This window comes from Oncorhynchus clarkii, chromosome 12 (assembly GCF_045791955.1).
Source record: "Oncorhynchus clarkii lewisi isolate Uvic-CL-2024 chromosome 12, UVic_Ocla_1.0, whole genome shotgun sequence".
Classification (NCBI taxonomy): Eukaryota; Metazoa; Chordata; class Actinopteri; order Salmoniformes; family Salmonidae; genus Oncorhynchus; species Oncorhynchus clarkii.
Genome location: NC_092158.1, coordinates 95542076 through 95614164, shown reverse-complemented (window position 1 = coordinate 95614164; position 72089 = coordinate 95542076). Strand labels below are relative to the sequence as shown.

Below are 72089 nucleotides of genomic sequence, written 5' to 3'. Positions count from 1 at the left end.
ACCCTAACCCTAACCCTAACCCTAACCCTAACCCTAACCCTAACCCTAACCCTAACCCTAACCCTAACCCTAACCCTAACCCTAACCCTAACCCTAACCCTAACCCTAACCCTAACCCTAACCCTAACCCTAACCCTAACCCTAACCCTAACCCTAACCCTAACCCTAACCCTAACCCTAACCCTAACCCTAACCCTAACCCTAACCCTAACCCTAACCCTAACCCTAACCCTAACCCTAACCCTAACCCTAACCCTAACCCTAACCCTAACCCTAACCCTAACCCTAACCCTAACCCTAACCCTAACCCTAACCCTAACCCTAACCCTAACCCTAACCCTAACCCTAACCCTAACCCTAACCCTAACCCTAACCCTAACCCTAACCCTAACCCTAACCCTAACCCTAACCCTAACCCTAACCCTAACCCTAACCCTAACCCTAACCCTAACCCTAACCCTAACCCTAACCCTAACCCTAACCCTAACCCTAACCCTAACCCTAACCCTAACCCTAACCCTAACCCTAACCCTAACCCTAACCCTAACCCTAACCCTAACCCTAACCCTAACCCTAACCCTAACCCTAACCCTAACCCTAACCCTAACCCTAACCCTAACCCTAACCCTAACCCTAACCCTAACCCTAACCCTAACCCTAACCCTAACCCTAACCCTAACCCTAACCCTAACCCTAACCCTAACCCTAACCCTAACCCTAACCCTAACCCTAACCCTAACCCTAACCCTAACCCTAACCCTAACCCTAACCCTAACCCTAACCCTAACCCTAACCCTAACCCTAACCCTAACCCTAACCCTAACCCTAACCCTAACCCTAACCCTAACCCTAACCCTAACCCTAACCCTAACCCTAACCCTAACCCTAACCCTAACCCTAACCCTAACCCTAACCCTAACCCTAACCCTAACCCTAACCCTAACCCTAACCCTAACCCTAACCCTAACCCTAACCCTAACCCTAACCCTAACCCTAACCCTAACCCTAACCCTAACCCTAACCCTAACCCTAACCCTAACCCTAACCCTAACCCTAACCCTAACCCTAACCCTAACCCTAACCCTAACCCTAACCCTAACCCTAACCCTAACCCTAACCCTAACCCTAACCCTAACCCTAACCCTAACCCTAACCCTAACCCTAACCCTAACCCTAACCCTAACCCTAACCCTAACCCTAACCCTAACCCTAACCCTAACCCTAACCCTAACCCTAACCCTAACCCTAACCCTAACCCTAACCCTAACCCTAACCCTAACCCTAACCCTAACCCTAACCCTAACCCTAACCCTAACCCTAACCCTAACCCTAACCCTAACCCTAACCCTAACCCTAACCCTAACCCTAACCCTAACCCTAACCCTAACCCTAACCCTAACCCTAACCCTAACCCTAACCCTAACCCTAACCCTAACCCTAACCCTAACCCTAACCCTAACCCTAACCCTAACCCTAACCCTAACCCTAACCCTAACCCTAACCCTAACCCTAACCCTAACCCTAACCCTAACCCTAACCCTAACCCTAACCCTAACCCTAACCCTAACCCTAACCCTAACCCTAACCCTAACCCTAACCCTAACCCTAACCCTAACCCTAACCCTAACCCTAACCCTAACCCTAACCCTAACCCTAACCCTAACCCTAACCCTAACCCTAACCCTAACCCTAACCCTAACCCTAACCCTAACCCTAACCCTAACCCTAACCCTAACCCTAACCCTAACCCTAACCCTAACCCTAACCCTAACCCTAACCCTAACCCTAACCCTAACCCTAACCCTAACCCTAACCCTAACCCTAACCCTAACCCTAACCCTAACCCTAACCCTAACCCTAACCCTAACCCTAACCCTAACCCTAACCCTAACCCTAACCCTAACCCTAACCCTAACCCTAACCCTAACCCTAACCCTAACCCTAACCCTAACCCTAACCCTAACCCTAACCCTAACCCTAACCCTAACCCTAACCCTAACCCTAACCCTAACCCTAACCCTAACCCTAACCCTAACCCTAACCCTAACCCTAACCCTAACCCTAACCCTAACCCTAACCCTAACCCTAACCCTAACCCTAACCCTAACCCTAACCCTAACCCTAACCCTAACCCTAACCCTAACCCTAACCCTAACCCTAACCCTAACCCTAACCCTAACCCTAACCCTAACCCTAACCCTAACCCTAACCCTAACCCTAACCCTAACCCTAACCCTAACCCTAACCCTAACCCTAACCCTAACCCTAACCCTAACCCTAACCCTAACCCTAACCCTAACCCTAACCCTAACCCTAACCCTAACCCTAACCCTAACCCTAACCCTAACCCTAACCCTAACCCTAACCCTAACCCTAACCCTAACCCTAACCCTAACCCTAACCCTAACCCTAACCCTAACCCTAACCCTAACCCTAACCCTAACCCTAACCCTAACCCTAACCCTAACCCTAACCCTAACCCTAACCCTAACCCTAACCCTAACCCTAACCCTAACCCTAACCCTAACCCTAACCCTAACCCTAACCCTAACCCTAACCCTAACCCTAACCCTAACCCTAACCCTAACCCTAACCCTAACCCTAACCCTAACCCTAACCCTAACCCTAACCCTAACCCTAACCCTAACCCTAACCCTAACCCTAACCCTAACCCTAACCCTAACCCTAACCCTAACCCTAACCCTAACCCTAACCCTAACCCTAACCCTAACCCTAACCCTAACCCTAACCCTAACCCTAACCCTAACCCTAACCCTAACCCTAACCCTAACCCTAACCCTAACCCTAACCCTAACCCTAACCCTAACCCTAACCCTAACCCTAACCCTAACCCTAACCCTAACCCTAACCCTAACCCTAACCCTAACCCTAACCCTAACCCTAACCCTAACCCTAACCCTAACCCTAACCCTAACCCTAACCCTAACCCTAACCCTAACCCTAACCCTAACCCTAACCCTAACCCTAACCCTAACCCTAACCCTAACCCTAACCCTAACCCTAACCCTAACCCTAACCCTAACCCTAACCCTAACCCTAACCCTAACCCTAACCCTAACCCTAACCCTAACCCTAACCCTAACCCTAACCCTAACCCTAACCCTAACCCTAACCCTAACCCTAACCCTAACCCTAACCCTAACCCTATACCCTAGTATAGTATAGTATAGTATAGTATAGTATAGTATAGTATAGTATAGTAACCCTATATAGTATAGTATAGTATAGTATAGTATACCCTAGTATAGTATAGTATAGTATAGTATAGTATAGTATAGTATAGTATAGTATAGTATAGTATAGTATAGTATAGTATAGTATAGTATAGTATAGTATAGTATAGTATAGTAGTATAGTATAGTATAGTATAGTATAGTATAGTATAGTATAGTATAGTATAGTATAGTATAGTATAGTATAGTATAGTATAGTATAGTATAGTATAGTATAGTATAGTATAGTATAGTATAGTATAGTATAGTATAGTATAGTATAGTATAGTATAGTATAGTATAGTACTAGTATAGTACTAGTATAGTAGTATAGTATAGTATAGTATAGTATAGTATAGTATAGTATAGTATAGTATAGTATAGTATAGTATAGTATAGTATAGTATAGTATAGTATAGTATAGTATAGTATAGTATAGTATAGTATAGTATAGTATACCCTAGTACCCTAACCCTAGTACCCTAGTACCCTAGTACCCTATAGTATAGTACCCTAACCCTAACCCTAACCCTAACCCTAACCCTAACCCTAACCCTAACCCTAACCCTAACCCTAACCCTAACCCTAACCCTAACCCTAACCCTAACCCTAACCCTAACCCTAACCCTAACCCTAACCCTAACCCTAACCCTAACCCTAACCCTAACCCTAACCCTAACCCTAACCCTAACCCTAACCCTAACCCTAACCCTAACCCTAACCCTAACCCTAACCCTAACCCTAACCCTAACCCTAACCCTAACCCTAACCCTAACCCTAACCCTAACCCTAACCCTAACCCTAACCCTAACCCTAACCCTAACCCTAACCCTAACCCTAACCCTAACCCTAACCCTAACCCTAACCCTAACCCTAACCCTAACCCTAACCCTAACCCTAACCCTAACCCTAACCCTAACCCTAACCCTAACCCTAACCCTAACCCTAACCCTAACCCTAACCCTAACCCTAACCCTAACCCTAACCCTAACCCTAACCCTAACCCTAACCCTAACCCTAACCCTAACCCTAACCCTAACCCTAACCCTAACCCTAACCCTAACCCTAACCCTAACCCTAACCCTAACCCTAACCCTAACCCTAACCCTAACCCTAACCCTAACCCTAACCCTAACCCTAACCCTAACCCTAACCCTAACCCTAACCCTAACCCTAACCCTAACCCTAACCCTAACCCTAACCCTAACCCTAACCCTAACCCTAACCCTAACCCTAACCCTAACCCTAACCCTAACCCTAACCCTAACCCTAACCCTAACCCTAACCCTAACCCTAACCCTAACCCTAACCCTAACCCTAACCCTAACCCTAACCCTAACCCTAACCCTAACCCTAACCCTAACCCTAACCCTAACCCTAACCCTAACCCTAACCCTAACCCTAACCCTAACCCTAACCCTAACCCTAACCCTAACCCTAACCCTAACCCTAACCCTAACCCTAACCCTAACCCTAACCCTAACCCTAACCCTAACCCTAACCCTAACCCTAACCCTAACCCTAACCCTAACCCTAACCCTAACCCTAACCCTAACCCTAACCCTAACCCTAACCCTAACCCTAACCCTAACCCTAACCCTAACCCTAACCCTAACCCTAACCCTAACCCTAACCCTAACCCTAACCCTAACCCTAACCCTAACCCTAACCCTAACCCTAACCCTAACCCTAACCCTAACCCTAACCCTAACCCTAACCCTAACCCTAACCCTAACCCTAACCCTAACCCTAACCCTAACCCTAACCCTAACCCTAACCCTAACCCTAACCCTAACCCTAACCCTAACCCTAACCCTAACCCTAACCCTAACCCTAACCCTAACCCTAACCCTAACCCTAACCCTAACCCTAACCCTAACCCTAACCCTAACCCTAACCCTAACCCTAACCCTAACCCTAACCCTAACCCTAACCCTAACCCTAACCCTAACCCTAACCCTAACCCTAACCCTAACCCTAACCCTAACCCTAACCCTAACCCTAACCCTAACCCTAACCCTAACCCTAACCCTAACCCTAACCCTAACCCTAACCCTAACCCTAACCCTAACCCTAACCCTAACCCTAACCCTAACCCTAACCCTAACCCTAACCCTAACCCTAACCCTAACCCTAACCCTAACCCTAACCCTAACCCTAACCCTAACCCTAACCCTAACCCTAACCCTAACCCTAACCCTAACCCTAACCCTAACCCTAACCCTAACCCTAACCCTAACCCTAACCCTAACCCTAACCCTAACCCTAACCCTAACCCTAACCCTAACCCTAACCCTAACCCTAACCCTAACCCTAACCCTAACCCTAACCCTAACCCTAACCCTAACCCTAACCCTAACCCTAACCCTAACCCTAACCCTAACCCTAACCCTAACCCTAACCCTAACCCTAACCCTAACCCTAACCCTAACCCTAACCCTAACCCTAACCCTAACCCTAACCCTAACCCTAACCCTAACCCTAACCCTAACCCTAACCCTAACCCTAACCCTAACCCTAACCCTAACCCTAACCCTAACCCTAACCCTAACCCTAACCCTAACCCTAACCCTAACCCTAACCCTAACCCTAACCCTAACCCTAACCCTAACCCTAACCCTAACCCTAACCCTAACCCTAACCCTAACCCTAACCCTAACCCTAACCCTAACCCTAACCCTAACCCTAACCCTAACCCTAACCCTAACCCTAACCCTAACCCTAACCCTAACCCTAACCCTAACCCTAACCCTAACCCTAACCCTAACCCTAACCCTAACCCTAACCCTAACCCTAACCCTAACCCTAACCCTAACCCTAACCCTAACCCTAACCCTAACCCTAACCCTAACCCTAACCCTAACCCTAACCCTAACCCTAACCCTAACCCTAACCCTAACCCTAACCCTAACCCTAACCCTAACCCTAACCCTAACCCTAACCCTAACCCTAACCCTAACCCTAACCCTAACCCTAACCCTAACCCTAACCCTAACCCTAACCCTAACCCTAACCCTAACCCTAACCCTAACCCTAACCCTAACCCTAACCCTAACCCTAACCCTAACCCTAACCCTAACCCTAACCCTAACCCTAACCCTAACCCTAACCCTAACCCTAACCCTAACCCTAACCCTAACCCTAACCCTAACCCTAACCCTAACCCTAACCCTAACCCTAACCCTAACCCTAACCCTAACCCTAACCCTAACCCTAACCCTAACCCTAACCCTAACCCTAACCCTAACCCTAACCCTAACCCTAACCCTAACCCTAACCCTAACCCTAACCCTAACCCTAACCCTAACCCTAACCCTAACCCTAACCCTAACCCTAACCCTAACCCTAACCCTAACCCTAACCCTAACCCTAACCCTAACCCTAACCCTAACCCTAACCCTAACCCTAACCCTAACCCTAACCCTAACCCTAACCCTAACCCTAACCCTAACCCTAACCCTAACCCTAACCCTAACCCTAACCCTAACCCTAACCCTAACCCTAACCCTAACCCTAACCCTAACCCTAACCCTAACCCTAACCCTAACCCTAACCCTAACCCTAACCCTAACCCTAACCCTAACCCTAACCCTAACCCTAACCCTAACCCTAACCCTAACCCTAACCCTAACCCTAACCCTAACCCTAACCCTAACCCTAACCCTAACCCTAACCCTAACCCTAACCCTAACCCTAACCCTAACCCTAACCCTAACCCTAACCCTAACCCTAACCCTAACCCTAACCCTAACCCTAACCCTAACCCTAACCCTAACCCTAACCCTAACCCTAACCCTAACCCTAACCCTAACCCTAACCCTAACCCTAACCCTAACCCTAACCCTAACCCTAACCCTAACCCTAACCCTAACCCTAACCCTAACCCTAACCCTAACCCTAACCCTAACCCTAACCCTAACCCTAACCCTAACCCTAACCCTAACCCTAACCCTAACCCTAACCCTAACCCTAACCCTAACCCTAACCCTAACCCTAACCCTAACCCTAACCCTAACCCTAACCCTAACCCTAACCCTAACCCTAACCCTAACCCTAACCCTAACCCTAACCCTAACCCTAACCCTAACCCTAACCCTAACCCTAACCCTAACCCTAACCCTAACCCTAACCCTAACCCTAACCCTAACCCTAACCCTAACCCTAACCCTAACCCTAACCCTAACCCTAACCCTAACCCTAACCCTAACCCTAACCCTAACCCTAACCCTAACCCTAACCCTAACCCTAACCCTAACCCTAACCCTAACCCTAACCCTAACCCTAACCCTAACCCTAACCCTAACCCTAACCCTAACCCTAACCCTAACCCTAACCCTAACCCTAACCCTAACCCTAACCCTAACCCTAACCCTAACCCTAACCCTAACCCTAACCCTAACCCTAACCCTAACCCTAACCCTAACCCTAACCCTAACCCTAACCCTAACCCTAACCCTAACCCTAACCCTAACCCTAACCCTAACCCTAACCCTAACCCTAACCCTAACCCTAACCCTAACCCTAACCCTAACCCTAACCCTAACCCTAACCCTAACCCTAACCCTAACCCTAACCCTAACCCTAACCCTAACCCTAACCCTAACCCTAACCCTAACCCTAACCCTAACCCTAACCCTAACCCTAACCCTAACCCTAACCCTAACCCTAACCCTAACCCTAACCCTAACCCTAACCCTAACCCTAACCCTAACCCTAACCCTAACCCTAACCCTAACCCTAACCCTAACCCTAACCCTAACCCTAACCCTAACCCTAACCCTAACCCTAACCCTAACCCTAACCCTAACCCTAACCCTAACCCTAACCCTAACCCTAACCCTAACCCTAACCCTAACCCTAACCCTAACCCTAACCCTAACCCTAACCCTAACCCTAACCCTAACCCTAACCCTAACCCTAACCCTAACCCTAACCCTAACCCTAACCCTAACCCTAACCCTAACCCTAACCCTAACCCTAACCCTAACCCTAACCCTAACCCTAACCCTAACCCTAACCCTAACCCTAACCCTAACCCTAACCCTAACCCTAACCCTAACCCTAACCCTAACCCTAACCCTAACCCTAACCCTAACCCTAACCCTAACCCTAACCCTAACCCTAACCCTAACCCTAACCCTAACCCTAACCCTAACCCTAACCCTAACCCTAACCCTAACCCTAACCCTAACCCTAACCCTAACCCTAACCCTAACCCTAACCCTAACCCTAACCCTAACCCTAACCCTAACCCTAACCCTAACCCTAACCCTAACCCTAACCCTAACAACCCTAACCCTAACCCTAACCCTAACCCTAACCCTAACCCTAACCCTAACCCTAACCCTAACCCTAACCCTAACCCTAACCCTAACCCTAACCCTAACCCTAACCCCCTAACCCTAACCCTAACCCTAACCCTAACCCTAACCCTAACCCTAACCCTAACCCTAACCCTAACCCTAACCCTAACCCTAACCCTAACCCTAACCCTAACCCTAACCCTAACCCTAACCCTAACCCTAACCCTAACCCTAACCCTAACCCTAACCCTAACCCTAACCCTAACCCTAACCCTAACCCTAACCCTAACCCTAACCCTAACCCTAACCCTAACCCTAACCCTAACCCTAACCCTAACCCTAACCCTAACCCTAACCCTAACCCTAACCCTAACCCTAACCCTAACCCTAACCCTAACCCTAACCCTAACCCTAACCCTAACCCTAACCCTAACCCTAACCCTAACCCTAACCCTAACCCTAACCCTAACCCTAACCCTAACCCTAACCCTAACCCTAACCCTAACCCTAACCCTAACCCTAACCCTAACCCTAACCCTAACCCTAACCCTAACCCTAACCCTAACCCTAACCCTAACCCTAACCCTAACCCTAACCCTAACCCTAACCCTAACCCTAACCCTAACCCTAACCCTAACCCTAACCCTAACCCTAACCCTAACCCTAACCCTAACCCTAACCCTAACCCTAACCCTAACCCTAACCCTAACCCTAACCCTAACCCTAACCCTAACCCTAACCCTAACCCTAACCCTAACCCTAACCCTAACCCTAACCCTAACCCTAACCCTAACCCTAACCCTAACCCTAACCCTAACCCTAACCCTAACCCTAACCCTAACCCTAACCCTAACCCTAACCCTAACCCTAACCCTAACCCTAACCCTAACCCTAACCCTAACCCTAACCCTAACCCTAACCCTAACCCTAACCCTAACCCTAACCCTAACCCTAACCCTAACCCTAACCCTAACCCTAACCCTAACCCTAACCCTAACCCTAACCCTAACCCTAACCCTAACCCTAACCCTAACCCTAACCCTAACCCTAACCCTAACCCTAACCCTAACCCTAACCCTAACCCTAACCCTAACCCTAACCCTAACCCTAACCCTAACCCTAACCCTAACCCTAACCCTAACCCTAACCCTAACCCTAACCCTAACCCTAACCCTAACCCTAACCCTAACCCTAACCCTAACCCTAACCCTAACCCTAACCCTAACCCTAACCCTAACCCTAACCCTAACCCTAACCCTAACCCTAACCCTAACCCTAACCCTAACCCTAACCCTAACCCTAACCCTAACCCTAACCCTAACCCTAACCCTAACCCTAACCCTAACCCTAACCCTAACCCTAACCCTAACCCTAACCCTAACCCTAACCCTAACCCTAACCCTAACCCTAACCCTAACCCTAACCCTAACCCTAACCCTAACCCTAACCCTAACCCTAACCCTAACCCTAACCCTAACCCTAACCCTAACCCTAACCCTAACCCTAACCCTAACCCTAACCCTAACCCTAACCCTAACCCTAACCCTAACCCTAACCCTAACCCTAACCCTAACCCTAACCCTAACCCTAACCCTAACCCTAACCCTAACCCTAACCCTAACCCTAACCCTAACCCTAACCCTAACCCTAACCCTAACCCTAACCCTAACCCTAACCCTAACCCTAACCCTAACCCTAACCCTAACCCTAACCCTAACCCTAACCCTAACCCTAACCCTAACCCTAACCCTAACCCTAACCCTAACCCTAACCCTAACCCTAACCCTAACCCTAACCCTAACCCTAACCCTAACCCTAACCCTAACCCTAACCCTAACCCTAACCCTAACCCTAACCCTAACCCTAACCCTAACCCTAACCCTAACCCTAACCCTAACCCTAACCCTAACCCTAACCCTAACCCTAACCCTAACCCTAACCCTAACCCTAACCCTAACCCTAACCCTAACCCTAACCCTAACCCTAACCCTAACCCTAACCCTAACCCTAACCCTAACCCTAACCCTAACCCTAACCCTAACCCTAACCCTAACCCTAACCCTAACCCTAACCCTAACCCTAACCCTAACCCTAACCCTAACCCTAACCCTAACCCTAACCCTAACCCTAACCCTAACCCTAACCCTAACCCTAACCCTAACCCTAACCCTAACCCTAACCCTAACCCTAACCCTAACCCTAACCCTAACCCTAACCCTAACCCTAACCCTAACCCTAACCCTAACCCTAACCCTAACCCTAACCCTAACCCTAACCCTAACCCTAACCCTAACCCTAACCCTAACCCTAACCCTAACCCTAACCCTAACCCTAACCCTAACCCTAACCCTAACCCTAACCCTAACCCTAACCCTAACCCTAACCCTAACCCTAACCCTAACCCTAACCCTAACCCTAACCCTAACCCTAACCCTAACCCTAACCCTAACCCTAACCCTAACCCTAACCCTAACCCTAACCCTAACCCTAACCCTAACCCTAACCCTAACCCTAACCCTAACCCTAACCCTAACCCTAACCCTAACCCTAACCCTAACCCTAACCCTAACCCTAACCCTAACCCTAACCCTAACCCTAACCCTAACCCTAACCCTAACCCTAACCCTAACCCTAACCCTAACCCTAACCCTAACCCTAACCCTAACCCTAACCCTAACCCTAACCCTAACCCTAACCCTAACCCTAACCCTAACCCTAACCCTAACCCTAACCCTAACCCTAACCCTAACCCTAACCCTAACCCTAACCCTAACCCTAACCCTAACCCTAACCCTAACCCTAACCCTAACCCTAACCCTAACCCTAACCCTAACCCTAACCCTAACCCTAACCCTAACCCTAACCCTAACCCTAACCCTAACCCTAACCCTAACCCTAACCCTAACCCTAACCCTAACCCTAACCCTAACCCTAACCCTAACCCTAACCCTAACCCTAACCCTAACCCTAACCCTAACCCTAACCCTAACCCTAACCCTAACCCTAACCCTAACCCTAACCCTAACCCTAACCCTAACCCTAACCCTAACCCTAACCCTAACCCTAACCCTAACCCTAACCCTAACCCTAACCCTAACCCTAACCCTAACCCTAACCCTAACCCTAACCCTAACCCTAACCCTAACCCTAACCCTAACCCTAACCCTAACCCTAACCCTAACCCTAACCCTAACCCTAACCCTAACCCTAACCCTAACCCTAACCCTAACCCTAACCCTAACCCTAACCCTAACCCTAACCCTAACCCTAACCCTAACCCTAACCCTAACCCTAACCCTAACCCTAACCCTAACCCTAACCCTAACCCTAACCCTAACCCTAACCCTAACCCTAACCCTAACCCTAACCCTAACCCTAACCCTAACCCTAACCCTAACCCTAACCCTAACCCTAACCCTAACCCTAACCCTAACCCTAACCCTAACCCTAACCCTAACCCTAACCCTAACCCTAACCCTAACCCTAACCCTAACCCTAACCCTAACCCTAACCCTAACCCTAACCCTAACCCTAACCCTAACCCTAACCCTAACCCTAACCCTAACCCTAACCCTAACCCTAACCCTAACCCTAACCCTAACCCTAACCCTAACCCTAACCCTAACCCTAACCCTAACCCTAACCCTAACCCTAACCCTAACCCTAACCCTAACCCTAACCCTAACCCTAACCCTAACCCTAACCCTAACCCTAACCCTAACCCTAACCCTAACCCTAACCCTAACCCTAACCCTAACCCTAACCCTAACCCTAACCCTAACCCTAACCCTAACCCTAACCCTAACCCTAACCCTAACCCTAACCCTAACCCTAACCCTAACCCTAACCCTAACCCTAACCCTAACCCTAACCCTAACCCTAACCCTAACCCTAACCCTAACCCTAACCCTAACCCTAACCCTAACCCTAACCCTAACCCTAACCCTAACCCTAACCCTAACCCTAACCCTAACCCTAACCCTAACCCTAACCCTAACCCTAACCCTAACCCTAACCCTAACCCTAACCCTAACCCTAACCCTAACCCTAACCCTAACCCTAACCCTAACCCTAACCCTAACCCTAACCCTAACCCTAACCCTAACCCTAACCCTAACCCTAACCCTAACCCTAACCCTAACCCTAACCCTAACCCTAACCCTAACCCTAACCCTAACCCTAACCCTAACCCTAACCCTAACCCTAACCCTAACCCTAACCCTAACCCTAACCCTAACCCTAACCCTAACCCTAACCCTAACCCTAACCCTAACCCTAACCCTAACCCTAACCCTAACCCTAACCCTAACCCTAACCCTAACCCTAACCCTAACCCTAACCCTAACCCTAACCCTAACCCTAACCCTAACCCTAACCCTAACCCTAACCCTAACCCTAACCCTAACCCTAACCCTAACCCTAACCCTAACCCTAACCCTAACCCTAACCCTAACCCTAACCCTAACCCTAACCCTAACCCTAACCCTAACCCTAACCCTAACCCTAACCCTAACCCTAACCCTAACCCTAACCCTAACCCTAACCCTAACCCTAACCCTAACCCTAACCCTAACCCTAACCCTAACCCTAACCCTAACCCTAACCCTAACCCTAACCCTAACCCTAACCCTAACCCTAACCCTAACCCTAACCCTAACCCTAACCCTAACCCTAACCCTAACCCTAACCCTAACCCTAACCCTAACCCTAACCCTAACCCTAACCCTAACCCTAACCCTAACCCTAACCCTAACCCTAACCCTAACCCTAACCCTAACCCTAACCCTAACCCTAACCCTAACCCTAACCCTAACCCTAACCCTAACCCTAACCCTAACCCTAACCCTAACCCTAACCCTAACCCTAACCCTAACCCTAACCCTAACCCTAACCCTAACCCTAACCCTAACCCTAACCCTAACCCTAACCCTAACCCTAACCCTAACCCTAACCCTAACCCTAACCCTAACCCTAACCCTAACCCTAACCCTAACCCTAACCCTAACCCTAACCCTAACCCTAACCCTAACCCTAACCCTAACCCTAACCCTAACCCTAACCCTAACCCTAACCCCTAACCCTAACCCTAACCCTAACCCTAACCCTAACCCTAACCCTAACCCTAACCCTAACCCTAACCCTAACCCTAACCCTAACCCTAACCCTAACCCTAACCCTAACCCTAACCCTAACCCTAACCCTAACCCTAACCCTAACCCTAACCCTAACCCTAACCCTAACCCTAACCCTAACCCTAACCCTAACCCTAACCCTAACCCTAACCCTAACCCTAACCCTAACCCTAACCCTAACCCTAACCCTAACCCTAACCCTAACCCTAACCCTAACCCTAACCCTAACCCTAACCCTAACCCTAACCCTAACCCTAACCCTAACCCTAACCCTAACCCTAACCCTAACCCTAACCCTAACCCTAACCCTAACCCTAACCCTAACCCTAACCCTAACCCTAACCCTAACCCTAACCCTAACCCTAACCCTAACCCCCTAACCCTAACCCTAACCCTAACCCTAACCCTAACCCTAACCCTAACCCTAACCCTAACCCTAACCCTAACCCTAACCCTAACCCTAACCCTAACCCTAACCCTAACCCTAACCCTAACCCTAACCCTAACCCTAACCCTAACCCTAACCCTAACCCTAACCCTAACCCTAACCCTAACCCTAACCCTAACCCTAACCCTAACCCTAACCCTAACCCTAACCCTAACCCTAACCCTAACCCTAACCCTAACCCTAACCCTAACCCTAACCCTAACCCTAACCCTAACCCTAACCCTAACCCTAACCCTAACCCTAACCCTAACCCTAACCCTAACCCTAACCCTAACCCTAACCCTAACCCTAACCCTAACCCTAACCCTAACCCTAACCCTAACCCTAACCCTAACCCTAACCCTAACCCCCTAACCCTAACCCTAACCCTAACCCTAACCCTAACCCTAACCCTAACCCTAACCCTAACCCTAACCCTAACCCTAACCCTAACCCTAACCCTAACCCTAACCCTAACCCTAACCCTAACCCTAACCCTAACCCTAACCCTAACCCTAACCCTAACCCTAACCCTAACCCTAACCCTAACCCTAACCCTAACCCTAACCCTAACCCTAACCCTAACCCTAACCCTAACCCTAACCCTAACCCTAACCCTAACCCTAACCCTAACCCTAACCCTAACCCTAACCCTAACCCTAACCCTAACCCTAACCCTAACCCTAACCCTAACCCTAACCCTAACCCTAACCCTAACCCTAACCCTAACCCTAACCCTAACCCTAACCCTAACCCTAACCCTAACCCTAACCCTAAACCCTAACCCTAACCCTAACCCTAACCCTAACCCTAACCCTAACCCTAACCCTAACCCTAACCCCTAACCCTAACCCTAACCCTAACCCTAACCCTAACCCTAACCCTAACCCTAACCCTAACCCTAACCCTAACCCTAACCCTAACCCTAACCCTAACCCTAACCCTAACCCTAACCCTAACCCTAACCCTAACCCTAACCCTAACCCTAACCCTAACCCTAACCCTAACCCTAACCCTAACCCTAACCCTAACCCTAACCCTAACCCTAACCCTAACCCTAACCCTAACCCTAACCCTAACCCTAACCCTAACCCTAACCCTAACCCTAACCCTAACCCTAACCCTAACCCTAACCCTAACCCTAACCCTAACCCTAACCCTAACCCTAACCCTAACCCTAACCCTAACCCTAACCCTAACCCTAACCCTAACCCTAACCCTAACCCTAACCCTAACCCTAACCCTAACCCTAACCCTAACCCTAACCCTAACCCTAACCCTAACCCTAACCCTAACCCTAACCCTAACCCTAACCCTAACCCTAACCCTAACCCTAACCCTAACCCTAACCCTAACCCTAACCCTAACCCTAACCCTAACCCTAACCCTAACCCTAACCCTAACCCTAACCCTAACCCTAACCCTAACCCTAACCCTAACCCTAACCCTAACCCTAACCCTAACCCTAACCCTAACCCTAACCCTAACCCTAACCCTAACCCTAACCCTAACCCTAACCCTAACCCTAACCCTAACCCTAACCCTAACCCTAACCCTAACCCTAACCCTAACCCTAACCCTAACCCTAACCCCCTAACCCTAACCCTAACCCTAACCCTAACCCTAACCCTAACCCTAACCCTAACCCTAACCCTAACCCTAACCCTAACCCTAACCCTAACCCTAACCCTAACCCTAACCCTAACCCTAACCCTAACCCTAACCCTAACCCTAACCCTAACCCTAACCCTAACCCTAACCCTAACCCTAACCCTAACCCTAACCCTAACCCTAACCCTAACCCTAACCCTAACCCTAACCCTAACCCTAACCCTAACCCTAACCCTAACCCTAACCCTAACCCTAACCCTAACCCTAACCCTAACCCTAACCCTAACCCTAACCCTAACCCTAACCCTAACCCTAACCCTAACCCTAACCCTAACCCTAACCCTAACCCTAACCCTAACCCTAACCCTAACCCTAACCCTAACCCTAACCCTAACCCTAACCCTAACCCTAACCCTAACCCTAACCCTAACCCTAACCCTAACCCTAACCCTAACCCTAACCCTAACCCTAACCCTAACCCTAACCCTAACCCTAACCCTAACCCTAACCCTAACCCTAACCCTAACCCTAACCCTAACCCTAACCCTAACCCTAACCCTAACCCTAACCCTAACCCTAACCCTAACCCTAACCCTAACCCTAACCCTAACCCTAACCCTAACCCTAACCCTAACCCTAACCCTAACCCTAACCCTAACCCTAACCCTAACCCTAACCCTAACCCTAACCCTAACCCTAACCCTAACCCTAACCCTAACCCTAACCCTAACCCTAACCCTAACCCTAACCCTAACCCTAACCCTAACCCTAACCCTAACCCTAACCCTAACCCTAACCCTAACCCTAACCCTAACCCTAACCCTAACCCTAACCCTAACCCTAACCCTAACCCTAACCCTAACCCTAACCCTAACCCTAACCCTAACCCTAACCCTAACCCTAACCCTAACCCTAACCCTAACCCTAACCCTAACCCTAACCCTAACCCTAACCCTAACCCTAACCCTAACCCTAACCCTAACCCTAACCCTAACCCTAACCCTAACCCTAACCCTAACCCTAACCCTAACCCTAACCCTAACCCTAACCCTAACCCTAACCCTAACCCTAACCCTAACCCTAACCCTAACCCTAACCCTAACCCTAACCCTAACCCTAACCCTAACCCTAACCCTAACCCTAACCCTAACCCTAACCCTAACCCTAACCCTAACCCTAACCCTAACCCTAACCCTAACCCTAACCCTAACCCTAACCCTAACCCTAACCCTAACCCTAACCCTAACCCTAACCCTAACCCTAACCCTAACCCTAACCCTAACCCTAACCCTAACCCTAACCCTAACCCTAACCCTAACCCTAACCCTAACCCTAACCCTAACCCTAACCCTAACCCTAACCCTAACCCTAACCCTAACCCTAACCCTAACCCTAACCCTAACCCTAACCCTAACCCTAACCCTAACCCTAACCCTAACCCTAACCCTAACCCTAACCCTAACCCTAACCCTAACCCTAACCCTAACCCTAACCCTAACCCTAACCCTAACCCTAACCCTAACCCTAACCCTAACCCTAACCCTAACCCTAACCCTAACCCTAACCCTAACCCTAACCCTAACCCTAACCCTAACCCTAACCCTAACCCTAACCCTAACCCTAACCCTAACCCTAACCCTAACCCTAACCCTAACCCTAACCCTAACCCTAACCCTAACCCTAACCCTAACCCTAACCCTAACCCTAACCCTAACCCTAACCCTAACCCTAACCCTAACCCTAACCCTAACCCTAACCCTAACCCTAACCCTAACCCTAACCCTAACCCTAACCCTAACCCTAACCCTAACCCTAACCCTAACCCTAACCCTAACCCTAACCCTAACCCTAACCCTAACCCTAACCCTAACCCTAACCCTAACCCTAACCCTAACCCTAACCCTAACCCTAACCCTAACCCTAACCCTAACCCTAACCCTAACCCTAACCCTAACCCTAACCCTAACCCTAACCCTAACCCTAACCCTAACCCTAACCCTAACCCTAACCCTAACCCTAACCCTAACCCTAACCCTAACCCTAACCCTAACCCTAACCCTAACCCTAACCCTAACCCTAACCCTAACCCTAACCCTAACCCTAACCCTAACCCTAACCCTAACCCTAACCCTAACCCTAACCCTAACCCTAACCCTAACCCTAACCCTAACCCTAACCCTAACCCTAACCCTAACCCTAACCCTAACCCCTAACCCTAACCCTAACCCTAACCCTAACCCTAACCCTAACCCTAACCCTAACCCTAACCCTAACCCTAACCCTAACCCTAACCCTAACCCTAACCCTAACCCTAACCCTAACCCTAACCCTAACCCTAACCCTAACCCTAACCCTAACCCTAACCCTAACCCTAACCCTAACCCTAACCCTAACCCTAACCCTAACCCTAACCCTAACCCTAACCCTAACCCTAACCCTAACCCTAACCCTAACCCTAACCCTAACCCTAACCCTAACCCTAACCCTAACCCTAACCCTAACCCTAACCCTAACCCTAACCCTAACCCTAACCCTAACCCTAACCCTAACCCTAACCCTAACCCTAACCCTAACCCTAACCCTAACCCTAACCCTAACCCTAACCCTAACCCTAACCCTAACCCTAACCCTAACCCTAACCCTAACCCTAACCCTAACCCTAACCCTAACCCTAACCCTAACCCTAACCCTAACCCTAACCCTAACCCTAACCCTAACCCTAACCCTAACCCTAACCCTAACCCTAACCCTAACCCTAAACCCTAACCCTAACCCTAACCCTAACCCTAACCCTAACCCTAACCCTAACCCTAACCCTAACCCTAACCACTAACCCCTAACCCTAACCCTAACCCTAACCCTAACCCTAACCCCTAACCCTAACCCTAACCCTAACCCTAACCCTAACCCTAACCCCTAACCCCTAACCCTAACCCTAACCCTAACCCTAACCCTAACCCTAACCCTAACCCTAACCCTAACCCCTAACCCTAACCCCTAACCCTAACCCTAACCCTAACCCTAACCCTAACCCTAACCCTAACCCTAACCCTAACCCTAACCCCTAACCCTAACCCTAACCCTAACCCTAACCCTAACCCTAACCCTAACCCTAACCCTAACCCTGACAGACCTACCTAAACTTAACCTTTTCTATACCTTACCCTAACCCTAACCCTAACCTTAACCCTTTTTAAAAAAAAATAATAATAATAAAAAATAAAAAAAACATATCTTACCCTAACCCCAAACCCTAACCTTAACCATTCTAAAACCTTACCTAAACCTAACCCTACAGACAGACAGTCCTTTAACCCAACCAACAGGTTAATCTACAAGTGGGCTACCATGGGGCCTACGACTTTGGCCGGCCGCGCCCGTACCCTCCGACCCGCGCGTATATGATGTGGAGTGCAACCCCTCCCTTCCCCCCTCCGGTTTCCACGTGTCAGAGATGGAAGTGGATCAACCGACTCAAAACTAGAAACCAAACACTTGGCGAGTCACCGCTGCGTTGCCGGATGTAGGGTATGGACGCAGCAAGCCAAGGAAATTTTATCCCTTACACTGACTGGGATCCTCCCGAATCCGGCCTTTTACAAGGGTTTTTTTTCTTCCACCCTTGTACCCTCTGGATTGGTTTGATGGTGAACAGGTTCAAAATTATCATTAGATTATATACCAACTAAAATAACCCTACTCTACTCCTGACCCCTGGATGCACACCACCTTTTTTCTCAACAAAAGGAATTCCCCCCCCCCCCCCTTTTTTTTCAACAAAAGAAGATCCCTACTTAAAGATTCTACCTTTTTCTACTAAAGAGGATTTTTCTTAAAGACCCCCCACCCCCTCCCCCCCTTATTTTTCAACAAGAAGAATCCCCCCCCCCTTCCCCCTCCTTCAACAAAAGAAGACTCCTACTCAAAGATTTTACCTCTTCCTACTAAAGAGGATTTTTCTCAAAGACCCCCCCCCTCCCCTTCTTTTTCAACAAGAAGAATTCCCCCCCCCCCCCCCCCCTTCAACAAAAGAAGACTCCTACTCAAAGATTTTACCTTTTTCTACTAAAGAAGAAGAAGAACCCCCCCCCCCCCCCCGCCCCCTCCCTTACTCAAGATAAAGGCTTTTCCAAGACTCTACCCTTTTTCAGCCAAAGAGGATTTTTCCCAAAGATACCAACTTTTTTTACCCAAAACCAAAGGTTTTTTTCTCCAGACACTACCCCCCTCTTTTAAGCTAAAGACAAAGACCTTTTTTCTACAAAGAACTGGACTTACTACACTGACACTGGTGTAAGAGACTTTTTACCCATCCTGACGACCGTATTTCCAACTTAGGAGCAAAATGATACAAATTACAATATAGGCCCACCACACTCACACCCCTGCACCATACACCCACATACCAAAAACCCAGGATAATACCAACATCCTACACCAGACCCTCCCCCAGGTAAGTATTCCCCCCTCCCCCCAGGTAAGTCTCTCCCCTACTGGAGTGGTCCCATCATCTTCGGAGGACAAACATCACTGGAAACAGCCCAAAAAGTTTTTCTGGACCCGTACCTCCCATTCCCCAAGTGGACGTTAACTGGACAACACGGCCACATCTACTATATACCCAGGATCCCAAATGGACGAAAACGCGATGGTAGCTATACTCCGCTAAAAAGCACCAACTAAAGACGACAAGTTTAGCAACACTTCCCAGCTGGCCAAACTGAAACTACCCCCCAGAAATACTACCTAACACTACCCTTTAACAAAGAAACAAGGTTATAAGTTCCCTACACACCTGGAAATGACTAGAGTTCACGATCTTCACCTCAACTCTACATCGCTCCTTCTGCACTCTAACGCAAACTCCAAAAAGACGGAAAAAGATGTCCACCACTTTTGAAAGCCTACAGACAGACCTATGGGTTACCTAGAAACTCCACCATAGTCTCATCCGAATCCCACAGATGTCCACCCTACCCTCAACTCCTCCTGAAACTACAGAACCTCTTCTTGGGTTCCTTCTAGGCCCAAACCCTCAACAAGAGCAGACCGCTCCCGAAGCTAACACACAAGTCAATGGAGACACAGAGGTCAAACACTACTTTCTCAGAGGAGGATCTAATATACTTCTACTCATCACAGAAACTCCACGTTTTGCTCATCCTGACCCTTAAGACTTCTAGTCTTACCTAAAATCAACCTCACACCTCTGGGACCCCCACATCCTATACAGCACCCCAAAAGCAAAGTTCCATCCTTCGCATTGGTTTCTATGACAAAGGCTCCCCTACACCTTACAGACGAACAGACGCCTCACTCAAACAAAGGGAAGATCTCATTGGACCAAACTCCAACAGGCCTTCACGTGCACACCGCATGCACACCTTGTGCCATCTCATGATTGGACCCCTGGCCTAAACCACACCCCCAGTTTTTCACATAAAAAGAGGAGCACCCCTCAGTCTCAGCATCATTAGGGTCCACGGATCCCCAGAGAGCCTTCTACTGGATACAAGACTCAAGCTGGAAACCTGCAGAAGACCTCCTCTCCTCCACTGACCTACTGGATACAGACCCCAGCCCGGACTCTACCAAGACGAACCTCTCCCCCACAGATCTACTGGATAAAGACCCAAGCCTGCACTCTACCCAGACCACCTCTCCCCTCAAGGATCTACCGGACCCCAACTATATACCAACCCCTAAAGGGACACCTCACTGGGACCCAGACACCAGCTGATATTCTACACTCCCCACAAGCATCTCACCTGAACGACCGGACTCCTACGACTCGCCCTCCCCCCCAAAAAGATACCTCATCAGGACCCTAACACCAGCTGATACTCCCACAGACCTTCATAGACCTTCCAGACCACCGAGACTCTACCACTCACATACACCCACACACACCCTATTTTTTCCGGTCAATAATACGGCATTTTTACCGCATTACGACCCAGTGCTCCTTTTTGCACCTTTTTCCTCTCTGCCACCTGATGAAGCCGAGCAAGGCAGAAACGCGTCGTGGCTGGGTTTCCCCTAGATCTGTTGTGTAGCTGTAAAGAGGACAGGTCCCACACAGACTTCGGGGGTAACTCTTTTTGGCTACTCAATTTTCTTTGTACTTTTCTCTTTCCTTACTTTTAGTTTTCACATAGGTACACACCACACATGGCTGATCTACGGGACAACGCAGACTCTGGGGACTGCGAGGACTATTCAGACCCCCCACTCTACATCTAGACTAGCCCCACAATCTCGACGGGTCTTAATGATCTATACGGACTCTCGGAACAAATCCGCAAGACACGCACCAAGGGACCGGACGAAAACAGCTCCGACCGGCAGCCTGGGCTCATTATGGAAACGCCACATAATGAACATTTCTCCAAAGCTTCTACACAGCGGGGGAAACATCCCACACCAATGGACCTTCTCTCCCACCAGACAGCACCCCTCCACGGTCTCCATAGGACCAAACCACCGGAGGACTACACCCCTACACCATTACATCAGGGGCACAAAGACACATCTCCTGATGCCATCCCCACCAGACCACCCCACTCTACATCATACCTCATACCACCCCACTCCAGGACCTCCAGAAGAACCACCTCAGACCTTCCACCCAGATCCCCACCCCCCTTCTGGAACTCCCACCTCCTACGGAACACCACCACCCCACAGCACCCCAAGACGAACAAGCCGGAATACAGACACCCCGAAAAACAACCCCTCATACAGGGACAGACCACCTGAACATCAGCCCCTTGGCTATGTGAACAGACACAGCAGGAGCTACCCCTACGCCAGGCACCCCTCTACCCCACCACGTCCAACAGACTCTCCCAAGCATCACACACACAGAGATGGAGATCACACCCCTAGAGGACACATTCGAAGCACAAGCCTCAAACCCTTCTCCAGGCACTCTACGTCCCGGACCCAACCAGCAGACCAAAAGGGGCTATCTACCCCACCCCAACCCACACCTTCAACCACACGGCTCCACAGGACCGGACCTCCTACACGCAGCACTACTCCTAAGGGAACAGATAGCCCAGCAGATGAGAAGACCCCTAGGGACACCACCCCTAACCACCAGGTTAACCTGGTCTCACCAACCAGCAACAAAGCGGAGGAACACCACACCACTGGAGCCCCACCTATCCCCCCCAACCTCAACTCTACAACACGGCCACTCTCCAAGCTGATTAGAGCCAGACACCACATGGAGACGATCAGCTTTTACCTCTCGGACAACCAGCTACCTCCGGGCTACCTCCACAAGGCCAGAACGCTTACGGCTACCTTCACACCATCAGGAACATCTAACACCACCCTAGCGGCTCTCGCTACAGCATCTTCACTTTGGATCCAAACCAGCCACCAGATCCTAGAACAGCACTACAGGGAGGAAATATCCCACAAATACACCATACTCTACAACACTCCATCCTGCCCTGACTGGCAGGAAGCCTGGTATTTAGGGATCACATGGGCCCAGAAACTCCTCAGCGAACCACTCCGGGACTACTTGTTACAGGACATCAGGGACTCACTCCCCAAATTCTACGGGAATTGGCCTACGAGAGACAACAGCCCATTCCAACCACCACTCACCCACTGCCAACCTCACAGTGAGGACGAGGGGGATACCACCCTACCGAGGGCACACACCAGCAGACCCTCTCCTTCTCCACGGACCCACGGACACCCCACACCGGGACGATACCCTCTGAAGGAAGATTCCACTTCCCCTCTCCCGGAATCATCTAACACCACCACTCCGGAGACAAATATTTCCCCTATCCAAACAGAGAACTACAAGGACACTCGAAGCAGAAAGGCAACTCCAAAACACAGCCTTTTACCAACTCATAGAGAGACCCATCTACCTCCGATCTACAGCACTCATCAAAAGAGAACTCCTCCAAATGGAACGGAAGAACCTCATCACCAAAAAGCAACGAGACTACCTCACAGGGGATACACCTACCAGGAGCAGATGCTTCTACCTACTCCCCAAAATCCACAAAGACCCCTCCACTTGGCCTCTCCCATTTGAAACCCCCCCCCCCGGGGAGACCCATCATCTCAGACTGCGGCAGTGATACATACGGCATCTCTCAATGGCTAGACATACACCTACGTCCCCTTGCCTCCAAACACAACAGCCACCTCAAAGATACCCCTGACTTCCTCCAGAAAATCGCAAACACTCCAGTCACCCCTGATGACCTCCTATTCACCATGGACATCGAGAGACTCTACACCAACATCGAATTAGGAGCGGGACTTACAGCCGTCAGAGCCACCCTTACCAAATACCCCTCACCGGACAGACCTGATGACCACCTCCTACGCCTCCTTGAACTGGCCCTTACCCGTAACGATTTCGAATTCAACGGCAACACCTACCTCCAAACCAAAGGGGTAGCCATGGGAAAAAGATTTGCACCGGCCTATGCGGACATCTACCTGGCCGAATGGGAAAACACTGTCTACCCACTATGCCCATTCAAACCATTCCGCCTATACCGTTATCTCGACGACATATGGGGAATATGGCAACATGGCACAGCAGAATTCCTTCAATTCACCACTATCCTCAACAGCCACCACCCCTCCATCAACTTGACACACCAACTCCACAGTTCTCAAGTACATTTCTTGGACACCATCACCTACAAAGGACCCAACCTCATCAGGACTGGAAGACTCAATACCAAAATGTACTTCAAGAACACAGACACGCACGCACTCCTGCATGCCACCAGCTTCCATCCTCCGCACACCTGGAGAGGAATACTAAAATCACAATTCCTGAGGTTCCGCCGGATATGCACCCAAACCAAAGACCTCCAAATTGCTACACGCACCCTCTCCAAAGCACTCATCAAAAACAGAGGATACACCCGCTCGGAGCTCAAAAAAAACCCAAACACTACACCAGGAGACACCCACGCCCGGGACCAAACAAAGGAAACCACCGGATCCTACCCATCATTACAACCTACAACTCACCTAGCCTCCGAGTGACTACTATCATCCAGTAAAGACTCCAGCGCAAACAACTACTCCCTCTCCACACACCCATCCTGGCCCTCAAACGGAACAAAAATCTCAAGGACTCCCTGGTCAGCAGCCACCTCACATTATAAACCAGAGGGACGAATTACTACCCCCGGGAACCTCCAGGCCCTATACCACCACCACGACTGGACCATTACTGAGGCCTTCAGTACAACGGAGGAACGACTGGACAGACACTGCACCTGCACCTTACACACCCCACATCCCATACAACAGATAGGGGGTCATTAAGACCACAAAAAACAGATCTTCAAATAGCACCATAGAGTTACCATGCCCATGGACTCTCAAGAAATACTTTCCTTTTTATTAAAAAAAAAAATAAAATAAAAAAATAAAAATAAAAAAAAAAGAAATATATAACTATATATTTATATATAAGTATATCATTTTTTTCCCCCGCTTTCTTGAACTCAGGGTTACCATGACCATGGACCCTTTGATGCAAAGAAACTATAAAATAGAAATCTAAATATCTTTATGTTTATTACCAAGAACCCTCACCATCTCACCATCCTTCCAACTCTACCTCACTGAAGATACCCACCAGCACCCCCAACGGACGAGAACCTTTTTTCTCCAACTACTCTGGGGGCACGGCTTTGTCGACTCCCCCGCAGCGAGCAGACCCTAAGCAAACTAGGCCCGACCATACACCAAGCAAGAAGACCGGAGGAAATGGTAGCGACCGGACTCCTTCGGGACCCCTCTGGGGCCTGTTGGCAGACCTATCGGCTCAACCCTCCCAAGCCCCCTTACACACGGGAGACTCACGTAACGCGCTGGACCACTATCTACCCCAGATTAGATCTGGATTGGCAGTAGGTTCAGTAGCGCGTGTTTGGTCCTAGCGGGTTGGGATACCCAAAAGAGGGGCTTTTGGGTTATGCGCTGCGGCTGGAGGATCGCGTCTGCCGAATAACCCCTGGGGTGCCCAGATAATGTCTGGCGAGGTATCGGACCCCACAGAGGAAATTCCTACTGGGGACCCCCTACCCCGCCGCACTTAGCCTGGACAACCGAACCATTTTTTTACCTGGACTACGTACCAGTTCACTGTCTAGGGATGATATACCTCTGGAAACGTTACGATCCTGGAAGGGAGTAATTCCACTGGTCACTATTACCCAAAAAACACTGAATTACCTACAACTGAGATGGTGTGGATGGAGGCACCCAATTAACTTCTACTACTGCCGGACGTTTCATACGTAAGCCAGAGAAGGTTTGCCGGCTTCTAAACCCTCCATACACCGACCGTAACACAGGACGTTACTCCAGGGGCGGATGCATGACAACCGTATAGAGGGCTCGCCTTCTGGGTGTCTGTCTGCTCAAACCCCTGGCGGTTATAGACTGACCACTTGACAGGGACACATGGCAACCGACTGAGGTCCGGACCTGCACAAGGTACGCAACTCGATGGTTTTGCCTGATCCTACGCCGAGTATACCCATACAGACCAGCTGGATTCGACTAGACATGGGTTGATTTGGAATTAGGATCCTGGAAGGGAATAACTCCCAATCATACACATGATTGAAAACATCCAGGACCAAAGACTGACGAACACTGAAGTGAATACATAGACAACATGGAGCTAAAAAAGAAGGATCCGAAAGAGAGTAAAACTCCTAGGTTGCACTATGCTTTCCACTTCCGTCGACACAGCGGACCCGGACATCATGACCATACCACTCGACATGGACACATGGCAACCAACCGAGAACCGGACCTGCATAAGGTACGCAACTCAAGGGCTTTGCCTGATCCTAAGTCGAGTTGACAGACCTACCTAAACTTAACCTTTTCTATACCTTACCCTAACCCTAACCATTCTAAAACCTTACCTAAACCTAACCCTACAGACAGACAGTCCTTTAACCCAACCAACGGGTTAATCTACAAGTGGGCTACCATGGGGCCTACGACTTTGGCCGGCCGCGCCCGTACCCTCCGACCCGCGCGTATATGATGTGGAGTGCAACCCCTCCCTTCCCCCCTCCGGTTTCCACGTGTCAGAGATGGAAGTGGATCAACCGACTCAAAACTAGAAACCTAACCCTAAACTAGAAACCTAACCCTAACCCTAACCCTAACCCCTAACCCCAACCCCAACCCTAACCCTAACCCTAAACCCTTACCTAACCCTAACCCTAACCCTAAACCCTAACCCTAACCCTAACCTTAACCCTAACCCTAACCCTAACCTTTACCTAAACCTAACCTTAACCACTCTTAAAACTATACCTAAACCTAAAACCTACTGACAGACAGTCTTTTAACCCAACCAACGGGTTAATCTACAAGTGGGCAACCATGGGGCCTACTACTTTGGCCGGCCGCGCCCGGACCCACCCGGACCGCGCGCACATGTGTGGAGTGCACACCCCTCCTTTCCCCCCTTTCGGCTTCCACGTGTCAGAGATGGAAGTGGATCAACCGACTCAAAACTAGACAAACTAACCCTAACCCTAACCCTAACCCCTAACCCTAACCCCTAACCCTAACCCCCTAACCCTAACCCTAACCCTAACCCCCCTAACCCTAACCCTAACCCAACTCTAACCCTAACCCTAACCCTTAACCCTTAACCCCTAACCCTAACCCTCTAGACCCCCCATACCTAATTTTAGTCTAACCTCGACCTGTATTTTTATACTGATTAGAACCCACAACCGAACCTGAATTCTAACCTTAACCCCCTAGTTACCCCAATCCCTCACCCTAACCCTGGGACCCCCATGCCTGAACTTAACCCTGAGACCCTCATGCCTAACCTTAAACTTTTAGACCCTCATATCTGATCTTAATTTAACTTTGACCCGTATTTTAACTCGGAACCTTATGGTTGGTCTTCCTTTTATAGCTTTTCTTAGTCATTTGAAGTATATTATACCTACGTCTAACCATTTATCCTAAAGGGGTTGCCTGTGCCAGTGCACACCAGATTCGTCTGCTCCTTATTGACCCTAACCTAGCCCGCGCCTGGCATATTATACATTATTTGGGTTTTAAAAGACTTCTTTGACTAGACTTTTTTAGTATGTTAATTGTTTTAATTTGTTTGTCAAGTAGGCCACCCATTGAACACCTACCCAAATTGGGACGGTTGATGGGAGGAGAATGGGGGGGATGGACGGAGGATTAAGCCATTCATATGCCTCAGGAAGAAGGGATCCGCCCCCTCAATTCCCCATATCAGCACAGGTGTTGGTGACTACTCATTACCTCTGAAGAAAGCTATGATGCTGAAACGTCAGGTCTCCTCTGTCTTTTGTTTGTTTTAATCTCTGAAAGTTCCCTTAACAGATGTTTTCCTTTAACAAGCTATACTAAGAAAGTACTATGGAATCAATCATATGAAGGCCTCTTGGACTGCAAATTCACTCGAAAGGAAGCTCCAGTGAGAACAAATGCCTGGAAAAGGACTAAGGTGAAAAATATATTTTTTCTAACCTTTTGAACATTGCTAAATCCATGGACAATTTCCTCTGGTTAAGTGGATCATTACCAGAGTGTGTTTGTGTGGGATAAACTCAAGGGAACTTAAGAATCTTAATTGTTTTTATGTTTTGTTGTTTCTTGGTTTTACATTTTGTCCTTTTATGAAAATGTGTTTCTTCTTAACTTTTTTTTCCTTCCCCTATGTCCTGGTTTTTAAAAATGTTTTATTTAATTAATTTTTTTAAACAGCCCAGGGTGTAGTAGAGACTCAGCTGGGACAACATTTCTGACTGCGGTCATTGTTTGGGGTAGCAGAAGATGACGCTTCCCAGAAGCAATAGGTTTGGGCCTCTGGCTCATTCTATAACTTTGGGGGAGAATACACCCACCTTAGGCTCAGACACTCTTAAGACCTCTTTTGACCCTAAATTGACCAAGCAGTATTTTAAATTATTACAAGCTATCCATCATGTGGAAATTTTAGCAGAGTTACAAAGGACTGGGTCTTTCCCACCTGGCATGATGAAGCAGGTTGTTAGACTTACAGCTTTTATCAAACCTTCCTCACCCAACTCAAGCACTCTGGCACTGGTGAAGGAAAATACGGACCACTGGATGGACACCAATATGTGTATTTTGGTGGATCATTATGATTCAGTCCTAGCAGCGGGGTTACAGGAGATGGGGAGATTTGATACCAATTCCTTTGAGCGAGCTGTTGTTTGGGCAAGGACCAGATATAGACGCAAGTTCACTCAGTCCTCAGTGGCAACACTAAAGGCTATGCTTCCCAAGGCCAGTGTTGGTGAGGTGGCAGGCCCGGGCCAATTGACTATGGAGGACTTTCCGCCATTGTCGGGTGTCCTGTCTCCAACTCCCAATAAGGTGGAAGGGGTGGGAGATATCAGTCCGGCAGGTGGGTTAGCCCATAGTGGGCCTAAACATGGACCTAGGGGGAGCTCCCTCAGGAGGTCTCCCGGCCTATCAGCTCTAGAGCTGGATCCAGTGAAACGGATGGGGAAAACTATTTCAGTTATGGCTGAAATATATTCCCCTAGACCCCAAGTACCTGCTGGAGATCCATTGACCACAGAGGTAGCGCCAGGGGGGGCTGATATTGGGAAGGAAACACAGGTGAGGTCTGCTCTTGTTCATAGTCCTAAGAGGTCTTTATACAGTAATGTTGTCCTACAATGTAGTAATACAATTACCTCTTTATCTGACTCTGGCCAGGAGGACCCCGGAGTTGGAGGGGAGCGGGTGCTGTGGGGGGCTGCCCTTGGGACCCGAGGGGGGGATGAACATATGATGATAAGTGGTGACAAAACGGAATGTTCCTTGATTACGCCCTTGTCTGAGCCCCCTGGGGGGTCCCGCATTGCTGCCGCCCCGGTCCTCCCGCTGCTACTCTCTTCGGGGACTTCGCCTCTTGGTCAAGGTAAGGGTAGAACAGTGGGATTAGCCCCAACTGATTTGCACCCGGGGGTCCCTTCTTCCATCCCAGTGATTAATCTACCTGTCAGGAAGCCTATATCCACCTGCGTTGAACCAGTTAGGCACCCAAATTCTATCAGGAAAATTTTGGGATTGGGAACTTACAATTAGAAAACCAATTGTTATAATTGGAGATTCTAATATCTCACGGATACCTAGGTTTGCTGACCCCAGGGTGCAAGCAGACAGCTTCCCTGGGGCAACATTTCACCATCTAAAAGGCGTCCACCCAACAGTGGAGAAGGTGGTTTTATCGGGGGGTTTAAACAACTGCCTTTTGAAACAGCTGGCGTTGACCTCCTGGAAACAACTACAACAACTGTTGAAAATGGCGGAAAGTAAATTTCCCAATGCAATTATCAACTACTCAGATAGGTTGGAAAAACAGCAACAGATACTCTTGGATCAACTTAATCAAAAGATCCTAGAACAATGTAACTACTTACCGGAGATCAGCAAACTTAGGTTCCATACACTGCCACGTGACCCAGTAAACTGGACATCTGAAACAGGAAACATAATTTTTAACTATTGGCTGGATAATTTAAACATGTAAGGGGAGAACAGTGCCCTGAGACAGCTCCACACTCAAATATCACTAATCTTTCACATTCATATAGGCTTTCTGAGATGGAAAGAAAGGTATTGGAACGGGGATTGTCCTTTATCCCCACCCCCCGAATAATGGATAGGATGGAGCTTCGTAGGGACCTTCACCTATATCATAGGAGACTAAAATTGTTGGATCATTTTAATTATGTAACTGAGTTTCCCTTTGTGCCATTTACAGATCCCTCTTTTTGGGAACCTAGAGTGCAATCTATATCTCCATCCATTCAAACATTGATCAGGAAGGATCTGGATGCATTTAGGAGGTTCCGAACTGGTCCAGTTACCAGGGGGAATATTACGCAATTGGAGCTAGATACTATTAAATCGTTGGGGTCCAATCAGAGTATAGTTATTAAACCTGCGGATAAAGGATCACAGATTGTAATCATGGACAGAGTACAGTATTTGTTGGAGGCTAACAGGCAATTAAATAATGTGAAAAATTATGTCCTATTAGACCACTCTATTCAATCTGAAACTCAAGAAATGATTAAGAGGATATTGGTGGAATTGCTTGAAAAGAAGTATATTTCTTCCAAGCAATATACTTATCTGTTGGGCCCCGAGGTGCCAAGACCGCGACAATTCTATCTTCTTCCAAAAATTCATAAACCTTTGGAAGAGTGGTCTGTGCCCTTTCAGATCCCTAGTGCCCGCCCAATTGTTAGTGACTGTGGTTCGGAATCGTATCGAATTGCTGAATATATTGATTATTTCATTAATCCGCTATCCCAGAAGCACGCTTCCTATGTTAAGGATACATATGATTTCGTCGATAAACTTAAAGGCCTCGAACTACCACTAGGGGCGTTCTTATTTTCAATAGATATTAACTCATTATATACAAATATTGAAACCGCTTTGGGACTGCGGGCGATAAAACAGGCATTTGACAGGTTTCCTGATCCTCAGCGCCCGGACAAGGAAATCTTAGATCTGTTGGAGCTGAGCCTCTTGAGGAACGATTTCAGTTTTAATGATGAGTTTTATCTTCAGATCCATGGGACTGCTATGGGTAAGAAATTTGCTCCGGCCTTTGCTAATTTATACATGTGCTTCTGGGAAGAGACGGCCTTTCTTAAATGCCAGACCCTTCCTTTTCTATATCTCAGGTATTTGGATGATATCTTTGGAATTTAGGTGAGTTCTATGCAGGACTTTGAGGGTTTCTTAAAAACCCTCAATACACATCATCCTGCTATTAAAACGTCCCACAATATACAAAGTGAAAAACTAGAGTTTTTGGACACTCAGGTCTTATTTGTACCTTCTGATGGGGTAACTAAATCATTGGCGACTAAAGTCTTCTTTAAGGAGACTGATAGGCATGCCTTACTACATAAGACAAGTTACCATCCAAAACATACTTTCAGAGGGATTATTAAATCTCAGTTGATTCGGTTCAACAGAATCTGTACATTGGGGGAGCATGTGGAGGAGGCCATAGCCATTATTTTTAGAGCCTTGGGGCCACGGGGATATTCCAAACGTTTCCTTAGGGGGATAAAGGCAGAAGTGGGTGAATTATTTGGCAGGGAAGGGGGATACAATAAAACAGTGGAAACACATAATCTGATACCATTTGTTACAACATACTCTGGGAGTTTGGGTGGATTGAGTAGGAACTTGAAGTCCAATTTCAGGGAAGCTCAACAAGTGGTGGAAGGATTGGTAGATTGTAGAGTAATCTCAGCGTATAGAAGAAACAAAAACCTCGGGATAGTTTAGTCCACTCTGCCTGTGGAGAGCCACTCATTATAAATGTTTGTTTATTGTACTATTTATTTATTTATGTGGATTGGTCCATGGTGTATTTGCCATTGTCTGAGAGCACTTATGATTGCTTTTTTAAACATGTATTTCTTATTTTATTATGTATTCATTTATTTATGGATCTACTCACTGACCATAAATACGATGGCACTTATTTTTATCACATCCTTGATTTTTTTAGTGTGGCGTGGCTTCACCTTCTTGTTTGGATACTTTTATAGCACTTATTTTGAGTTTTCCTTGTTTGATGGCACTATGGACTTTTTATTTATTTGTTATTTATTCATTTGTTTTTGTGTTTATTGGGTGGTTCACCTTGTAGACCCTAATCCCTAACCCTGGGATCCTCATGCCTAACCCTAACCTCTAGACCCCCATACCTAATCTTAGTCTAACCTCGACCTGTATTTTTATACTGATTCGAACCCACAACCGAACCTGAATTTTAACCTTAACCCCTAGTTACCCTAACCTCCTAACCCTAACCCCTAACCCTAACCCCAACCCTCTAGACCCCCCATACCTAATTTTAGTCTAACCTCGACCTGTATTTTTATACTGATTAGAACCCACAACCGAACCTGAATTCTAACCTTAACCCCCTAGTTACCCTAATCCCTCACCCTAACCCTGGGACCCCCATGCCTGAACTTAACCCTGAGACCCTCATGCCTAACCTTAAACTTTTAGACCCTCATATCTGATCTTAATTTAACTTTGACCCGTATTTTAACTCGGAACCTTATGGTTGGTCTTCCTTTTATAGCTTTTCTTAGTCATTTGAAGTATATTATACCTACGTCTAACCATTTATCCTAAAGGGGTTGCCTGTGCCAGTGCACATCAGATTCGTCTGCTCCTTATTGAACCTAACCCTAACCCCTAACCCTTTACACAGGGACACACTACAAAGGAAGATCTACGAGACAACGAGGACCCCGGGCACTCTGATGGCAACTCAGACCCCCTACTCCACCACAAAACGGGCTCAAAAATTTAGACGGGGCATAGATACTCACTTAGACCCTCTACACCTTTTAAGAAGAGACGCTCAGAGGGGCCGGCCAAAAAAAGTTGACTGGCAACCTAGTCTCATTGCAGGAACGTCGACTTTACCTAACCTCAAACCTCTTTTTCAGGCTCCCACACAACGGGAGAAATACCCCACACCAATTGGTCTCTTTTCTCCCACCAGGTAGAACCTCTTCACGGTTCCAAAAGGGATGACCAGACCCAGCCACCGGATTACTACACTCCCACCCCACCCAAACTGTGACGCAAGGAGACAGTTCTCGATGACATCCCCAGCCGGCCAACACACTCAAATCAAATTTTATTTGTCACATACACATGGTTAGCAGATGTTAATGCGAGTGTAGCGAAATGCTTGTGCTTCTAGTTCCGACAATGCAGTAATAACCAACAAGTAATCTAACTAACAATTCCAAACTGTCTTGTACACAGTGTAAGGGGATAAAGAATATGTACATAAGGATATATGAATGAGTGATGGTACAGAGCAGCATAGGCAAGATACAGTAGATGGTATCGAGTACAGTATATACATATGAGATGAGTATGTAAACAAAGTGGCATAGTTAAAGTGGCTAGTGATACATGTATTACATAAGGATACAGTCGATGATATAGAGTACAGTATATACGTATGCATATGAGATATATAATGTTACTTACCCTACATTATTCAAGGTAGCATTGTTTAAAGTGGCTAGTGATATATTTACATCATTTCCCATCAATTTCCATTATTAAAGTGGCTGGAGTTGAGTCAGTGTCAGTGTGTTGGCAGCAGCCACTCAATGTTAGTGGTGGCTGTTTAACAGTCTGATGGCCTTGAGATAGAAGCTGTTTTTCAGTCTCTCGGTCCCAGCTTTGATGCACCTGTACTGACCTCGCCTTCTGGATGATAGCGGGGTGAACAGGCAGTGGCTCGGGTGGTTGATGTCCTTGATGATCTTTATGGCCTTCCTGTGACATCGGGTGGTGTAGGTGTCCTGGAGGGCAGGTAGTTTGCCCCCGGTGATGCGTTGTGCAGACCTCACTACCCTCTGGAGAGCCTTACGGTTGAGGGCGGAGCAGTTGCCGTACCAGGCGATGATACAGCCCGCCAGGATGCTCTCGATTGTGCATCTGTAGAAGTTTGTGAGTGCTTTTGGTGACAAGCCGAATTTCTTCAGCCTCCTGAGGTTGAAGAGGCGCTGCTGCGCCTTCTTCACAATGCTGTCTGTGTGAGTGGACCAATTCAGTTTGTCTGTGATGTGTATGCCGAGGAACTTAAAACTTGCTACCCTCTCCACTACTGTTCCATCGATGTGGATAGGGGGGTGTTCCCTCTGCTGTTTCCTGAAGTCCACAATCATCTCCTTAGTTTTGTTGACGTTGAGTGTGAGGTTATTTTCCTGACACCACACTCCGAGGGCCCTCACCTCCTCCCTGTAGGCCGTCTCGTCGTTGTTGGTAATCAAGCCTACCACTGTTGTGTCGTCCGCAAACTTGATGATTGAGTTGGAGGCGTGCGTGGCCACGCAGTCGTGGGAGAACAGGGAGTACAGGAGAGGGCTCAGAACGCACCCTTGTGGGGCCCCAGTGTTGAGGATCAGCGGGGAGGAGATGTTGTTGCCTACCCTCACCACCTGGGGGCGGCCCGTCAGGAAGTCCAGTACCCAGTTGCACAGGGCGGGGTCGAGACCCAGGGTCTCGAGCTTGATGACGAGCTTGGAGGGTACTATGGTGTTGAATGCCGAGCTGTAGTCAATGAACAGCATTCTCACATAGGTATTCCTCTTGTCCAGATGGGTTAGGGCAGTGTGCAGTGTGGTTGAGATTGCATCGTCTGTGGACCTATTTGGGCGGTAAGCAAATTGGAGTGGGTCTAGGGTGTCAGGTAGGGTGGAGGTGATATGGTCCTTGACTAGTCCCTCAAAGCACTTCATGATGACGGAAGTGAGTGCTACAGGGCGGTAGTTGTTTAGCTCAGTTACCTTAGCTTTCTTGGGAACAGGAACAATGGTGGCCCTCTTGAAGCATGTGGGAACAGCAGACTGGTATAGGGATTGATTGAATATGTCCGTAAACACACCGGCCAGCTGGTCTGCGCATGCTCTGAGGGCGCGGCTGGGGATGCCGTCTGGGCCTGCAGCCTTGCGAGGGTTAACACGTTTAAATGTCTTACTCACCTCGGCTGCAGTGAAGGAGAGACCGCATGTTTTCGTTGCCGGCCGTGTCAGTGGCACTGTATTGTCCTCAAAGCGGGCAAAAAAGTTATTTAGTCTGCCTGGGAGCAGGACATCCTGGTCCGTGACTGGGCTGGATTTCTTCCTGTAGTCCGTGATTGACTGTAGACCCTGCCACATGCCTCTTGTGTCTGAGTCGTTGAATTGAGATTCTACTTTGTCTCTGTACTGACGCTTAGCTTGTTTGATAGCCTTGCGGAGGGAATAGCTGCACTGTTTGTATTCGGTCATGTTACCAGACACCTTGCCCTGATTAAAAGCAGTGGTTCGCGCTTTCAGTTTCACGCGAATGCTGCCATCAATCCACGGTTTCTGGTTAGGGAATGTTTTAATCGTTGCTATGGGAACGACATCTTCAACGCACGTTCTAATGAACTCGCACACCGAATCAGCGTATTCGTCAATGTTGTTGTCTGACGCAATACGAAACATGTCCCAGTCCACGTGATGGAAGCAGTCTTGGAGTGTGGAGTCAGCTTGGTCGGACCAGCGTTGGACAGACCTCAGCGTGGGAGCCTCTTGTTTTAGTTTCTGTCTGTAGGCAGGGATCAACAAAATGGAGTCGTGGTCAGCTTTTCCGAAAGGGGGGCGGGGCAGGGCCTTATATGCGTCGCGGAAGTTAGAGTAACAATGATCCAAGGTCTTTCCACCCCTGGTTGCGCAATCGATATGCTGATAAAATTTAGGGAGTCTTGTTTTCAGATTAGCTTTGTTAAAATCCCCAGCTAAAATGAATGCAGCCTCCGGATAAATGGTTTCCAGTTTGCAAAGAGTAAAATAAAGTTCATTCAGAGCCATCGATGTGTCTGCTTGGGGGGGGATATATACGGCTGTGATTATAATCGAAGAGAATTCTCTTGGTAGATAATGCGGTCTACATTTGATTGTGAGGAATTCTAAATCAGGTGAACAGAAGGATTTGAGTTCCTGTATGTTTCTTTCATCACACCATGTCACGTTAGCCATAAGGCATACGCCGCCGCCCCTCTTCTTACCAGAAAGATGTTTGTTTCTGTCTGCGCGATGCGTGGAGAAACCCTACAGCCTACCTCACACCATCCAACTCCAGGACCTCCAGGAGACCTACAGGACACAGATCCCCCCCCTCCCCACAGAACAACACCACCACAAACCACTCCAAAGGCGACCTAGGAGGCACACGGACCACCCGAAACACAATCCCTTACACAGGGACAGTCCAACCAAGCACCGGTCCACCTTCTACAGGCCCGGACACACCGGAGGGATACCTAGGAGCCACACCCACCACAGACTCCTCTCCACCCCAGATACCCCAAAACCCCACGACCACAGCGATGGACATCATACACTGAAGCCACACACCTGGAGTACCCACACTCGCCTCAAACCAATCTACAGACACCCTACTGTCCGGACCCAACCTACGGACCCGGCTATACAGCACACCCAGCTAAGCCCAAAACCCCCACCTACCCAGCACCACAGGACCGATACCTCGACACTTTGCTCCACCCCCAGAAGTACTGCCAAACCAGCGGAGCAGCAGGTCCCCACTACCACCACTCCGAGCCCCCGGGACAACCTGGTCTCACCAACCACTGACCCATCAACACTACATTACACCATCAGGGCACCACAGACCTCTACCAGCCTTAACGCCACAGCACGGACACTCTCCAAGCTCATCAGAGCCAGACACCATTTAGAGGCCATTAGCTACTACCTCTCAGGTAGCAACCTACCTCCCGGATGTATCCACAAAGCCAGAATACTCACGGCAGCTTTCACCCCGTCAGGAGCATCTGACACCACACTGACGGCACTCTCCTTGGCCTCCTCACTCTGGATAGAATCCAACCACCAGATCCTACAACAGCACTACAGGGAGGAGGTAGCCAAAACCTACGCCTTACTCTGTAACACACCATCATGCTCCGACTGGCAGGAAACCTGGTACCTAGGTATTCTTTGGGCCCAGAAGCTCCTCAGCGGACCACTCCTGGATCGCCTCCTACAGGATATTAGAGACTCACTCCCCAACTTCTACGGGTATCGGCCAACCAGAGACCTGAGCCAATTTAAGCCCCCGCTTACCTTCAGCCAACCCAACAACCAGGACGAGCACGAGGGAGCCACACAAACAAAACACACCAGGAGCACCCCACCTCCTCCACGAACCAACAGACGCCTCACATCAGAACGGAACCCATCCCAAAAGGCATCTACCCCCTCCCTTCGGGATCCTACGTCCAACCACCACCCCAGGGAAAAAAAATTCCCCAACCCAACACTACAGACCAAGGCACCCTCTCACAGAAAGCGGCTTACCCCCACCATACCTGGGGACCCAGAGACTCAGCCATACCCTGACCAGGGTGGCACAGGGAGGGCTCCCTTCAGGGAACACAAACCCTCCTAACCTAACCCAAGATCATACCCTGACCAGGGTGATTGAGGGAAAGGAGCCGAGGCAGAGTGCTAAGGTGGCCTCTGATCTTTCTATGCCATCCCATAACCAAACCAGGGTGGAATGCCATAAAAATCAGCTGGAACAGGTTACAACCCAGCCACAGCACATCCCCAAAGGCTTACCCAAACCACGGAAATCCTTGACCAGCCCCGTACCACAGAAAAAGAAGCGCCATCCTCTCCAATCCCAGGCCATCCTCCCCAATCCCAGGGAAGAAACCATCAACAAATGGGCAGCCACGGACCCATACCTCCCCACCTTCCAGATGTTAACCACCAATCCACCCGCACTCTCAGGACCACCACTCTCACCACTACACCCCTACCAACCACCATCCCCACAGCACCTGTTGGAGTTGAACGTCATCGAAGATGAGGCACTCATGAACGCAGCTTCACAGGTGGAAAAACTTAACACCCTCGCCACCACCCCACGATCCACAACCCTACACCAGGACAACACTCAGGCCACCTCCATACAAAAAAAAACACCCCTACGAGCAGAGATCCCTCCTCTCCACAAAACACCAAACCACAGGAATACTCTACAAAACCCGGGGAAGAGACCTCACCAATCCTGTGACCCCCCCCCCCCCCCCACCATCACGGAGGCAACTACTAAAACACCACAAGCCCACGGATAGGGCAACTACCACCCCCCAACCCTCTACCAGCATGACCGGTCTCCCGGTACCCACGACGACATCTACCCCATCCTCAGACCTCCCCAGGACACCACCGGCACTGACACCTCCCTACATGGCCAACAACAGCCACTTCAGGAGAACCCCACACAAAGGAAACAAAAGCAGTTGGAGAATCAAACCACTCCGCACCATCCTTATGATGGGCGATTCAAACATCTGCAAACTACCCCTCATCCACTCAGACCAGACCCAAATCGAAGCTTACCCAGGAGCCCTAATCGAACACGCAACAGGGATGATCAAACTCCTCCTACCCAAGGGAGAACCCCTGGTCACCAAGTTGAGGCCGAAGGAGAGGATCAATAACAGGGAAGGGAACGCCACCCAACACCACGCCAACATCTCCAACCTCTACTACACGTCCACCCTAGCCTTCCCCAAAGCATATATATTCATCCCACTGATCAACCACTCCCCAAAAATGCCACTGGAGGAGAGAATCAATCTGGACACCCTTAACAGATATATCAAAAACCACCCACACATCCCCCTTCTACCCATCACCAAATTCCACACCCTCCAGGACTGCCTCCACTGGACCCCCACGACTGCCACAGCCATATGGAAATGGTGGACACACCACACCACATAGCACATCACCTCTCCTACCCCGACCAGGGGGAGTACACACATACCCACGCTGAAGACAACACCATCCTTTCCTACCAAACATAAAATGCGAACAAAAACCTACCCTCCACCACAGGACAACCCTCACCAAATAAGCAGATCATCCAGTTGGAGAGACAACAAGCACACACCTACCCCTGAAACCAAGGGAGCTCCACTTACACCTACCTTAATATCTACCGACATAGTTCCGGTCCTTAAAGGCTCCCAGGTGATCAACCTATCACGCTTATTCATCCCTACCTCCACGGAACTCAAACTCCTACACAAAGGCCTCACCTACATCCCTACCACCAAAAACGGGTACAGCACCCGCAACACACTGCAAACTGAAATCAACAACTACCACAACAAACTCAAAGTAGCCATGTTCTTTCACCAGCGGGAACCCCTACCACACAAAACCACAGACCACAGAGATAAACTAGCACAGCTACGCACACCCTCAAGATGGGTCCCCCAAAATGAAGACCTACCCCACTGATAAAATAAATTATGGATAAAGACTGGGATACCTTCAACACCTCTGCCTTCTCCCCGGAACCCACCAATAACCTCACGAAGGAGGAAACCACAGCGCTAAAACAACTAAAAAACAACCCAACTATTATCATAAAACCAGCGGGTAAAGGCTCAGCCATTGTCATCTGGGATACCCAACAATATATCCTCGAAGTAGAAAGACAACTCCAAAACACGGAATTCTACCAGAAAATAAAGGGACCCATCTACCTCCGATCTGCAGCACTCATCAAAAGAGAACTCATACAAATGGAACGGAAGAACCACATCCCCAAAAGGCAACGAGACTACCTCATAGGGGATACACCCACTAGGAGTAGGTGCTTCTATCTACTCCCCAAAATTCACAAAGACCCCTCCTCTTGGCCTCTCCCTTTTGAAGTACCTCTGGGGAGACCCATAATCTGCTTCGCTGTGGAAGCGAAACATACAGCATCTCACAATGGATAGACGTACACCTACGTCCTCTTGCTTCCAAACACAACAGCTACCTCAAAGATACCCCCGACTTCCTCAACAAAATCGCCAACACACCAGTCACCGCTGATGACTTCTTATTCACCATGGACATCGAGAGCCTCTACACCAACATTGAATTAGGAGCAGGATTTACAGCGGTCAGAGCCCACCTAAAAAAATACCCCTCACCGGATAGACCAGATGACCACCTCCTACGTCTCCTGGAAATGGCACTTACTCGCAACGACTTTGAATTCAACGGCAACACCTACCTACAAACAAAAGGTGTAGCCATGGGAAAAAGATTTTCACCGGCATATGCAGACATCTACCTAGCGGAATGGGAAAAGACTGTTTACCCACTATGCCCACTCAAACCATTCCGCTTCTACCGATACCTTGACGACATATGGCAACATGGCCCAGCAGAATTCCTACAATTCACCGCCATTCTCAACAGCCACCACCCCTCCATCCAGTTGACACACGTACTCCACCTCTCTGAAGTATACTTCTTGGACACCATCACCTACAAAGGACCTAACCTCATCGGGAAAGGTAGACTAGACACAAAAATGTACTTCAAGTAAACAGACACGCACGCCCTTATGCATGCTACCAGCTTCCATCCTCCGCACACCAGCAGAGGAATACTAAAATCACAGTTTCTGAGGTACTGCAGGATATGCACCCAACCCCAAGACCTCAAATGCCACATGCACCCTCTCCAAAGCCCTCACCAAAAACAGAGGATACACCCGCTCGGAGCTGCAAAAAAACAAACAACACACCAAGGGACACACACGAACGGGACTAACTAAAGGAAACCACCATATCATACCCATCATCACAACCTACAACTCACCCAGCTACCGAGTGGCTACTCGCATCCAAAAAAAGATTCAAATCCAAACAACTACTCCCTCATCACATACCCATCCTGGCCTTCAAAAGGAACAAAAACCTCAAGGATTCCTTGGTCAGCAGCCACCTCTAAAATATAACCACAACGTAGACATCAAAGAATCCCACCGAGACTCACGGACCAAGGACGGACCTCCCTAAACCCCTCCAGGACCAACACCACTACCACGGGCTGGACCACCACTGAGGCTTCCCGTACAGCGGAGGAACATCTGGACATACACTACACCCGCACCTTACACACCCCACATACCATATATATAAAAAAAAAAATAGGGGGTCATTTAGACCACAAAAATAGGCCTCTAATAGCACTATAGAGTTACCGTGACCACGGACTCTCAAAGACTTACCTTTTGTCACGTTACTCAACAAAAAAAAAATTTAAAAAAAGAGGGGGGAATGTACGCAGTGCCTTGCGAAAGTATTCGGCCCCCTTGAACTTTGCGACCTTTTGCCACATTTCAGGCTTCAAACATAAAGATATAAAACTGTATTTTTTTTGTGAAGAATCAACAACAAGTGGGACACAATCATGAAGTGGAACGACATTTATTGGATATTTCAAACTTTTTTAACAAATCAAAAACTGAAAAATTGGGCGTGCAAAATTATTCAGCCCCTTTACTTTCAGTGCAGCAAACTCTCTCCAGAAGTTCAGTGAGGATCTCTGAATGATCCAATGTTGACCTAAATGACTAATGATGATAAATACAATCCACCTGTGTGTAATCAAGTCTCCGTATAAATGCACCTGCACTGTGATAGTCTCAGAGGTCCGTTAAAAACGCAAAGAGCATCATGAAGAACAAGGAACACACCAGGCAGGTCCGAGATACTGTTGTGAAGAAGTTTAAAGCCGGATTTGGATACAAAAAGATTTCCCAAGCTTTAAACATCCCAAGGAGCACTGTGCAAGCGATAATATTGAAATGGAAGGAGTATCAGACCACTGCAAATCTACCAAGACCTGGCCGTCCCTCTAAACTTTCAGCTCATACAAGGAGAAGACTGATCAGAGATGCAGCCAAGAGGCCCATGATCACTCTGGATGAACTGCAGAGATCTACAGCTGAGGTGGGAGACTCTGTCCATAGGACAACAATCAGTCGTATATTGCACAAATCTGGCCTTTATGGAAGAGTGGCAAGAAGAAAGCCATTTCTTAAAGATATCCATAAAAAGTGTTGTTTAAAGTTTGCCAAAAGCCACCTGGGAGACACACCAAACATGTGGAAAAAGGTGCTCTGGTCAGATGAAACCAAAATTGAACTTTTTGGCAACAATGCAAAATGTTATGTTTGGCGTAAAAGCAACACAGCTGAACACACCATCCCCACTGTCAAACATGGTGGTGGCAGCATCATGGTTTGAGCCTGCTTTTCTTCAGCAGGGACAGGGAAGATGGTTAAAATTGATGGGAAGATGGATGGAGCCAAATACAGGACCATTCTGGAAGAAAACCTGATGGAGTCTGCAAAAGACCTGAGACTGGGACGGAGATTTGTCTTCCAACAAGACAATGATCCAAAACATAAAGCAAAATCTACAATGGAATGGTTCAATAATAAACATATCCAGGTGTTAGAATGGCCAAGTCAAAGTCCAGACCTGAATCCAATCGAGAATCTGTGGAAAGAACTGAAAACTGCTGTTCACAAATGCTCTCCATCCAACCTCACTGAGCTCGAGCTGTTTTGCAAGGAGGAATGGGAAAAAATTTCAGTCTCTCGATGTGCAAAACTGATAGAGACATAACAGCTGTAAGTCGCTTGGGGTATCGCAGCAAAAGGTGGCGCTACAAAGTATTAACTTAAAGGGGCTGAATAATTTTGCACGCCCAATTTTTCAGTTTTTGATTTGTTAAAAAAGTTTGAAATATCCAATAAATGTTGTTCCACTTCATGATTGTGTCCCACTTGTTGTTGATTCTTCACAAAAAAAATACAGTTTTATATCTTTATGTTTGAAGCCTGAAATGTGGCAAAAGGTCGCAAAGTTCAAGGGGGCCGAATAATTTCGCAAGGCACTGTATGTATGTGTATGTATATATATATATATATATATATATATATATATATTTTTTTTGGGGGGGGGGGGGGGGGGGGTTTTGTTTCTTGAACTCGGGGTTACCATGACCATGGACCCTTGACGAAAAGAAACAATAAAATAGACCAAATTCAACCAAAAAAAAAAAAAAAACTTCACCAACCTTCTAAAAAAAACGTTTTTGTAGACACCCACCAACACCCCCAACGGACGAGAACTTTTTTCTCCAACTACTTACTCGGGGGACCCCGACCTGGCGACTCCGCCGCAGCGATTTAAACCCTCAGCAATTAGGCTCTTCCATACACCAAGCAAGAAGACAGGAGGAAATGGATAGACCGGACTCCTTCGGGACCTCTCGGGGTCCTGTTGGCAGACCAATCGGCTCAACCCTCCCAGCCCCACAAAAACAGGACACTCACGTACCGCGCTGAACGACCATCTACCCCAGTTTAGAATTGGATTGGCAGTATGTTCAGTAGCGCGTGTTTCATCCTAGCGGGTTGGGGCAGTTAAGTCCTCGAAAAGTGGGGCTTTTGGGTCAGGCGCTGCGGCTGGAGGTTTCGCTTCCGCCGTGTAATCCCTGGGGTGCCCAGATTACGTCTGGCGGAGAATTGGATAATTAAATAAATAAATAATAATAATAAATAATAAAACAATTTTTTACTGGGGGACTCTTTACCCCGCGGCACTAAGCCTGGACAACCGAACCACCTTTTTACTTGTACTACGAACAAATTCACTGTCTAGGGAGGATATACCTCTGGAAACGTTACGATCCTGGAAGGGAGTAACTCCACTGGTCATTATCACCCAAAACCACTGAATCACCTACGACTGAGATGGTGGGGATGGACACATGGCAACGAAAGCCAGAGAAGATTTGCCTGATCCTAAACCCTCCATACACCTACCGAAACACAGGACGTGACTCCAGGGGCGGATGCATGACAACCGTAGAGAGGGCCCGCCGTCTGGGTTTTTGTCTGCTCAAACCACTGGTAGTTTAAAGACTAAACCACTTGACAGGGACACATGGCAACCAACTGAGGTCCGGACCTGCACAAGGTACGCAACTCGATGGTTTTGCCTGATCCCACGCCGAGTATACCCATACAGACCAGCTGGATTCGACTAGACATGGGTTAATTCAGAGTTAGGATCCTGGAAGGGAATAACTCCAAATTACACACATGATTGAAAACATCCAGGACCAAAAGACTGACGAACACGGAAGTAAATACATAGACAACGTGGAGCTAAAAAAGGATCCGACAGAGAGTAAACTCCTAGGTTGCACTATGCTTTCCACTTCCGTTGACATAGCGGACCTAGACATCATGACCATACCACTCGACATGGATACATGGCAACCAACCGAGGACCGGACCTGCATAAGGTACGCAACTCAAGGGTTTTGCCTGATCCTACGTCGAGTTGACAGACCTACCCTAAGCTTAACCATTCTAAAAAACATATCTTACCCTAACCCCAAACCCTAACCTTAACCATTCTAAAAACCATACCTAACCCTACAGACAGACAGTCTTTAAACCCAACCAACGGGTTAATCTACAAGTGGGCAACCATGGGGCCTACTACTTTGGCCGGCCGCGCCCGGACCCCTCCGGCCTACGCGCATATGATGTGGAGTGCACCCCCTCCCTTCCCCCCTCCGGTTTCCACGTGTCAGAGATGGAAGTGGATCAACCGACTCAAAACTAGAAACCTAACCCTAACCCCCCCCCTAACCCTCTAACCCTAACCCTCTAACCCTAACCCTTTACACCTGCTTTGCTTGCTGTTTGGGGTTTTAGGCTGGGTTTCTGTACAGCACTTTGAGATATCAGCTGATGTAAGAAGATACATTTGATTTGAGTAGCATCTGCAGCAACATGAATGGTAGCTTGAACCTATTTTAATGTCTCTAGCTCTTCTTTGAAAACACACTCATGCTTTGAAACCACCTGCTGTAGTGTCAATGTCTCTGTGGTGACATGTTTGATTTCATCCCAGTTCAATTGTATTTCCTCCAGCCAACCTCTCCCTAGTAAACTGGGGCCATTTCCTTCCAATACTAAGAGATACAGACTTTTATTTTGTCCTTGATATTCCACTTTAATATCAGCAACTCCAATCATAGTCATCTTCTCCCCTGTGTACATGTTGAGTTTAATGGGGGTGTCCTATTATTCCACATGCATAACACTTTTCATGTTTGAATTTACAGTCAAACGAGGCATGTTTGCCTTTGCAACGATAACCGGCTCTATTGGCTGCTGCCCGCAGCTTTCCCTTCTTCGAAACACAGCGCGCTCAGAGCTGTTTTACTGTATGACACAGAGTCGTGCCCCTTGCCTGCAAATCCAGAGCATTTCTATGTGCACTCCATGGCCAGGGACAGTAGGATTGCATTCTTAAACGTGAGATTAGGCTCTGATAACAAGCGTATTTGTATCCTGTCATCATTAATCCCACACACCAGCCGATCGAGTAGCATTTCCGATAATGTATTCCCATAGTTACAGTCCAGTGCTAGTTCTCAACTCAGACACATGTTCCCCCATCAATTCCCTAGCTCTTCTCATGCTGTGTAACAGTTTTGTTTCCGTCCCTCTCCTCACCCATACCTGTGACCCTCTGCACACATCAACATCCTCGAAGCATCGTTACCTATCACTCCACAAAGGTGTGGCCTTTGCAGAGCAAGGGAAACAATTACTTCAAGGCACTGTTGCCAACTTAGCGACTTTGTCGCTATATTTAGCGAGTATTCAGACCCCTCTAAGGACACATTTTCAAAATAGCGACAAATCTAGCGACTTTTTCTGGTGTTATTAGAGACTTTTGGAGACTCTGACGTCTTACTCTTCTCAATGAGCAGCAGGTGCTGCCATGGGCCCCACCCACGTCCCAAAGCACTCACATGTGGCCCAGTCCTCGAGCAGCAGTCAGAGCAGGAGATGTTCACCCCTCCGCGTCCAGACTGCAAATGAATCGCCGCTGGCTGAGTAAACATACATATACCAGCATCTTTCTCCACAGTATACAAAAAAAAAATGATTTCAACATCCATTATTTCACCTTTCCTTGCAAATATCATGTTTACATTTTCAACTTTATTTTCCAAGTTTATGATTTATTTTAAATTCAATACATGCAATTGGCCCCATACTTTTGATTCATCTCGCTCTGTAGAAACAGAGCACAAACTCTCGCGATGTTTCCGTGCTTTGTGAACAGCCTCTCGATCTGGACACAAATAAGCTGCTTGCGCATCTCAGCTGACGCGGCGGGAACGGGGAGAGCTCGAGACCCTGGCGGAGGTGAGTTGTGTTTCCGGTAATAAAGAGTCTCTAACGTCATGATAGATAGTGTTAGAGTACATGGTACAGAGAGATACAGCTCCGTGTCACTGAGCTGCGCTCCGCTGGGAAACAGGGTGTCTGACAGGGCTGAGTAAGGAGAAGAGACCGCTGGTCTGCAACTAGTCACAGATAATTGTCCTTCCTCTCTCCATCCCAGCCCGAATCTCCTTTCCCTAACATGTGTATGCATCTAACCCACACCCTTAGAAGTATGTATATTCATCAGTCGCAGCTCAATCCGTTTCTAAACAGCTCCTGATGTAAAGCCCGTTCTGTTCGCTCCTCGCCTTGCGCTGTGAAAGGCGACATTGTATTCGCGAGACCCAACCGGGCTGCTGCTGCTGCACGTGACTAAACCCCGCTGTAATAACGGTGTATCTGAACCCATAACCTAACCATAATCTCTAACCCATCTGCTCTTATATCATCTAGCTGAAGGTGAGACGTGTGTGTGTGTGTCAGTCCCATGTTTCCTATGCGAGTTGTGTGGAACAGTGAGTGAAGGAATCGGACTAATAGTCTTATTTCTTCCTGGAGCATACAGACTCCTCCCCTCTCTCCTCTCCCCCACTCTCCTTTCCTCCCTTTATCCTCCTCTCTCCAGTCCTTTCCTCTCCTGTCCTCCTCTCACCTCTCCTCATCTCTCCTCCTCTCATCTCTCCTCCTCTCATCTCTCCTCCCCTCCTCTCTCCTCCCCTCATCTCTCCTCCTCTCATCTCTCCTCATCTCTCCTGCCTTCCTCTCCCTTGTCCTCCTCTCCCTCCTCTCATCTCTCATCTCTCCTCCCCTCCCCTCTCCTGCCCTCCTCTCCCTCCTCTCCTCCCTTTAACCTCCTCTCCTCCTTTCCTCTCCACTCCTCCTTTTGTCTCTCCTCCTCTCATCTCTCCTCCCCTCTCTCCTGTCCTCCTCTCCCTCCTCTCATCTCTCCACTCTCTTCCTCTTCTCCTCTCTCCTGTCTTCCTCTCCTCTCCTCCCCTCCCTCTTCTCTCCTCTGCTTCTAACTACAGAATTGTGTGTGTACATCTCTACAGGAAGAGGAAGTGACACACTATAGCTGCAGAGTTCCATATTTAGAATGGTTGGAAAATAACTGTGAAGCTCTGTGTTTTAACACAGAGAACACTTCAGAAGAGATGGAATAGTAATTACTATATTTTTATCTGAGAGGGGCAGATGCAACAACAACAACTGCAATAGCAAGAACAGTAGGAAGAATATCACTAGTAAAACATCGATAAAAATAATAATAATTGGAATGACAGCCACATAACCTTTATTATTAGTAGTAATAGGTTATAGGTCCTTAGTGTGCGTGTGCGTACGTACCAGGGTTTCCGTTAGGAAAATGTGTCTCTGGACCCATATGCATTGGTTGGTAATCTGATTATGGCATCCACCCACAGAATCACATTTACATTATGGTAGTTCACCCACAGTGCTCAGAATGACAGAATTACATTTACATTATGGTAATTCACCCACAGTGCTCTCAGAATGACAGAATCACATTTACATTATGGTAATTCACCCACAGTGCTCAGAATGACAGAATTACATTTACATTATGGTAATTTACCCACAGTGCTCAGAATGACAGAATTACATTTACATTATGGTAATTCACCCACAGTGCTCAGAATGTTTACATTATGGTAATTCACCCACAGTGCTCAGAATGACAGAATTACATTTACATTATGGTAATTTACCCACAGTGCTCAGAATGACAGAATTACATTTACATTATGGTAATTCACCCACAGTGCTCAGAATGTTTACATTATGGTAATTCACCCACAGTGCTCAGAATGACAGAATTACATTTACATTATGGTAATTCATTTTGGCAGAACATGCAACTACAGGATGCAATGAAGTCCTTCTTACCAAATTCCGATGCACTTTGAAGATTGCTAATATGACTAGGATTATCATCAACTAGCATGGGATGCTAATATGACCAGGATTATCATCAACTAGCATGGGATGCTAATATGACCAGGATTATCATCAACTAGCATGGGATGCTAATATGACCAGGATTATCATCAACTAGCATGGGATGCTAATATGACCAGGATTATCATCAACTAGCATGGGATGCTAATATGACTAGGATTGTGCCTTTGGCTACTGTAAAATTAAAGCAAATGTATTTGAAAACTAATAAAACACGAGAGAAATAGGTTACTGGTTTCAATGTCATATGGAAATCTTTATTTTTATTTTTTTTACATTTTAGTCATTTAGCAGATGCTCTTTTCCAGAGCAATTAGTGTTAAGTTCCTTGCTCAAGGGCACATCCATAGGTTTTTCACCTAGTTGGCTCGGGGATTCAAACCAGCAACCTTTCGGTTACTGGCCCAATGCTCTTATCCACTCAGCTGGACTCAGCTCCACTCACCTGCCGCCATAAAATAAATGCCTCCACATTTATAGAAATGGATTTTGGCTCGGCTACTTTGAAGCAAAGTGCCTCATAATTTGAAGTAAAACGTTAAGGTTTCACACAATTAAGTATGTTTTTAAAATGCATTCTGCCTCCAGCTCATTGCAGTGGTGTGTGACACGCTGAAGCCTACTTACCATTACCTAAGCACTTGAATGGAGAATGGGAAGAGCGCTTCAATAACCAGTTAAGAAATAAAAATAGTAGCTCTGTAGCTCTATGTTATCCTTGAGATGTTGATGCTTTGTTTCTAAATGTCAGCAAATGTTTTATGGCTTCATAGCATTGTTGCTGAGGCAGGTCTGACATATCACACAGACCGGTTTTGGTAGGCAGCTTTCCTTTGAAACAAATCCAGGGAGAAAGAGGCTGGGTGTCTACGCTTGACACTTACATGCGACTTCTGCTAACAGAATACGAAGATCGCATTGAAAAGACAAGTCTAGATGCACAAAAGTCTGATTGTGTTCATATCTGGGTGACCACTCCGGGAGGTGGTCAGGGATGCATTATGTGCGGATTTCTCCTCAGTCTGGACTATCAGGCTGCCGAAAGCACATACAGTGGGAGACGTTATCAGTACTTCACCCACAAATCTCCAGAAAACGTGTTTTGGGAGCGAGGCACCTTTTTCCATTAAACGTTGGAGGAAATCCATTCCTAGCGTGTCTCTTTAGCTTTGCTAGCTGGCTGTCTAGCTACATAAGTTAGCTGGATAGTGGGCAACTGCTATCAGGTTGTCGTGTTATTATCAGATTTAGCCTGTTCCACTGTTTGCAGAATGCATACTGGCATTTCAGTCAAGGGAATCTGGACACAATGTGGACAAAGTAGACACATTTAAATGTAGGTGCAGATCCATGACGTGTCGGAATTCAATGATCAGAATACAAAAGCTGCATGAACTGTCAAGTCTAGACACGGCCAGAGAGCATGCAGACTGTGGAGCAGGGCTAGCTTGTGTGTGTGTGTATTTGGTGTTGCTATACTTCGCAAGTGGTCCTAGGGCAAGAGTCAAATATATGCCGTGGACCAAATAACCCCCCAAACATATTCAAGACAAATATTCTGCAGACCGACAAGCATTCCTCCATGGACCGGCGCCGGTCCACATACCTGGGTTTGATAAAGACTGCTCGAGTAGATTTAATGAAACATGCTGTTTATCCTGCGCATCTTTTACAGCATGTCATTGCTTGCCTCGTTGCTGCAGTGGTTTGCAAGTGATTTCCATTATTCTAATGCTGTCAATTCTTTTGGGTCTTCTTTTACACTGTGCTCATCTCTCTGTCTGTCCTGTGCAACTATTTGCAATGCATCAGTGCAACAATGTTATCATGAGCGGCCAAAGTGATCACACCATCTCCTTTCCCAGACAGTTCATTTGAACTGATACTGTAGGCCTATTTTACATTCAGCTGACCTTTCGCTAAGCACTGCCCAGAATGTTGGGGAACCAATGGCTGTGCTCCGTTTGATAGCAACTGGCACTAACAATTCTTACCAGTGCTGCTAATGTAATGACTTGTCCCTATATTTAGTTACTTTGTCCCTATATTTAGTTACTTTGTTCCTATATTTAGCAACATTTCACACCCTTCCAATGACTTTGTCCCTATATTTAGTTACTTTGTCCCTATATTTAGTTACTTTGTTCCTATATTTAGTGACTTCTCAGACCCTTCCAGTGACTTTGTCCCTATATTTAGTTACTTTGTCCCTATATTTAGTTACTTTGTCGCTATATTTAGTTACTTTGCCGCTATATGTAATGACTTGTCCCTACATTTAGTTACTTTGGCGCTATTTGTAATGACTTGTCCCTATATTTAGTTACTTTGTCCCTATATTTTGATACGTTGTCCCTATATTTTGTTACTTTGTCGCTATATTTTGTTACTTTGTCGCTATATTTAGTTACTTTGTCCCTATATTTAGCAACTTTTCAGACCCTTCCAATGACTTTGTCCCTATATTTAGCAACTTTGTCACTATAGTTAGCGACTTTTTCTCATGATTAGGTCATTATTGGAGTTAGGTGTGTTAGCTGGGACAAAACTGATACCAATCAGGCCCTGAGGACTGGAATTGCCCACCCCTGCACTAGCACCTAGGCTTGTGCTTGAGAGATTGTTTATGAGATCTTTGGTAATTTTCTATAATGTCTGCTACGTGAAGTGAGTCATTATTAGTGAATGTGCATTAAGCATGATTCTGGTTTTAATTGTGATAATAAAAAAAGGGCATTTTCATAGACAAACTTGAAAGCCAGACCAGCAAAAAGAAGGTTAAACTATTTGGATAAATTAATTAAATTATTAATTTCACAAGTCCTGAATTCAGTGTGTGTGTTTTAGAGGTCGACCGATTCTGATTTTTCAACGCCGATACCGATTTATTGGAGGACGAAAAAAAGCCGATATTGGTTAATCGGACGATTTTTATATATATATTTGTATTAATGACAATTACAACAATACTGAATGAACACTTTTATTCTAACTTAATATAATACATCAATAAAATCAATTTAGTCTCAAATAAATAATGAAACATGTTCAATTTGGTTTAAATAATGCAAAAACAAAGTGTTGGAGAAGAAAGTAAAAGTGCAATATGTGCCCTATATTTAGTTACTTTGTCCCTATATTTAGTTACTTTGTTCCTATATTTAGCAACATTTCACACCCTTCCAATGACTTTGTCCCTATATTTAGTTACTTTGTCCCTATATTTAGTTACTTTGTTCCTATATTTAGCAACATTTCAGACCCTTCCAATGACTTTGTCCCTATATTTTGTTACTTTGTCCCTATATTTTGTTACTTTGTCCCTATATTTAGTTACTTTGTTCCTATATTTAGTGACTTCTCAGACCCTTCCAGTGACTTTGTCCCTATATTTAGTTACTTTGTCCCTATATTTAGTTACTTTGTCGCTATATTTAGTTACTTTGCCGCTATATGTAATGACTTGTCCCTACATTTAGTTACTTTGGCGCTATTTGTAATGACTTGTCCCTATATTTAGTTACTTTGTCCCTATATTTTGATACGTTGTCCCTATATTTTGTTACTTTGTCGCTATATTTTGTTACTTTGTCGCTATATTTAGTTACTTTGTCCCTATATTTAGCAACTTTTCAGACCCTTCCAATGACTTTGTCCCTATATTTAGCAACTTTGTCACTATAGTTAGCGACTTTTTCTCATGATTAGGTCATTATTGGAGTTAGGTGTGTTAGCTGGGACAAAACTGATACCAATCAGGCCCTGAGGACTGGAATTGCCCACCCCTGCACTAGCACCTAGGCTTGTGCTTGAGAGATTGTTTATGAGATCTTTGGTAATTTTCTATAATGTCTGCTACGTGAAGTGAGTCATTATTAGTGAATGTGCATTAAGCATGATTCTGGTTTTAATTGTGATAATAAAAAAAGGGCATTTTCATAGACAAACTTGAAAGCCAGACCAGCAAAAAGAAGGTTAAACTATTTGGATAAATTAATTAAATTATTAATTTCACAAGTCCTGAATTCAGTGTGTGTGTTTTAGAGGTCGACCGATTCTGATTTTTCAACGCCGATACCGATTTATTGGAGGACGAAAAAAAGCCGATATCGGTTAATCGGACGATTTTTATATATATATTTGTATTAATGACAATTACAACAATACTGAATGAACACTTTTATTCTAACTTAATATAATACATCAATAAAATCAATTTAGTCTCAAATAAATAATGAAACATGTTCAATTTGGTTTAAATAATGCAAAAACAAAGTGTTGGAGAAGAAAGTAAAAGTGCAATATGTGCCATGTAAGAAAGCTAACGTTTCACTTCCTTGCTCAGAACATGAGAACATATGAAGGCTGGTGGTTCCTTTTAACATGAGTCTTCAATATTCCCAGGGAAAAAGTTTTAGGTTTTGTTACACCCTGACCTTAGTTATCTTTGTTTTCTTTATTATTTTGGTTAGGTCAGAATGTGACGAGGGTGCTATGTGTGTTTTTGTCTTGTCTAGGGTTTTTGTACATCTATGGGGTTTTGGTATGTCTAGGTAAATGTAGGTCTATGGTGGCCTGAATTCGTTCCCAATCAGAGGCAGCTGTTTATCGTTGTCTCTGATTGGGGATCCTATTTAGGTTGCCATTTTCCGTTTTGGTTTTGTGAGTTATTGTCTATGTGTAGTTGCCTGTCAGCACTCGGTTTATATAGCGTCACGGTTATTTTGTTTAGTGTTCTTTCTTTATTAAAATAAGTATGTATTCATATCACGCTGCGCCATCAATACGACAAGGTTGTAGTTATTATAGGACTATTTCTCTCTATACCATTTGTATTTCATATACCTTTGACTATTGGATGTTCTTATAGGCACTATAGTATTGCCAGCCTAATCTCGGGAGTTGACAGGCTTGAAGTCATAAACAGCTCAATGCTTGAAGCACTGCGAAGAGCTGCTGGCAAACGCAGGAAAGTGCTGTTTGAATGAATGCTTACGAGCCTGCTGCTGCCTACCACCACTTAGTCAGACTGCTCTATCATAGATTTAATTATAACAACACACAGAAATACGAGCCTTAGGTCATTAATATGGTCAAATCCGGAAACTATCATTTTGAAAACAAAACATTAATTATTTCAGTGAAAGACGGAACCGTTCCGTATTTTATCTAAGTCTGAATATTGCTGTTACATTGCACAACCTTTAATGTTATGTCATAATTATGTTCTGTCAAATTAATTACGGTCTTTGTTAGGAAGAAATGGTCTTCACACAGTTCGCAACAAGCCAGGCAGCCCAAATTGCTGCATTTACCCTGACTCTGCTTGCACAGAATGCAAGAGAAGTGACACAATTTCCCTAGTTAATATAAATTCATGTTAGCAGGCAATATGAACAAAATATGCAGGTTTAAAAATATATACTTGTGTATTGATTTTAAGAAAGGCATTGATGTTTATGGTTAGGCACACATTGGTGCAACGACAGTGCTTTTTTCGTGAATTCGCTTGTTAAATCATCCCCCGTTTGGCAAAGTAGGCTGTGATTTGATGCTAAATTAACAGGCACCGCATCGATTATATACAACGCAGGACAAGCTAGATAAACTAGTAATATCATCAACCATGTGTAGTTGTGAAGATTGATAGTTTTTTATAAGATAAGTTTAATGCTAGCTAGCAACTTACCTTGGCTCCTAGCTGCACTCGTGTAACAGGTAGTCAGCCTGCCACGCAGTCTCCTCGTGGAGTGCAATGTAATCGGCCATAATCGGCGTCCAAAAATGCAGATTCCCGATTGTTATGAAAACTTGAAATTTGGCCCTAATTAATCGGCCATTTCGATTAATGGGTCGACCTCTAGTGTGTTTGTGTAACAGTGTTTGTGTAACAGTCTATGTTCTCTGCTGCTTGTGTTAAGGGTGTCAACATGGGGAAGTGGAGGTGGTTCCGTGTCTCTCTGGTTCTGGGTTCAGTCTTTATGATCCTGTTGATTATTCTCTACTGGGACGACGTTGGAGCCTCTCACCTCTACCTGCCCCCCCTCTCCCCCCGGCCCGCCCCTCACCACTCCCCCACACACCCAACCCCCTCCTTCCTCTCTGACATCAATGCCTTCGTAAACCAGTTCCTGGAGGGAACCAATGATCCTACAGATTCCGCCCCCCCAGACTCTGCCAACCAATCAGAGCACGCTGAGGAGCGGTACGTTCCCCGGAGGGAGTGGAAAGTCCATCTGACGCCCATCGACCCCGAGAAACGACTAGGACAGGTAATCCTAACCCTCCCTCTCAATGCAATTCAATGTAAGGGCTCTGTTGGCATGGGAAAACATCTGTTTACATTGCCAAAGCAAGTGAAGTAGATAATAAACAAAAGTGAAATAAACAATACAAATTTACAGAAAACATTACACTCACAAAAGTTAAAAAGAATAAAGACATTTCAAATGTCTTATCAAATAGTTGCAAAAGGGAAAATAAATCAAACTTAAATGTGTTTGTTCTTCACTGGTTTCCCTTTTCTTGTGGCAACAGGTCACACATCTTGCTGCTGTGATGGCGCACTGGTATTTCACCGAGTAAATATGGGAGTTTATCAAAATTGGGTTTGTTTTTTAATTCTTTGTAGGTCTGTGTTTAATCTGAGGGAAATATGTGTCTCTAATATGGTCATACATTGGGCAGGAGGTTAGGAAGTGCAGCTTAGTTTCCACCTCATTTTGTGGGCAGTGTGCACATAGCCTGTCTTCTCTTGCTAGCCAGGTCTGCCTACGGCGTCCTTTCTCAATAGCAAGGCTATGCTCTCTAAGTCTGTACATAGTCAAAGCTTTCCTTAAGTTTGTGTCAGTCACAGTGGTCAGGTATTCTGCCACGGTGCTCTCTGTTTAGGACCAAATAGCATTCCAGTTTGCTCAGTTTTTTTGTTAATTCTTTCCAATGTCTCAAGTAATTATCTTTTTGTTTTCTCATGATTGGGTCTAATTGTGTTGCTGTCCTGGGACTCAGTGGGGTCTGTTTGTGTTTGTGTTTATGAACAGAGTCGCAGAACCAGCTTGCTTAGGGGACTCTTCTCCAGATTCATCTCTCTGTAGGTGATGGCTTTGTTATGGAAGGTTTGGGAATTGCTTCCTTTTAGGTGGTTGTAGAATTTAACAGCTCTTTTCTGGATTTTGATAATTAGCAGGTATCGGCCTAATTCTGCTCTGCATACATTACTCTGCATGTTTTACTTTGTACACAGAGGATGTTTTTGCAGAATTCTGCATGCATGTCTCAATTTGGTGTTTGTCTCATTTAGTTTATTCTTGGTTGGTGAGCGGACCCCATACCTCAAAACCATAAAGGGCAATGGGTTCTATAACATGATTCGAGTATTTTTAGCCAGATCCTAATTGGGATTTTAAATGGTATGTTCCTTTTTATGGTATAGAAGGCTCTTCTTGCCTTGTCTCTCAGATCGATCACAGCTCTGTGGCACTGATGTTTGGCCGAGTTATGTATAGTTTTTTGTGTGCTCTAGGGCAACGGTGTCTAGATGGAATTTTTATTTGTGGTCCTGGTAACTGGACCTTTTTTGGAACACCATTATTTTTGTCTTACTGAGATTTACTGTCAGGGCCCAGGTCTGACAGAATCTGTGCAGAAGATCTTGGTGCTGCTGTAGGCCCTCCTTGTTTGGGGACAGGAGCACCAGATCATCAGCAAACAGTAGACATTTAACTTCAGATTCTAGTAGGGTGAGGCCGGTTGCAGACTGTTCTAGTGCCCTCACCGATTCCTTGATATATATGTTGAAGAGGGTGGGGCTCAAGCTGCATCCCTGTCTCACTCCACAACCCTGTGGAAAGAAATTTGTTTTTTTTGCCAATCTTAACTGCACACTTGTTTTTTGTGTACATAGATTTTATAATGTCGTATGTTTTTTCCCCAACACCACTGTCCATCAATTTGTATAGCAGGCCCTCATACCAAATTGAGTCAAATATTTTTTGAAATCAACAAAGCATGAGAAGACTTTGCCTTTCTTTTAGTTAGTTTGTTTGTTAATTAGGGTATGCAGGGTGAGTACGTGGTCTATCATACAGTAATTTGGTAAAAAAATACAATTTGACATTTGTTCAATGCAGAGGATTTTCCCAAGGTTGCTGTTGACAAATATCCCACAGTAGTTATTGGGGTCAAATTTGTTTCTCTCTCTCACCTCTCACTCTTGTTTTCATGCCTCTCGCTCTCTCCCCCCTCCGCTCTCTCCCCACTCTCTCTCTTTTCAGGAGAGAAGGCGGCAGCGTCTCCATGACCTCTGTCACCATGGTGATGACCTGGCTTTTCCGGGAAAGAACCGTTCGTTTGACGACATCCCCAACAGGGAGCTGGATCACCTGATCGTCGACGACCGCCACGGTATCATATACTGCTATGTCCCCAAGGTACACACACACACACACACAAACGGCCACGGGCTCATATTGTTTTATTTAACCTTTATTTAACCAGGCAAGTCAGTTCAGAACAAATTATTAACTGACCTATTTACAATGATGGCCAAACCCGGACGACGCTGTGCCAATTGTGCGCCGCCCTATGGGACTCCCAATCACGGCCGGTTGTGATACAGCCTGGATTCGAACCTGTAGTGATGCCTCTAATCAAATCAAATATGTTCATGAAGCCATTTTTACACCAGCCTAAAACCCCAAACAGCAAGCAATGCAGATGTAGAAGCACGGTGGCTAGGAAAAACTCCCAAGAAAGGCCAGAACCTAGGAAGAAACCTAGAGAGGAACCAGGCTGTGAGGGGTGGCCAGTCCTCTTCTGGCTGTGCTGCGTGGAGATTATAACAGTACATGGCCAAGTTGTTCAAATGTTCATAATGACCAGCAGGGTCAAATAATAATAATCATCACAGTGGTTAGCTCCTGAGGTGCTGACCTGTTGCACCCCCTGATTATTATTAATTGACCCTGCTGGTCATCTATGAACGTTTGAACATCTTGGACACCTTGGCCATAATCTTCACCCGTCACAGCCAGAAGAGGACTGAACACCCCTCACAGCCTGGTTCCTCTCTAGGTTTCTTCTGTTAGTGTTCAAATACTGGAGAGTTGAGACCAAATCACGGACGCTGGACAGAGTGGATTTCAGTTGTAACGAAAGACAGTTTTAATGAGTCAGGGATATCTTGTCCCGCAGTTTTACGTGCACGGACCTAGTTCACATAACTCGGCAAGGAGCCAGGTGAAAAAGAGGCCTATACAATGGTTACATACATTTTTATACATAGAATAAAGTAGGTGGAGTCTTGTCGTTTCGGTCTTCTTGACTGGTCGGAGGGTTGGAGGCGGGCCTTGCTCTAGCCAGAGCGGGCCCCATTGGTGCACAGCAAAAGTTCTTTGCTCTTGGGACCGGCCAGTTAGAGGGAGATGAGATGTGTGTTTATATAAGGAAGAGGGGGTCAGTCTTATGGCTGGGTGTATGTGTTCTTACGACGGAATGTCTTTGTTTATATGAGCTATGTGTATGAATATTTATATAACAAATCCCCCTCTTCACGTCTATTAGACGTGAAAACTATAGCAGAAAGGTGGCGGTTGCAATCGTGGGTATACATAAGGTGGTGCTCCTAACCTTGTCTGGTTTGCATGGTGGGTCTGTAGGTGTAGTGCTACGTTTGGGACGGGAGTGATTGGAGGGAGTGATATCAGGAAAGGAGTTAGGGACATGTGTAGGGGTTGGTGTATGCGATGTGGCAGGGTGAAATAGTTGTTCAATTAACCATGTGAAAGTCCTAGGGTTACTCCAAATATCAGTAGGAATATCACAAATAAGGGACCAGATATCCCCAGCCTCACCCAGAGAGGGAGAAATTTCCCTCTAACTGGGCAAGGTTCCCTTCTCAGGGGAGGCGGAGTTTGATGCCGCATCACCTGAGGAAGGAGTGTCTTCATTTGGAATCGAATTTAGGCCGCTCAAATCAGCTCTGACTTCAGTCAGTGTTCTAGAAGGAATTGGGGCTGGGGTGCAATGTGTAAGGCGGTGCCAAGGTGTTGCCTGATTTACCTTTGACCTGGACTGAGTGTGAAGTAACCTCCTTCACTTCGTACGGTCCAGTCCACCTGGGTTCCAGCCACTTTCTCTTGTGGACTGTAACCCTCAACCCGTCACCAACCTTTACCTTCAGTAGTGGCGTGTCCCCCGGCAGCTCCCCCTCCTGGACCTTGTGAACCTGGGTAGAGAGTGCTGCAGAGAGAACCGTCAGTTTTTTCACATAATTAGACATTACAATTTGTTGTACATCAAGGGCGGGCATATGACCTCCCTCCCTTGGTGGACCATGCATGACTCTACCAGTCATTATCCCAAAGCTATCTTAGCTTTTGGTTTGACGTTCCACCAGATTTTGGGATTGGGGCCTGTACACAGATCCAAATCTGTGGGTTATGCCAAATCTTTCTTCCACCTGTCTCAGGTGTTTGTTAAATGTGAGCCATTTGTCAAATTTGATTTGTCTTGGGATGCCATACCTGGGTATTAGATTGGTTTGTAGCCACTTAAAAGACTGACCTAGCATCCTCCCCTTTTGTTAGTATTGCCTCTACCCATTTGGAGAACCTATCTACTATGACTAGGAGATAGAGTTTGCCTTTAGATAAATTTTCGGGGCCCATGTCGGTGTAGTCTATCCTAATATCCTGAAAACATGCATTAGGTATTACGTATGAGCCCATTGGTGTTTGATATGGTTTCTTTGGGTTGTGTCTGTCACAACCATTGCATTCGTCACAAAATAAATAATCGTCATAAAATAAGTCAGTCATATTTTTTATGTGAGGGTGCCACCAGATGTGCGAGGCCTTTTTGGAGGGTCTTTAGTTTGCCTTCGTGTGTGGGGCCATGTGTTTCTCATAAAAGTTCTGGGTCCATCAGTGTGGCCTGCTTCATGGGCATGGGCTGAGTCTGTATAGATATCCAGTCTTTCCTTTTCCTCTGATGAGGACCTGCGTCAATCCGATGATTTCAGCTAATTTGGCCGATGCTGGTTGAGGGATGATGGCTGATTGAAGGGTGCCATCACGAGGTGAGCTGTTTTTTCAATAGCTTTTGCTACTGCAGCAACGTATCTGGAGCATGTTGACTGTCCTACCTCAATGTGGTCAAGTTTGAAGAGTAGTACATCAAGACCCTTCTCTCCCCCTCTTGTTTCTGGAATAGGACGGATGAGGTGAATCCTTCCCTTTCAGAAACATCCAAATGGAACTTGTTCTTGTAGTCAGGTGCAGTCAGAGCTGCTGCCGCTGATAGATCTGTTATCAGGAATGCTATGGCTGTTGATGCTTCAGCCGTCCAGGCCAGGGGTGCATGGAGGTTCCTTGATCGTAGGATGACCGGTGCTGCCACCCCCTCTGGGCCACACCCAATGGTACAACACCTGATAGGTGGGGTCAGGTGCATCATGTCTTCGTCCCAGTCTGCAGTGTAGAGGCAGTCATCAGTTTCTGTTGCATTGAGTGTGCAATGGATCTCAGCTTGGGGAGTCTTATATGGGTGCAGAGTGTAGATTTGAGCTTTCAGTTGGTTGAACTTAAACTGGATGTGAGGGGTGGCAGGCCCTGTGGGTAGGCATTTTAGCCAGTACACTTCTTGGGCTTCAGACAGTGTGGTCATCGGCAGGAGTGGCATCCTCATCATTCTTACTGGGTGATCAGGTGTTGAAGTGGGAGGGTTGGTTGTAATCTTGCTGCTCCTGCTGCATGTGTCTAGGAGAGGGTCCTCTTCCTCTTCCTGGTGCCCCTCCACATCCTCTTCCTCTTTCTCTCCATTGCTGTTGCTGCGGGGAGAGTGGTTTCGTGCAATATCTGGCATAGTGACCGGGAATTCCGCAGTTATACCACTGGTAGTTTCCCCCTCTGTATGGTCCAGTGTAGGGGCCTCGTTGAGCCCGTTGCTGTTGCAGGATATACCGCTGTGGGGGAGGGTAATGGGGTGGTGGGGCTGCCTGCTGTTGGATCATCTGAGAGACAGTCTGTGCCACGATCTGAGTGTTATCTGGCTGCTCCCCTTGGTCTTGAGTTTCTACTGCAATCATTTGTTTGGGCGTGATGGCTGCAGACATTTTATCTAAGTCGTCTGATAATGTGTATAATGTGTTATTTAGGTATATTCAATCCTTACTATGTGGTGTTTATTTCTATCGTTGTATGCTTAGCCTGTCCCTGGTCGAGACAAAGGGGGTTATCAGTATGTGACGCCCGCCACGTGTGTATTTCACCGGTATTTTATTTGAATTTGTTCAGCGATTCGTTTAGGTATTTTCTATAAATGATTCTGCGATTTCCTTTTGGAACAATATATCAGTGAATATATGCGGTTCTATAACAATTTTCAGAGTAATTCTAGCTCTTTAGGAAATATAGATAGAATTTCTAGACAACTAAGAGTTGTTCAGTGAATTATTTAAATACTTTCTGTAAACAATTCAGTAAATTCCTTTATGAACTTATATCAGTAAATTCGAGCGATTCTATAGCAATTGTCAGAATAATTCTATATATTTAGGAAATATGGATAGAATAGAAAAACCCCAAAATCAGTGTGTAGCTTTTGGCGTCTGTAAAACAAAGTCTGTACTAAGCTCGGCGGCTTATTTAAATACTTTCTAGAAACAATTCAGTAAGTTCCTTTATGAACTTATATCAGTAAATTCCAGCGATTCTATAGCAATTGTCAGAATAATTTTAAACTTTAGGCAATATCAACAGGAATGAAAAAAAAACGAAAATCAGTATTCCAGCCCGGCTGCTGTCAAAGTTGCACGGCCATTCGATACTAAGGTGGCTTTGTCTTTCAGCACGTGTGCCTAATAGCCCAGTTACGTATCCCAACCTACTCCGCGACAAACGTTTCTTTCAATTTAATTTCCCCCATCTCCAAATCATGGAATGTCAACTCTGGTTCATCTTATGTTTATTGTTTGATGTGCAATAGCCACATCATTCCCGATCTCTGTCTAGTGGAAGGCCAAACTTACATATCCTATATCTATTCGACTACACCTCTAACATAACCAATTAAACAGTTTACAACTCATTCAATAGGATCTTTTACATGCAGATTCAGTCGATCTATTAATTAACTAAATCTCTAAACACAACCAATTAAACAGTTTAGAACTTATTCAATAGGAACTTTTACGTGCATACTACACTTCTACACAAAACCAATTAAACAGTAAGCACTTATTTAATAGGAACTTTTACATGCAGATTCAGTCGATCTATTAATTAACTAAATCTCTAAACACAACCAATTAAACAGTTTAGAACTTATTCAATAGGAACTTTTACGTGCATACTACACTTCTAATAATAGGCCAATTGATAAAAAATAAAAATACAAATAAAAAATAAAAACGAGCAAAACAAGATCTCCCCGATCAATGTCTTAGGTTCTTATGTAAAAAATTTGGGCACCGATTCATACTCACGCCCAGTACTTTCTGATCAAAATTTGGTTTAGGCTATAATACAATATGCAGATTTCGATATAACGGGCTCTGCTCACCTTTATATAGAGCGCTCCGATCAGATTTCCTGAGGCAAGATGAATGGCTGGGGAAGTCACTCTTCCGTCTGATTTTTTAGCCGTGATCAGTCTCGTCCTCTCACACTAACTTATAATAGATCGAATTCGAGAACAACCAAACTCTGCTACCAATTCTGTTAGTGTTCAAATACTGGAGAGTTGAGACCAAATCACGGACGCTGGACAGAGTGGATTTCAGTTGTAACGAAAGACAGTTTTAATGAGTCAGGGATATCTTGTCCCGCAGTTTTACGTGCACGGACCTAGTTCACATAACTCGGCAAGGAGCCAGGTGAAAAAGAGGCCTATACAATGGTTACATACATTTTTATACATAGAATAAAGTAGGTGGAGTCTTGTCGTTTCGGTCTTCTTGACTGGTCGGAGGGTTGGAGGCGGGCCTTGCTCTAGCCAGAGCGGGCCCCATTGGTGCACAGCAAAAGTTCTTTGCTCTTGGGACCGGCCAGTTAGAGGGAGATGAGATGTGTGTTTATATAAGGAAGAGGGGGTCAGTCTTATGGCTGGGTGTATGTGTTCTTACGACGGAATGTCTTTGTTTATATGAGCTATGTGTATGAATATTTATATAACACTTCCTAGGTTCTGGCCTTTCTAGGGAGTTTTTCCTAGCCACCGTGCTTCTACATCTGCATTGCTTGCTGTTTGGGGTTTTAGGCTGGGTTTCTGTATAGCACCTTGTGATATCGGCTGATGTATGAAGGGCTTTATGAATACATTTGATTGATTGATAGAGGGTTTAACAGGTCAGCACCTCAGGAGTAAATGTCAGTTGGCTTTTCATAGCCGAGCATTCAGAGTTAGAGACAGCAGGTGCGGTAGAGAGAGAGAGTTAAACAAATAAATAAATAAAGTCCGGACAAGGTAGCACGTCAGGTGAACAGGTCAGGGTCTCAGCACTGAGATGCAGTGCCTCAGACCGCTGTGCCACTCGGAGTCAAACCCACCACTGGTGTGCTTGGCCAAAGAGCTCTATTTTTATGTAATCTGACCATTGCACAGGTTCCAATCCAAGTTCCAATGCCGTTTAGCAATCTCCAGGCGTTTACATTTTTAGGATGACATAAAAGTAGAGGTCTTTGGCCAGGTCTTTGGCCATGCACACCAGTGGAGTTAAAAGAAAGATGCAGAAAAGAAGCCCATACCTACTGTCCAATGTGGTGCTGGGTCCTACTTGGCTGTGTAGGGATTAGAAGAAGGAGAGTGATGGAGTAATGCATTAGATGACCTGGCCTCCACAATCACCCCACCTCTTGAGATTGAGATGGTTTGGGATGAGTTGGAATGCAGAGTGAAGGAAAATCAGCCAACAAGTGCTCAGCATATGTGGGAACTCCTTCAATACGGTTGGAAAAGCAATCCTCATGAAGCTGGTTGAGAGAATGCCAAGAGTGTGCAAAGCTATGCAAAGGGTGGCTACAATAGAAAATATATTTTGATTTGTTTAACACTTGTTTGGTTACTACGTGATTCCATATGTGTTATTTTATAGTTTTGATGTTTTCACTATTATTTTACAATATAGAAAATAGTCAAAATAAAGAAAACCCTTGAATGAATAGGTGTGTCCTAACTTTTGACTGGTACTGTATACAGTGGGGCAAAAAAGTATTTAGTCAGCCACCAATTGTGCAAGTTCTCCCACTTAAAAATATGAGAGAGGCCTGTAATTTTCATCATAGGTATACTTCAACTATGACAGACAAAATGAGAAAAATTTTTTTCCAGAAAATCACATTGTAGGAGTTTTAATGAATTTATTTGCAAATTATGGTAGAAAATAAGTATTTGTTCACCTACAAACTAGCAAGATTTCTGGCTCTCACAGACCTGTAACTTCTTCTTTAAGAGGCTCCTCTGTCCACCACTCGTTACCTGTATTAATGGCACCTGTTTGAACTTGTTATCAGTATAAAAGACACCTGTCCACAAGACTGAATCTGCAATAGGTAAGCAGCTTGGTTTGAAGAAATCAACTGTGGGAGCAATTATTAGGAAATGGAAGACATACAAGACCACTGATAATCTTCCTCGATCTGGGGCTCCACGCAAGATCTCACCCCGTGGGGTCAAAATGATCACAAGAACAGTGATCCCAGAACCACACAGGGGGACCTAGTGAATGACTTGCAGAGAGCTGGGACCAAAGTAACAAAGCCTACCATCAGTAACACACTACGCCGCCAGGGACTCAAATCCTGCAGTGCCAGACGTGTCCCCCTGCTTAAACCAGTACATGTCCAGGCCCGTCGGAAGTTTGCTAGAGAGCATTTGGATGATCCAGAAGAAGATTGGGAGAATGTCATATGGTCAGATGAAACCAAAATATAACTTTTTGGTAAAAACTAAACTCGTCGTGTTTGGAGGACAAAGAATGCTGAGTTGCATCCAAAGAACACCATACCTACTGTGAAGCATGGGGGTGGAAACATCATGCTTTGGGGCTGTTTTTCTGCAAAGGGACCAGGACGACTGATCCGTGTAAAGGAAAGAATGAATGGGGCCATGTATCGTGAGATTTTGAGTGAAAACCTCCTTCCATCAGCAAGGGCATTGAAGATGAAACGTGGCTGGGTCTTTCAGCATGACAATGATCCCAAACACACCGCCCGGGCAATGAAGGAGTGGCTTCGTAAGAAGCATTTCAAGGTCCTGGAGTGGCCTAGCCAGTCTCCAGATCTCAACCCCATAGAAAATCTTTGGAGGGAGTTGAAAGTCTGTGTTGCCCAGCAACAGCCCCAAAACATCACTGCTCTAGAGGAGATCTGCATGGAGGAATGGGCCAAAATACCAGCAACAGTGTGTGAAAACCTTGTGAAGACTTACAGAAAACATTTGACCTCTGTCATTGCCAACAAAGGGTATATAACAAAGTATTGAGAAACTTTTGTTATTGACCAAAAACTTATTTTCCACCATAATTTTCAAATAAATTCATAAAAATATTACAATGTGATTTTCTGGATTTTTTTTCTCATTTTGTCTGTCATAGTGTACCTATGATGAAAATTACAGGCCTCTCATCTTTTTAAGTGGGAGAACTTGCACAATTGGTGGCTGACTAAACCTTTTTGCCCCACTGTATATTGTATGTATATTTATATTGACTGTAGGTGGCGTGTAGTAACTGGAAGAGGATCATGATCGTGCTCAGTGAGAGTCTGCTCCAGGAGGGAGTTCCGTACAGGGACCCTCTGGCGGTTCCTCAGGAGATGGTCCACAACAGCAGCCTCCACTTCACCTTCAACAAGTTCTGGAAACGCTACTGATGAAGGTCAGGAAGTTCTCACGACACCTGATGAAGGTCAGTTCACTTCTAATCTCTTACCTCTAACATGAACCCTGATGGTGGTCAGTTAACAGCTGACATGAACCCTGATGGTGGTCAGTTAACAGCTGACATGAACCCTGATGGTGGTCGGTTAACAGCTGACATGAACCCTGATGGTGGTCAGTTAACAGCTGACACTAACCCTGATGGTGGTCAGTTAACAGCTGACACGAACCCTGGTGGTGGTCAGTTAACAGCTGACACGAACCCTGATGAAGGTCAGTTAACAGCTGACATGAACCCTGATGGTGGTCAGTTAACAGCTGACATGCACCCTGATGGTGGTCAGTTCACAGCTGGCACATTTGGTTTAATTTATTATATAAAGCTGAAAGTGATGTATTCAGTGCATTTGGAAAGTATTCAGACCCCTTTTTCCACATTTTGTTACGTTACAGCCTTATTCTAAAATTGATTCAATTGTTTTTTCCCCCTCATCAATCTATACACAATATCCCATAATGACATCACAATATCCCATAATGACATCACAATACCCCATAATGACATCACAATACCCCATAATGACAAAGCAAAAAACAGTTTTAGAAATGTGTGCAAATATATTAAAAATAAAACTTCAATGTCATTTAAATAAGTTTCCAGACCCTTTACTTAGTAGTTTGTTGAAGCACCTTTGGCAGCGATTACATCGTAGAGTCTTCCTGGGTATGATGCTACAACCTTGGCACACCTGTATTTGGAGAGTTTCTCCCATTCTTCTCTGCAGATCCTCTCAAGCTCTGTCAGGTTGGATGGGGAGCGTTGCTGCACAGCTGTTTTCAGGTCTCTCCAGAGATGGAAGGTGAACCTTCACCCCAGTCCGAAGTCCTGAGCGCTCTGGAGCAGGTTTTCATCAAGGATTTCTCTGTACTTTGCACCGTTCATCTTTCCCTCGATCCTGACTAGTCTCCCAGTCCCTGCCGCTGACAAACATCCCCACAGCAGGATGCTGCCACCACCGTGCTTCACTGTAGGGATGGTGCCTCCAGATGTGACGCTTGGCATTCAGGCCAAAAAGTTCAATCTTGGATTCATCAGAGAATCTTGTTTCTCATGGTCGGAGAGTCTTTAGGTGCCTTTTGGCAAACTCCAAGTGGGCTGTCATGTGCCTTTTAATGAGAAGTGGCTTCCGTCTGGCCACTCTATCATAAAGGCCTGATTGGTGGAGTGCTGCAGAGATGGTTGTCCTTCTGGAAGGTTCTCCCATCTCCACAGACGAACTCTGGAGTTCTTTCAGAGTGACCATCGGGTTCTTGGTCACCTCTTTGACCAAGGCCCTTCTTCCCCGATTGCTCAGTTTGGCCGGGCGGCCAGTTCCAGGAAGAGTCTTGGTGGTTCCAAACTTCTTCCATTTCAGAATGATGGAGGACACTGTGTTCTTGGGGACCATCAATACGGCAGAAATGTTTTGGTTCCCTTCCCCAGATCTGTGCCTCAAGACTATCCTGTCTCGGAGCTCTACGGACAATTCCTTCAACCTCATGGCTTGGTTTCTGCTCTGACATACACTGTGGGACCTTATATAAACAGGTGTGCGCCTTTCCAAATCCTGTCCAATCAATTGAATTTATCACAGGTGGACTCCAATAAAGTTGTAGAAACATCTCAAGGATGACCAATGGAAACAGGATTCACCTGAGCTCAATTTCAAGTCTCATAGCGAAGGGTCTGAATACTTATTATAAATAAGGTATATCTGTTTTTATTTGTAATACATTTTAAAACATTTCTAAAAACCTGTATCAACTTGTACCTTTGTCATTATGGGGTATTGTGATGTCATTATGGAGTATTGTGATGTCATTATGGGGTATTGTGATGTCATTATGGGGTATTGTGATGTCATTATGGGGTATTGTGGTGTCATTATGGGGTATTGTGATGTCATTATGGGGTATTGTGATGTCATTATGGGGTATTGTGTGTAGATTGAGGGGGGAAAACATATTGAATCCATTTTTAAAATAAGGCTGCAACGTAACAAAATGTGAATTCTTTCCAAATGCACTGTGTATTTGTTTTGAAGGTGGTTTTAATAAAGGTGGTTTTGTTTATTGTCAAGGTGAAGCTCCAGAAGTACACTAAGTTCCTGTTCGTCAGAGATCCGTTCGTCCGCCTCATCTCAGCGTATCGGAACAAGTTTGAGCAGCCCAACGAGGAATTCTACCGCCGATTCGCTCTGCTCATGCTCCGTCGCTATGGTAACCACTCTGAACCTCCCGCGGCAGTGGGCGACGCGTTTCCTGCGAGAATCCGCCCCTCCTTCTCAGAGTTCGTCCAATACCTACTGGACCCCAAGACGGAGAGCGACGCCCCCTTCAACGAGCACTGGAGACAGGTCTACCGGCTATGCCACCCCTGTCAAATACAGGTAATATATGAAAATACTAGATTATTATCCAATGTCTAAGAATAAGTATTTTGGCAGAAGTAAGGGCCAACAAGATCCACCTTCTTGTGAAAGAAGAGTTCTGCATTTATCAGACCAGCAAACATCAGTTCCCACTACTTTACAAATAACATGGATTCTACTATTCTACCAGTGCAGTAGAGGGACGGGTCCTTAAGATAGGACTGATTGATCCTGTGGCTCAGCTGCATCTCCAACAGCCATTCAACAAGCTTGTATAAATGTGTTACCCATTTCTTTCTAGGTTGTATTGAACATGTTCAGTCATAAGGACCATTCATCAGAGGACATGTCACTGTGTAAATCTGCTTCCCATTGTTTTTTCACCTTTGCCAATGGGTCAGCCATTTCATCTAGTAGACAAGAATATAAGGGAAGTCGAGCCTTTTCTATTGTTTTGTTTAAGCAGCAACCTTTCAATTGGGTTGGTACTCAGGCAACTCTGCAATTGTAGGGATTTCCAAAACTGTGTCTTGGGGCAAATCAAATGTTACAGACATGTTCAAAGATATCAATTTTGGACATGTCAACAAAACAAATTGTATTTCTATGAAAATGACCCCTGTCTACTGAGGGTAAATATTGGTATTTTATTTGTAAAAACCAGTATCCCCTTTGTCATTATGGGTTATTGTGTGTAGATTGATGAGGCAAATGATGTTGCAAAAGCAGCAGCTACTCTTCCTGGGGTCCACACAGAGCACAGAGCACACAGCACAGAGCACAGAGCACAGAGCACACAGCACACAGCACAGAGCACACAGCACACAGCACAGAGCACAGAACACACAGCACAGAACACACAGCACAGCACAGAACACAGAGCACAGAACACAGAACATGATACAGAACATTGATAGACAAGAACAGCTCAAGGACAGAACTACATACATTTAAAAATGGCACACACAGCCTACATATCAATACATACACACACACACACTATCTAGGTCCAATAGGGGAGAGCCGTTGCATTATCTGTTTCTTGAAACCAGGTTTGCTGTTCATTCTCTCACTATGAGACGGAAAGGGATACTGTTAACAAAGAAGAAAACAGACAACACAGACTGATGCTGGTGCGTGCTAGTCAATTTGTTTGGGTTAACTTTCTCTCTCTCTCCCCCTCTCTCCCCTGCCCCCTCCCAGTATGACTTTGTGGGTCAGCTGGAGACGGTTGAGGAGGATGCTGAACAGCTGCTGAGGGTTTTGAAGGTGGACAACGTGGTTGACTTCCCCCCCTCTCACAGGAACCACACGGCCAGCAGCTGGCAGGAGGACTGGTTCAGCAGGGTGCCCCTAGTGGCCAGGAGGAGTCTCTACAGGCTGTATGAACCAGACTTCAGACTGTTTGGCTACTCCAGACCAGACTCCCTGCTAGACTGACTGACTACAACTACACTCAGAAAAAATGGCTTTTCTAAAAGGGCTCTTTTCTTGTCCCCATAGGAGAACCCTTTTTGGTCCCAGGTATAACTTTTTGGTGGTGAAACAGTTTCTACTTAGAACCTTTTAGTGATGAAACTGTTCCACGTAGAACCTTGAATTAATTAAACCGTTCTACTTGGAACCAAAAATAGCTATTGTCAGTGGGTTCTCCTATGGGGAAAATCGAAGAATCCTTTATGGTTCCAGGTTGTACATTATTTTCTAAGACCAGCCAGACCAGAGTGCTGCATCTTCTGCTCCTGTTCTGGACTCAGCAGGAGAACAGAGGAAAGTTAGAGTTAGGTTCAACTTCCTTTGGAGAAGACTTGGACTCCTGACTGCTGGAACCCTGGTGGCTTTGATGTCATCATGGAACCCTGGTGTCTGTCATGTCATCATGGAACCTTGGTGTCTGTCATGTCATCATGGAACCCTGGTGTCTGTCATGTCATCATGGAACCCTGATGGAACCCTGGTCACTACTGATCATCCTATGAGGAGTTGGACTGTTTGGGAATTCGTTGTTTTCTAGTTGTTTTTAATGTTCACTTATTTTCCAGCGTTAAAGTTAAGCATGAAAGGGATTTTTTTGTGTTTTATGTTTTAATGTGGAAAGGAAATGCCTTGTTTCACAGTGACCGATGCCAACATTATCACCCTTCTATAAGGAAGCCATCAGGACCTGAGGAGTTGTAGGGTTATGTTGAAGGGAATGATTTTCTGAAACAAACCCAATGGGTGTGCTACTACTGGAAGCATGGGGAAACATGTTACAACATGCTACCGGATAAAAAGAGGAAGACAGGGTTAGACAGGAGGTTAGGGTTAGACAGGAGGTTAGGGTTAGACAGGAGGTTAGGGTTAGACAGGAGGTTAGGGTTAGACAGGGGGCTGGGGTTAGACAGGAGGTTGGGGTTAGACAGGAGGTTGGGGTTAGACAGGAGGTTGGGGTTAGACAGGAGGTTGGGGTTAGACAGGAGGTTGGGGTTAGACGGGGTTAGGGTTAGACGGGGTTAGGGTTAGACAGGAGGTTAGGGTTAGACAGGAGGTTAGGGTTAGACAGGAGGTTAAGGTTAGATAGGGGGCAGGGTTAAACAGGAGGTTAGGGTTAGAGTTAGACAGGGTTAGAGGGTTCGAGTTAGACAGGGCGTTAGAGGGTTAGAGTTAGACAGAGAGTTAGACGGGGTTAGAGGGTTAGGGCCTTTGGTTGGAATGAAAATAAAAAGTTTACACAGCAAAGTATTTTTGTAAATAATAATTTTTTTAAACTCATTTTTTAAATATACAGAACATCTGTATATTTGAGGTCTTAAAGGGATGACCTATCTATCGGGCTTAAAGGGATGGTGTCAGTGTTTTATGTACCTTGCTGATGCTATGTAATAGGGTTGTATAGGGGTGTGCACAATATTTCATGATAATGATCTGTGCCACAAACCTCGTCATTCACAGAGTAGAATCTACATGTTGGGTTAGAGTGTTTCCATCTGACAGTACATCAACAGGATTGTTCTAGAATCCCTTAGAGCAGAATAATCATGTTGTTCTAGAATCCCTCAGAGCAGAATCATCATGTTGTTCTAGAATCCCTCAGAGCAAAATCATCATGTTGTTCTAGAACCCCTCAGAGCAGAATCAGCATGTTGTTCTAGAATCCCTCAGAGCAGAATCTTCTCTTCTATACAGAATGACTAACATTATTCTGATGTGGGTCTATGTCTTGATTTCAGTATTCTAGTTTTATTGGATTTCAGAATGATGTATATTTCATCAGAAATATAAACTAAGGCATGAACCAAGTCTGCTGCTGTGTTATCACCCTGACCCCTAACCCTGACTTGTTAAGGCCAGTTGCCACATATGGATCCTTTGGTGTTAGACTGGTGATGATTGGGTCCATCCCTTAATCCAACACACACAAACATACACACACTTTTACCCTCATCATATGCTGCTGTTACTCTGTTCTTATTTATTATTATTTTTAAATTAACTTTATATATAGATTTTCAGATATAACAACAAAAACAGTACAACACCAGCCACTCATTCTCCCATCCATCCCCTCTCTCCAACCCTCCACTCCCTCCCTCCAAACCATCCACCCACCAAGGCATCTATAAAAGTTAGATCAAATAAAATTTTATTTGTCACATACACATTAACCATGTGCCTACCACTGTTGTGTCGTCCGCAAACTTGATGATTGAGTTGGAGGCGTGCGTGGCCACGCAATCGTGGGTGAACAGGGAGTACAGGAGAGGGCTCAGAACGCACCCTTGTGGGGCCCAGATGTTAATGCGAGTGTAGCGAAATGCTTGTGCTTCTAGTTCCGACAATGCAGTAATAACCAACGGGTACTCTAGCTAACAATTCCAAAACTACTACCTTATACACACAAGTGTAAAGGGATAAAGAATATGTACATAAAGATATATGAATGAGTGATGGTACAGAGCGGCATAGGCAAGATGCAGTAGATGGTATCGAGTACAGTATATACATATGAGATGAGTATGTAAACAAAGTGGCATAGTTTAATGTGGCTAGTGATACATGTATTACCTAAAGATGCAGTAGATGATAGAGTACAGTATATACTGTACGTATACATATGAGATGAGTAATGTAGGGGTGTAAACATTATATTAAGTAGCATTGTTTAAAGTGGCTAGTGATATATTTTCCATCAATTCCCATTATTAAAGTGGCTGGAGTTGAGTCAGTGTGTTGGCAGCAGCCACTCAATGTTAGTGGTGGCTGTTTAACAGTCTGATGGCCTTGAGATAGAAGCTGTTTTTCAGTCTCTCGGTCCCAGCTTTGATGCACCTGTACTGACCTCGCCTTCTGGATGATAGCGGGGTGAACAG

General features: G+C 46.2%; 1 pseudogene; it reads left to right on the top strand.

Moving 5' to 3' along the window:
• Positions 1–46375: 46375 nt before the first annotated feature.
• LOC139421703 (carbohydrate sulfotransferase 12-like) lies at positions 46376–70159 on the top strand (annotated as a pseudogene).
• The last annotated feature ends 1930 nt before the right edge of the window (positions 70160–72089 follow it).